We start from the raw sequence: 64,896 nt of genomic DNA on the forward strand, positions 1-64,896 counted from the left end.
TTCCAACCCTGGCTCTACCACTTATATTATCCATTCCTTATTCATAAGCTTCTGTAACAAAGGGTTAATTATACCCAACTTAAACTATTGTAAATATTAAATGAGATCATCTGTTTACAGCATTTGACACAATGACTAGCACATGATAAATGATCCATAAATAGGAACTTTAAAGAAAGAAAAAAAAAATTAAGGCATAGGTATATTCTGACTACCACCCCCTCTAAGGTTCTGACTTCCCTTCCTCCACCATTCAATTTAGGGACAAGAAGATTGCTGACCTGGAAATGTGGGAGATGATGTTGACACCTTTAATAACAAGGATGTGAGTAGACAAATAGGCAGAAAGTTCATCTTCAAAGCATTTCACCCTCATAAACTCATCACAGTCCCACCCTGACCCAGAAGATTGTAAATTCTTAGCCTAATCCACTGGAACAGATACCTGTCAGCTAGACCAGAAGCTGCTCCCTGAGTTCAAATAAAACTCGCAAATTCATAGTAAATATCTGCAATGACTATGGCCCTAAGGTGGATGGCTAATAAACATATACCCATCTAAAAGGCTCATAGCCTAATGTGTTAGTTAATAAGATGTGTACTTAAGGTTCTTCATTCTCACCTCAAAGGAACTCTAGAATCTAATGTCTCATGCCTTTTCATCCTAGCAGGTAAGACATTGTTTGTTAGTATGGTGCAACTGTGTCTTATTCATGCCTGGATCCACAGCAACCAGTACATTGTTTGACAAAAGTAGACACTAAGTAATTGTTCTCATGGGCTTACAGCCAAGAGCAGGAAAACAATCAGTAACAACAACAACAAGTTGAACCTCACCCTCCACCCCCATGTCTAATAGAACCTTTCCAACACATAGTAGGTGCTCAAGATTATAAAATCCATAAGGTTGGCAGGTCTTGTTTATACAAGCTCTTTTTTTAATATACAAACTACTACAACGTTTGGCACGTTATAGGTATTCAAAATATATTTGTCAGAAGAATGAGTGGCAGAAACAGCTTCCTAGAGCTTTCTCATAGTGTTTTATAATGACAGGTCAATGATTTGACTGATTGGTGCCCTCTGGTGGTAAAAAAAAAAGGGACACACGCCTTCAGTCTGTATGGCATCACCTGGTGCTCTTCAAGAGAGGGATCTCTTGAAGAATTCTTTCTTCCAAAGAGAAATGATATGGAAATCTTGAAAGATAAATGAGAGGTAGGGGTATTTGCTTTATAGTGGTTAATTCTGACCTTATATAATGTCTTTTTTTAGGAGACCAATATTTTTTTTTCATTTTATGTATGTTAACACATGGAAGTCAAATAGTGCTCTTAAGGAGCCACAATCTTTCTCTCTCTCTCTCTCTTTTAAAGATTTCATTTATTTATGAAATTATGTTTCATGAGAAACAGGGAGGGAGAGGCAGAGACACAGGCAGAGGAAGAAGCAGGCTCCATGCAGGGAGCCGGACGTGGGACTCAATCCTGGGGACTCCAGGATCATGGCCTGGGCGGAAGGCGGCGCTAAACTGCTGAGCCACCCAGGCTGCCCAATCTTTCTCAATAATAGCTGACATTTGCTGTGCATCAGTATGTGACAGGCTCTTAACAAGCAGTATCCTGTTTAATTCTCAAAAAAATCCATGACATCCATACTAGAACATCTGTTTTCCTGGGTATAATAAGATTTAGAAAGGTTAAGAAGGTTATCAAGGTTATGCAGTAGGTAAATGATAGAACCCGGAGTTGAACCTTGGCCATCCCACCTAAGTGTAACTGCTGTTTTCTTTTTTCCAGGATTTCAGAAGTTTATTTATTAGGGAGGGAAGAGGTATAAAGAAACTTCAGTTATCTTATACAAGCTCAGCAGGGGCAGGTCTCTGTCACTATCACACACAAGGAGGGATGAATTGCAAGAGGAGGATTTTCATGATGGAGAGAAAAAAAGATATCCTCTTTGGCATCCAAGTATGCTCAGCTAGTATTTTCCATCATTTTGGAACCTAATTTTCCCATGAGACTTCCTAAAGGAAAGAATCAGAATCAACATTTCATGAATAAAATGCCAGAACTACAAAAACTCTTTAAAATTTTTTTATCTATCATCCTTATTTTTTATTTAAGGAAGCTAAGAGCCAGAGCATAAAGGGAAGGGCCACATACAAAAGTCAGGTTATTGGATTTCTTACCCAGTTATCCTTCCATGATTCTTTTATTTAATTAATTGTGTTTTGATTTAAATTCTTTGCCATCATATATTATAACACCCAGTGCTCATCACATCCCGTGTCCTCTTTTCTTTAAAAAGATTTTATTTATTTACTCATGAGAGACATAGAGAGTGAGGCAGAGACATAGGCAGAAAGAGAAGCAGGCTCAATGCAGGAAGCCTGATATGGGACTAGATCCCTGGACTCCAGGATCACACTTCAAGCCAAAGGCAAGCAGGCACCCAACCACTGAGCCACCCAGGTGTTCCATGTGCCCTCTTTAATGCCCGAAGTGTGACTGCTCTTAACCAAAGTACTGTAATATTCCTAAGCTAATATGCCCATAGCAATCCATGCATATCATATCACCTCCATGCTATATTGCAATTATTTGTTTACATCTTTCTCCCAGCCTCTCAGGTGCTCTTAAGAAAGAGCCATTCATTCACTCAACAAATATTTTTTGAGTGCCTGCTAGGTGACAGGCCCTATGCCAAATACCAAGGATACAGTAGTAAACAAGTTGGAAATTATTTAGTTATGCCTTCAAGGAGCTTACATTCTAGTTGCTGAGACTTAATCACACAAAAACAAGTAATTACTAGATAAATAATATCATTGCAAGTTTTGGTGAATACTAATGAAGATGATTAAAGTAGGGCCTAAAACTGAAAATGTTGGGGTGAATGCAATTTTACTTTTTACTATTCTTTTTTTGGGGGGGGGATGAATGCAATTTTTTAAAAAATATTTATAAAAAAAATATTTTATTTATTTATTAATGAGAAACACGGATTGAGAGAGGCAGAGACACAGGCAGAGGGAGAAACACGCTCCATGCAGGGAGCCCGACTGGATCCCGGGTCTCCAGGGTCACGCCCTGGGCTGAAGGTGGTGCTAAACCTCTGAGCCACCCGGGTTGCCCAATGAATGCAATTTTTAAAAAGACTTTATTTTATTTATTTTAGAAAGGGGAGTGGAGCAGAGGGAGAGAGAGAATTTTAAGCAGACTTCACGCCCACCACGGAGCCCATAACAAGGCTTGATCTCGCAACTGTGAGATCATGACCTGAGCGAAAATCAACAGTCAGATACTTAACTGACTGAGCCACCTATGTGTCCCTTAAGATTTTATTTTTAAGTAATCTACACCCAACGTTGGCTCAAACTCACAACCTCCGAGATCAAAAGTTGCCAGCTCTACCGACTGAGCAACCAGGTACACCAGGGGTAAAGGCAAATTTTATTTTATTTTTTTAATTTTTATTTATTTATGATAGTCACAGAGAGAGAGAGAGGCAGAGACACAGGCGGAGGGAGAAGCAGGCTCCATGCACCGGGAGCCTGATGTGGGATTCGATCCCGGGTCTCCAGGATCGCACCCTGGGCCAAAGGCAGGCGCCAAACCACTGCGCCACCCAGGGATCCCTAAAGGCAAATTTTAAATGAAGGTAGAACAAGGACAGAATAAACCTTTGTGAGATTACATTTAAATGAATACAAGGGCCAATGGCCTCCATGTGCCCATCCTCTGCCCCAGATGGTGGGTTATACAGAAATTATGTGGTTGTAGGAGGGGGGGGTCATGCTGCCCCCCACCAGGCCCACTGGTCATGGGGAGCACAGAATCTTAGTGTATTTTGATTTGTTTGTTTAAGAAAAAACCCAAAATCAATAGAATGAGTTTGTTTGGTTGGGGTTTTTGTTTTGTTTTTCTTTCTTTTTCTTTCTTTCTTTCTTTCTTTTTTTGAAATGAGTCAATAGCAACATCCAGTTCTCACCGGGCTCCCTCTACCTGCACTTGCAGTGGTGGCAAGCAGGTTCCTGGAGTTGAGGCTGCAGCTCAGGGTGAAATGGGGCCAGATGTGGGTTTCCAGCCTTGCTTGGCCCCAGGGTTGGCAACCGGATCCCGGGGCAACCCATCTGGTCTCCTGAATAAAAGTCAAAAGCTGCATTTTTTTTTTTTTAATTGCATAGAGGGCCAGCCTGTAAAACGTGAGGGCAAGAACACAATTCCTGATTTCTGGCTTGTGATCATGTCTTTTTTTTCTTTTTTTCTTTTTCTTTTTTTTTTTTTTTTTTCAAGATTTTATTTATCCATTCATGAGAGACACAGGGAGAGGCAGAGACATAGGCAGAGGGAGAAGCAGGCTCCATGCAGGGAGCTCGATGTGGGACTTGATCCCAGGACCCAGGGACGACACCCCAAGCCAAAGGCAGATGCTCAACCACTCAGTCACCCAGGCGCCCCCTCATCATGTCCTATTTATCTCTCTAGTCTTGACACTGAGCATTGTGCTTGCCATTTCTTAAGTGTCACTCAGTATGGAATGAGTGGTTGACTTATCTCTCTAATCTTCAGTGCTTGATCATACTTCAACAGTGCTGCTTCCTCTTCTCCGTCAATTCATTTTATTTTATTTTTTTAACTTTTATTTATTTATGATAGTCACAGAGAGAGAGAGAGAGAGAGAGAGAGAGAGAGGCAGAGACGCAGGCGGAGGAAGAAGCAGGCTCCATGCACCGGGAGCCTGATGTGGGATTCGATCCTGGGTCTCCAGGATCGCGCCCTGGGCCAAAGGCAGGCGCCAAACCGCTGCGCCACCCAGGGATCCCTTCTCCGTCAATTCAAAGTCAAATTATACTTCAAGACTTAGCACAAATCCATCTCCTCTAGGAAATCTTAACAAAACATTCTCCAGCCATGAAGAAGGAAATCCTGCCATTTGTGACAATATTGATGAACATTGACAGCATTAAGCTAAGTGCAATAAGTCAGAGAAAGACAAATGCTGAATCATCTTACTTATATGTGGAATCTAAAAAGAAACCAAACTTGGGACGCCTGGGTGGCTCTGCAGTCGGGCGTTTGCATTCGGCTCACGGCGTGATCCCAGAGTCCCAATATCGAGTCCCACACCGGGCTCCCTACATGGAGCCTGCTTCTCCCTCTGCCTGTGTCTCTACCTCTGTGTGTGTGTGTCTCTCTCTCATGAATAAATAAAATCTTAAAAAAAAAATTAAAAAGCCAAACTTATAGAAACAGAGTAGATTGTGGTTGCCAGGTGATAGTAGGGGAAATGAGGAGATATTGGTTAAAGGATACAAACTTCCAGTTATAAGAGAAATAAGTTTCTGGGGATCTAATGTACAGCACGGTGACTATAGTTAATGATACTGTATTGAAGGACACCTGGGTGGCTCAGCAGTTTAGCATCCGCCTTCGGCCCAGGGCATGATCCTGAAGTCCCTGGTATCGAGTCCCACGTCAGGCTCCCTGCATAGGGCCTGCTTTTCCCTCTGCCTGTGTCTCTATGTCTCTCATGAATAAATAAATAAAAATCTTTAAAAAAAAAAGAAAGGTGCTAAGAGAATAGATCTTAAATGTTCTTACCATAACAATAACAACATATGGTAATTATGTGAAGTGAAGGATGTGTTAAATGTGTTAACTAACCTTATTGTAGTAATCATTTTGCAACATATACATGTAACAAATTATCACATTGTATACCTTAAACTTAAGGTTATACAATAATTATCTCAATAAAGCTGGGGAAAAAATCAAAACACTGAGCAAAAAGGGCAGCAAGTTCAAAGGCCCAGGACATAAAAGCAAGATAGTAGAGAAAATCTAAGTGGTTCAATATAGCGAGGGCATAAAGTTTGACAGAAACAATGGTAAGAGACAAGGCTGGAAGGTTGACATTGGCTTCATTCATTCTTTTATTCATTCAGTAAGCATTTATTGAGTATGTACAGTGTGCTAGGCATTGGCTATGTAGACCTGGTCCTTGTTTTCATGGATTTACAGTCAAGGAAAAAAAGACAATTGATAAACAATCAAAGCTTATTTTTTAAAAAAGGAAATAAATGGAATGATAAGGGAAAATATATTTCAGTTTAGAGGATCAGGGAAAGTCTAACTACACAGGTAATACTTATCCTGAGAACTGAAGGATGAAAACGAGAAAAAGTCATGAAAAAGCATTCTAGACAGAGTAACAGCTTAGATCCAGTTTATATTTCTTTTTTAAAAACAATGATTTTATTTACTTACTTGTGGAGGAATGAGAGAGAAGAGAAAGAGAGAGAGAATGCACAGAGGGAGAAGGAGAAGCAGACTTCCCTGCTGAGCAGGAAGCTTGATGCTGGGCTCAATTCCAAGACCCTGGGATCATTTTTTTTAAAAGATTTTGTTTATTTATTCATGAGAGAGAGAGAGAGAGGCAGAGACACAGGCAGAGGGAGAAGCAGGCTCCACACAGGGAGCCTGACATGGGACTCGATCCCTGGTCTCCAGGATCAGGCCCTGGGCCGAAGGTGGCACCAAACCACTGAGCCACCTGGGTGGCTCTTATTTTATTTTTTAAATTCTGGCAACCATGTGGAAAGGGATCAAAGGACAAGACCACCCTTGTGAAAAATTCCTTTAAAAGGTATTGCATGAATTAATCTGTGCAAATACAAGTCAGGATAGTAGGTACTGTTGGAGCATAATGATTAGATGGCAAAATGAAGAGAAATTCTAAAGTTTCGAGAAATGTTCTGTTTCTTTTCTGGGAGCTGGTTACATGGGTATATTTGGTTTATGAATATTCAAGCTGTACCCTTATGTAATTTTCGTGTATGTATATATATAATTATATGTATACACAATCACACATTTGCATAATTATATGCATACCTATAATTCTATATACATATACATGTAATTTTATATATGCATGTTATGCATTCTGCAATTACATACACACATATGTACACATATGTGTATATGTATATTGTACAAAAAAGCTATTGAATGAGATTGTCCTATACTTCAAACATGTTGTTGTAGAAGACCAAAAAAGGGAGAGTTCCCCAAATGTTCTTAGATTAAGATAGAGAAAAGAAACATGACAATTGATGCATGCTCTTGCATCAAGAAATAAAATGCTACCATGTAAAGGATATTATTGGGATAATCAGCAAAATTTGAATAGTATTGAATCAAAGTTAAATTTGATAAATGGACTATAATTTTATAAGTGGACTCTAATTAGTCCTTCTCCTTAGTACATATATTCAGGGATGTGGGCGAACGAATTCTCAAGTGGTTCTGCAGAAGAGTTTATAAACTAAAGACAAGACAAATTTGACAAAACAAACAACTAAGGATGGGTACCTGAAGGATATATGTTCACTATATTATTACACTGTTTTGGTAGATTTGGAAAACTTAAAAATAAACTGGAGAAGCTCTTATAATCTAGGCACAAGGCGATTTGACTTGAACTAAATTTGGTACTAAAGACAGAAGAGAATGAGTGAATTTAAAATATATTTTGAAGGCAGAACTGACGAAGCTGGAGATTCGGTAAGACGTGGTGGAAGAGACGGACAGGAATCGGCGGCGTGAACCAACAGCCCCGAGCGCCCAAGCTAGCCCCGCCCTTCCTCTTTCGACGCAAGCTGCGGAAGTGAGGGAAAGAAAGCGACCGCTAAGCTACAGGCAGGCTTCCGGTCTGGCGTCGCAAAGAGACCGTAAATGGGAGAAACCGGCTTGGCTCCTCCCCCTCGGTGGGCGGGCCTAGAGAGTGACAGGTACCAATGGCGAGCGGCCCTTCGAGCCCTCACCCAATGGTTCCGGAGCGGGGCGGAGTCCTGCGGCACGAGGCTTGTCCCCACGCGGCGCGGGGAGTTTACCGCGGGGCTGCGGCAACTTTCTCGCAAGTCCTCTGCGATTCCGCTGCCAGGCTTCGGTAATTGTGCGGAGGGCTTCGGCACTTCTGCCGACGTGGGAAGAAGTTGTGCCGAGCCCGTGGGCTTCCTACCCGAAGTACTGGAGCAAGACCTGGACCCGGAGTTATGGGGCCAGCGCCTGCGGGAGCGCAGGATCGCGGAGTTGCTGGGGAGCCAGAGGTGGGTGAGCCCTCCGGCAGGAAGGAGTGCTTTCTACCTGCCCGAGCTGGCAGAGCCTGGCAGCCCGCCGGCCAGGGGCGCCGAGGCAGTCCGTCCTGGAGGAGGCTTATTCCCCCACATTTCCAGTCTGGGGCACCGAGACAGTCGGGGGAGTTGCGTTATTCGGATAGAAGCGGTAAAGCTTCTTGAGCTTTTTCCTTCGAGAGCTCTCTCCTGGAAGTTGAAGAGACCCCCGCGGCGTGGATCATTTTCCTAACCAGGTCCTTCTCCTCGTCATTCTGCGAGACCTTCTAATCTCTTGAGCCCAGTTCTGTGCTCGCTGCTCTAACAGAGGGCACATGGTGGTGCTTCTGGGATCCTTCAGTGAGATTCTCCACGTGGAGTGGGGGCGGGGCCCAGGGCTGTAGGGGAGAAGGTTTGAGACCCTGCAGACCAGGGTGTGAAGCCTGCTTACAGAATAGGCATCCTGGGCACCTGAGTGGCTCAGTGATTGCGTTTCTGCCTTCGGCCTAGGTCGTGATCCTGGGATCCTGGGATCCTGGGATCGAGTCCCGCATCGGGCTCCCTGCGGGGAGCCTGCTTTTCCCTCTGCCTTTGTCTCTGCCCCTCTGTCTCTCGTGAATACTTAATTTATTTATTCATGAATATCTTATTTATTTATTTATGAGAGAGGCAGAGACATAGGCAGAGGGAGAAGCAGGCTCCATACAGGGAGGCCGATGTGGGACTCGATCCTGGGACTCCAGGATCACCACTGGGCGGAAGGCAGAGGCTCAACCACTGAGCCACCCAGGCAACCAGTAAATAAAATCTTAAAAAAAAAAAAAAAATGCATACTAACTGTGGAATCCAGCTCAGGGGACTTCTTTCAAGTGTGCATTTTCTGCCAGGATTACTGAGGACTGGAGGCAGTAGATTCTAGCTCTTTCCAACATTTGGCCACTTAACATTATACTGATGTAGTCTATAGTCAGGGCTTGCTGGCAGGGGTAGAGCCTGGCAGGATTTGGATAGAGCAAGAGTGGGGATGGCATTTGCAGATTCCCAGGACTAACCCAGCAGAAGAGGAAGCTCCCTGATGCATGGTACCTGGAAATACAAGAAGCTCGGGCATTGTTTAGGTCAGGACTCAGTCAACTACTAACCCTGTCAACTCCAGGCAGGGCTCCATGCTTGTGCTGTCACATAGACAGGGAGCCATCAATTCAAGGAATTTCAGCCTGGAGCTTAGTAAGGTTCTTCTAAGTAATGATAATCCTAAGTTTTACAGTCTGGCTCCCATTCAAAAGAATGAACAGGAGGTTGTGAAGTTTTTGCCCACATCCCATTATGGTGGCACTTCTAGCAGTGGATGTTTGATGTCTGTGACCTCACAGTGGCTTCTCTCCTCACTGGCCACAGGTAATGGAACTAGCTCTGGAAGGCACAGGCAAGGAGGGAAAGAAGGAGTCCTCAAAGAAGCATACCCTGTCTGGGTCTCCAGTGGAGGGCCTCCTGCAGCCAGTGAAGCTTAGCCAGGCAGAACTGTATAAGGAGCCTACCAATGAGGAGCTGAATCGTCTTCGGGAGACTGAGAGTCTATTCCACTCCAGCTTGCTTCGTTTACAGGTACTATTGGGTGGCTGGGGCTTTGATTAGAGGGGTGGGCCTGGAACCCTGAGGCTGAAGGACTCTCTGCTGTCTCTTCTTACAGGTAGAGGAGCTACTAAAGGAAGTGAGGCTGCCAGAGAAGAAGAAGGATCGGATCGATGCTTTCCTACGGGAGGTCAACCAGAGGGTCCTCAGGGTGCCCTCAACTCCTAAGAGAGAGGTAAAGCACGCAGTGAGAAGAACTGGAAAGCCCAGGAGAGGTCCTCCATGTGGGCATCTGAAACAGCTTTTCTCTTTGCCAGAGGGGTGCTAGGGAGCTCATTTTCTTTGCCACTGGAAGTACAGTCAACCACTTGTGCATTTGTTCAGCAAAAGCTTATGTTCTTTGCAGCAGTTACATTCTTAGGACACATCAGTGAATACAAGCTATTATCTAGTGTTGGGCTTATGGATAGTAGATGATAAACATGACAGGTAAACTGTGTAGCAATGTTAGAAAACAGTAAGCAGTACAGGAAAAGGAGAAAGTAGGGCCAGGTGAGGGGATTGTGGGGATATCGGGAGATGGGAGTGGTTTGCAAATTTATTTATTTATTTATTTTAAATATTTTATTTATTTATTCATGAGAGAGAGAGAGAGAGAGACAGAGACATAGGCAGAAGGAGAAGCAGGCTCGGGATCCCTGGGTGGCGCAGCGGTTTGGCGCCTGCCTTTGGCCCAGGGCGCGATCCTGGAGACCCGGGATCGAATCCCACATCAGGCTCCCGGTGCATGGAGCCTGCTTCTCCCTCCGCCTGTGTCTCTGCCTCTCTCTCTCTCTCTGTGACTATCATAAATAAAAAAAAAAAAAAAAAAAAAAAAAAAAAAGAAGCAGGCTCCATGCAGGGAGCCCTATATGGGACTTGATCCCAGGACTCCAGGATCATGCCCCGAGCCAAAGGCAGACGCTTAACTGCTGAGCCACTCAGGCATCCCTGGTTTGCAAATTTAAATAAGGTGGTTGAGATAGGCCTTATTGAAGTGACAGTAGTGTGAAGATCTGAAGGAAATGAGTCAGCCATATAGATATCTAAAGGAGGAAGAGCATGGCAGGAAGGGGAAATAAACACCACAAAAGCTCAAAGGCAGGAGTAAGCCTGGTATGTTGCTTGGACTGAATGAAGGGAAAATAAGAGACGAGTTCAGAAAGGCAATGGAGGAAGGAGACATTTCACATAGGGCCTTGTACACTGAAACAGGGACTTTGCCTTTGCTCTGGGTGAAATGAGAAACCGCTGACTGTGTACATTTTTTGGTGGCGCAGTGATGTGATCTCACCTCATTTTTAAAAAGTTCACTTAGACTGTTGTGTTGAAAGTAGAATGGAGGAGAATACAGGTAAAATCCGGGAGACTAGTTAGAAACCTATTATGTGGTAATCCCCTGGAAAGTGGTGGCATCTCATACTAGGATAGAGAAGTACAGAAGCGGTCAGTGCCTGGATGCTCTTGACAGTGAAATGGGTATTCTCAACAGAGATGAGTCAAGTGATTTACATGTTTTGTGCTTGAACAACTAGTATGAAGTTTCCTTAAGGGGGAGGACATGTTTACAGAAGGACGAGGAGTTTGTTTTCAAATGTGTTGATGCATTTAATGTGATATGTCTACTAGACATCAAGGGGACGTGTCCGGAAGGCAATGAAATTAATACGTATCACTGTCTTTCCCCACAGCTGACTGACCAGACTTGGCTCCCAGCTGGGGTTCGAGTGCCCCTCCACCAAGTGCCCTATACTGTGAAGGGCTGTTTTTGCTTCCTGCCTCCGTCTCAGGTCACTGTTGTGGGCAGCTACCTTCTGGGCACCTGCGTCCGGCCGGACATCAATGTGGACATGGCAGTGACCATGCCCAGGGTAAGGTCCAGTATTTGGGGGATGGAGAGGCCTGCTCCTTTACCACCTACTAATTCCTGGGTCCCTCTTTCTTTCCCACCTGCCACTGGCCAGGGGATTGAAATCTGAACTGGAAATCAAAACAGAGCAGACCCCTGCTGTCTTCTTGAGGGCAGCTTAAATGTGCCCTTGGGTCAGTTGCTACCCTTTGGAACTTTGCCTTCTCATCTGAGAACTAAGTATATTGTTAGTCCTGGTTCAAACACTCCAGCCAGCAAAAATCCCTGAGGTTTCTAAACCTGGTCATCTCCCCCTTCTCCTGACCCTCTCCAGGAGATCCTACAGGACAAAGATGGGTTGAACCAGCGTTACTTCCGCAAGCGTGCTCTCTACCTGGCCCACTTGGCTCACCACCTGGGCCAAGACCCTCTCTTTGGCAGTGTTCACTTCTCCTACACCAATGGCTGTCACTTGAAACCCTCGCTGCTGCTTCGGCCACGTGGTGAGAGGCACACACTGGGCTGAAGGCACAGTATGGGATGACAGATTTAGTGGGGGAGATATGGAGGCCTCAAATCCAAAGTGAGAAGTTTGGGCCTCAAGTTTTGGGGGGAAGGTATAAGGACCTCAGAATCTAAGGTGGGAGGGCATGGGCCCTCAGGTAGGAAGAGGTTGCCACAGGGGCCCACATGGCAGATCTGATCACTGTCTGTCTCCCTCAGGGAAGGATGAGCGCCTGGTCACTGTACGTCTGCATCCATGCCCTCCACCTGACTTCTTCCGCCCGTGCCGCCTGTTGCCATCTAAGAACAATGTGCGCTCTGCCTGGTACCGAGGGCAGAGTCCCCCAGGGGATGGTAAGCAGGCCCTGGTATCCAGGTGGAGCTGAAGGGAAGGATGTTGTGGGGATTTCTCCTCTCATGGCTTCTCCTCTCCCTCAGGTAGCCCAGAGCCTCCCACCCCCCACTATAATACATGGGTCCTGCAGGACATGACCCTTGAGTCCCATGTGCAGCTGCTGTCCACAGTGCTGGGCTCAGCCTTGGGGCTGAAGGATGGTGTGGCACTTCTGAAGGTCTGGTTGCGGCAGCGGGAACTGGACAAGGTGAGTTGCGAGTGGCCCAGCTTCCCTGCCTTACTGAGTGGCAGGCTGGCCCTGAGCTCAGGCCTCTCTCTGCATCTCTTTTTCAGGGCCTAGGAGGGTTCAGTGGGTTCCTTATCTCCATGCTGGTTGCCTTCCTTGTGTCCACACGCAAGATCCACACCACCATGAGTGGCTACCAGGTCCTGAGGAGTGCCTTGCAGTTTCTGGGTAAGGTGGTGAGACTTGGAAAGGTCAAGGGTTTCACTCTTCCTGTGAATCCTCTCATCGTATCAGGGATCATTCAGTTTCTTGCCATGAGACAGATGAGCAGATTGAATTCTAGAGGCAGGCAGTTGCAGCCACTTGACCGGAGGGAGAGTGTCATTAGGGCTAGATCCCCTGGAAGGAGGACACCTTCTGACATACCTCTGGTTCACTTCAGCCACCACAGATTTAACAGTCAACGGGATCAGCTTATGTCTCAGCTCAGATCCCTCCCTGGTGAGTGGGGCAGGGCTGGGTCTGGGCAAGGAGGCTTGAAGGTAAGTCCCCAGTCCTGACTGGCTTCTCTCTCTGCCTCCCAGCCGGCCCTGGCTGACTTCCACCAGGCCTTCCCTGTTGTCTTCCTGGATTCCTCAGGCTATCTCAATCTCTGTGCTGATGTTACTGCCTCTACTTACCACCAGGTACCGATTGTCCCCCATTCTGGGATACCCCTGATGTCCCAATCCAGATTCCATCCCTTCTGCCAGTACCAGAGCCCCAGAAATTCCTCTCCAGAGAACTTAGGTTAGGCATGTCTCTTGGTCTGAGCCATCAGGTCCATGAAGGGAGGGTATAGTTGTGATAGTCTCACATGTGAGTTCCCTGTTTACCCCATGGCCGCAGGTACAGCATGAGGCACGGCTGTCTATGGCATTGCTGGACAGTAGAACCGATGACGGATTCCAGCTTCTGCTGATGACTCCAAAACCCATGATCCGGGCTTTTGACCATGTTTTGCAGTAAGTTTAGGGCAGGCAGGCTATGTCAGTGGGTCCTTTTTCCCTAAGGCTACACTGATGGGGCAGAGGTGCTCAGGGAGGTGTTCAGATCTTCCTGGTTTTGGGAGGGGTGGTATTTGGGGTCAGCAATACTTCATTCTGTCTCTGTCTCTTTGTGCCCCTCTAGTCTCCATCCACTGAGTCGTCTGCAGGCAGCATGTCACCGGCTAAAGCTGTGGCCAGAGCTGCAGGATCTTGGTGGGGACTATGTTTCAGCTGCTTTGGGCGCACTGACCCCCCTCCTGGAGCAGGGTCTGGGGTCCCGCCTGCACCTGCTGGCTCATTCTCGGCCCCCAGTCTCAGAGGTGAGGTGCTATGGGGTGGGGAGTTTGTGGGTTTGTTTATTTTAAAGATTTTATTTTTTATTCATGAGAGACACAAAGAGAGAGACAGAGACATAGCGGGAGAAGTAGGCTCCCTGATGTAGGACTAGATCTCAGGACCCCAGATCACAACCTGAGCCTAAGGCAGACACTCAACCACTGAGACACCCAGGTGCCCTGAGAATTTGTGGTTTAAGGGGGACTAGATCTGGGGTCCCAGGGGATATAAAAGACCTCATTCCTGTAGCTAGATCTTTCTACCTAGTTGGAAAGTGGTTTGTAGACCAAGCTGGGGCATCCTTGGGTTGAGCTCAGCCTTTTTGCACCCTATAGTGGGACATCAGCCAAGATCCACCAAAGCACAGAGACTCTGGGACCTTGACCCTGGGATTGCTGCTCCGGCCTGAGGGGCTGACCAGTGTCCTTGAGCTGGGTCCAGAGGCCAACCAGCCTGAGGTGAGAAGCCCTGGGGTCTTGGGGGATGACTTGGCCCTGTTTCGGGGAGTCTGTTGTGTGCTGGCAGAAATGGTATGGATTATTCCCATGCCACTTGGATTGCAGCCTGTCAGAGATTTCTGATAGAAAATCTGATTTCTCCTACCACCCATTGCCTTTGTTCAGGCTGCTGACTTCCGCCAGTTCTGGGGACCTCGCTCAGAGCTTCGGCGTTTCCAGGACGGATCCATTCGGGAAGCTGTAGTCTGGGAGGCAGCCTCTATGGCCCAGAAGCGCCTTATTCCCTACCAGGTGGTCACTCACCTCTTGGCACTGTGAGTGTTAGCATCTGGATGCTGGGAAGCAGCAACAGACTGGGGAACCTTTTAGGAGGGTCTGGCCCAGGCTTTGTGCTGAGCAGCTAATGTCTCAGCAGCTGCTCAGCCCGCACTGAGTCTGTGCTGTATCCCTTTTCCCAGCCATGCCAACATCCCAGATACCTGTGTCCACTATGTGGGGGGCCTTCTGGACGCATTGATCCAAAGCCCAAAAGCGGTAAGGGTCATGTGTCAGGGATGGGATCAAGCCAGGGGTTGCAGCTTAGCATGTGGGTGGAGAGTTGCAACCTCGGCCCGACTGCACTTCCCATAGTGTCCAACAGAGGGGGTGCTGGCTCTGTGCAGCCTGGCCTGTGGCACAGTCCCAGGTGGTGGTGGTAGTTTTGTGTGGGGGATGTTCTATAACATCCTGGCTCCCTGACCATGTTCTCCTTCTCAGACCTCCAGCACAGGTGAGGAGGCTCTGGCAGCAGCAGTACGTTGCTACGATGACCTCAGCCGCCTCCTGTGGGGGCTGGAAGGTCTCCCGCTGACTGTGTCTGCTGTGCAGGGAGCTCACCCGGTGCTGCGCTACACTGAGGTGAGGTGTGAAGGGCAGGGAGCCCTTTCTGCCTCATGACCTCTTGCCTCTGCCCCACCTACCAGTATTCCCCCTTCCAGTTCATATGTTCACTCTCTCCCAGTCCCAGGCCCCTTCCTTAGCCCTGCTGCTTCCGTAGGTGTTCCCACCAACCCCAGTCCGGCCAGCCTACTCCTTCTATGAGCACCTGCGAGAGAGGGCCTCGCTGTTACCCCGGCCCGACAAGCCCTGTCCAGCCTATGTGGAGCCCATGACCGGTGAGGAGCCTCTTAGGAAGGATGAGAGGAACCCTTCCCATTCCATGTCACAGTCTCAAGACCTCCTACTTTTCTTCCTAGTGGTATGTCACCTGGAGGGCAGTGGTCAGTGGCCACAGGATGCTGAGGCCATACGGCGGGTCCGAGCTGCTTTCCAGCTGCGCCTGGCAGAGCTGCTCATGCAACAGCATGGGCTGCGGTGTCGTGCCACGGCCACACACACTGATGTCCTCAAGGTTAGGCTGGTGCAGGGTAGGGATTCTCCGGAGAGGGAAGAGACAGGGTGTTAGGATGCTGCAGGCTGACATGCATCTCCCACCCCATACTTCTTTCAACAGGATGGGTTCGTGTTCCGGATTCGTGTGGCCTATCAGCGGGAGCCCCAGATCCTGAGGGAAATGCGAAGCCCCGAGGGGATGATCTCATTGAGGGATACACCTGCCTCCATCCACCTTGAGAGGGACACGAGGCATTTGCCCTTGCTCACCAGTGCCTTGCATGGGTATGGGCACCTGCACAGGTTCTTTTGCCTGTGGATCCTTCCCTGCTCCCATTTTGCTTTCCTGGCTACCTGCCTTTCTGGGAGGCCAGATAGTATAATAGGGATATGAATTATGGAGTCTGGCAAATTCTAGAACCCTCGCCCTGCCACTTCACTGGCTAACCTGTTGGCATTAGTTAGGGGTATGTGAGATTCTGCATAGCATGGATCAGCACAGAGGGTAATTTCAGGTAAAGGTTGAGTAGATAGTGGTGGTGAAGCTGAAATATGGTTCTTGGGCCTTGATGGCCCGAGTCTCATTGTCACTACTCTCTTTCCCTTCTACAGGCTCCAGCAGCAGCACCCAGCCTTCTCAGGTGTGGCACGGCTGGCCAAGCGATGGGTGCGCGCCCAGCTTCTGGGTGAGGGGCTCAGTGATGAGAGCCTGGACCTTGTGGTTGCTGCTCTTTTCCTGCACCCTGAGCCCTTCACCCCTCCCAGGTGATTCCCTCCATCTTTTCCCTAGCCAGAAAGCTCCCCTTAGGGCCACCTTTCATCCCTTAGGCTGTACCTTCAATCCAAATGGAGGAGGGTAGCTGAAACAAGTGACAAAAGAGGTTCTAAGACACCCCTTGTCTCCCTAATCCATGCCACGGGGTCTAGGCTGTCTAGACCATGAGGAAAGCCTTAGGATGGGTGGTTGGACCCAGACTCTCTGCTCACTCTTCCTTCTTAGCTCCCCCCAGGTGGGCTTCCTTCGGTTCCTTTTTTTGATATCAACCTTTGATTGGAGGAACAACCCTCTTATTGTCAACCTTAACAACGAGCTCACTGGTAAGTGATAGGACTGGGGTCAGACTACTGCAGGAACGACCCTTTGTGGATGGCAGAGTAGGGTGCACAGGGTTTTCCTTGTCAGTCTGAGAAGTGTTTATGTGTGTGTGCCTGACCCTGATGGCTTTGGAGTGGGGAGTTATTAGGAGGAAGAGACCCAGTTCGAGGCCTTAGGGAGTTCTGAGACTGTAGAGCTACGGTTTGCTTGTACGATGATCAGAAACAGAACAGGCTGGAGGTGGTAAGCAGGCTACCTAGTGAGAGTGGTGAAGGGGGGAGGAGAGTAGAAGGGTACCCTGAGCACTAGGTGAGAAGGCTTGTGGGGAGCTGGGAAGGGCCCGGATTAGAGAAAGATGCCTCGACCTCTTGGGGAGTGGGGGTGATGGTTTCTAGTTGTAACATGAGGAGCTCCTGGTCCCGGCAGAGAGGAAGGTGTCAGCTTCCTAATTCCCCAGGTGTGTGGGAGCATAGGGTTGGAGGGGGTCAAGGGCAGGCCTCAGCTTGTGCAAGCCCGGAAACTAGACTGGGGTGCCAGGCAGTGGAAAATTCTGCCTCTGGGCTGAGCTTGAGAGTTTAATGCCCCACCCAATGGAGACAAACATGGTGTCCTTTTCATTGCCTTTGTCTCTTGCGGGAGGGCCATTGGAAAATCCCTGTGATGGGCCACCAGAAGACCTGGGGCAGCAGAGCATGTCAGGGGAAAGGAGCAGGCTGACCCAGGACCCCCTCTTGTTCACAGTGGAGGAGCAGGCGGAAATCCGTAGTGGCTTCCTGGCAGCTCGGACACAACTCCCAGTCATGGTCATCGTTACCCCCCAGGATCGTAAAAACTCTGTATGGACACAGGATGGACCCTCACCCCAGGTTCAATCCTATTCCTACCTCCAAATTTGTGTTTTTCTTCCCCCATGGAAAAAGTAGGCCCAGCCTGAACTAAGAGAGACCTGTTGTTAGGTCTGATCTATTTGATGTACGTGTGCTCCCCTCCCCCACCCAGATCCTACAGCAGCTTGTGGTCCTGGCAGCTGAGGCCTTGCCTGTCCTAGAGAAGCAGCTAATGGATCCCCAGGGGCCTGGCGATATCCGGGTAAGGCCCTGACCATGGGTAACTGGGGATTCTTGCCTTTGAACGTTGGAAGTCTGGAGCTGTAGGGCCTCTCATGGGATGCTCAGTCTCCTTGTTTGCTGCGACTGAATCCAGAAAAGGCATTGAAGCTGCCCATGGTGCCTGACAGTGGTGGAGCCTGTAGGAAAACCAGGGCCTGGCTCTATCCAGGCCTAATGTTTCCAGCCTATGCTCCTCCTGATGGATTGAAGCTGACCCCAGCTGTGGTTCTGTTCCCATCTTCAGATGAAGATTTGAATTCTTAATTGGGGGGCGGTCAGAAAAAAAGAAAGGAGAAAACCAAAGTGGGCTTGTAGAGACTTTGTGGTCCATCTCCCAGTGGGTGCTGCTGACCCCTTCCTACCCTTCCTCAGACAGTGTTCCGGCCACCCATGGATATGTATGATGTGCTGATCCGCCTGTCTCCCCGCCACATCCCCCGGCACCGCCAAGCCGTGGACTCACCAGCTGCCTCCTTCTGCCGTGGCCTGCTCAGTGAGCCAGGGCCCTGTTCCCTGATGCCTGTGCTAGGCTATGATCCTCCTCAGCTCTATCTGGCACAGCTCAGGGTAGGTCCTAAAGGGCTGACTAAACCGGGGGAGGGGACATCCAGGTGAACCTGGGGCCGTGGAGGGGGCTCTCAGGTGTCCACCTGTAGTTTTACCTATGTCCTGCCCTTTCCTAGGAGGCCTTTGGGGACCTGGCCCTTTTCTTCTATGACCAGCATGGTGGAGAGGTGATCGGTGTTCTCTGGAAGCCCACCAGCTTCCAGCCCCAGCCCTTCAAGGTGTGCTGGCTGGTGATAACCCATGTGTTCCCGAGGGTGTACATGTGGTTCCATGTGGGCATGTATGTCTGTACGTGGCATGCTCCCCAAGCGACCACAGGTCACATGCGAAGCACGTGTGTTGTGTGTCTCTCTCCATTATTGCTGTTCCTCTCCACCCCCACCCCCCACCCACACTCCCATTTATTGTCTCTGGGTGTGTCTTTGTGACTCCTCAGTCCACATTTCTTTGGTTCCCCTAGGCCTCCAACACAAAGGGGCGCATGGTGATGTCTCGAGGTGGGGAGCTGGTGATGGTGCCCAATGTAGAAGCGATCCTGGAGGACTTTGCCATCTTGGGTGAAGGCCTGGTACAGGCTGTGGAGGCCCGAAGTGAGAGGTGGACCGTGTGATCTCCAGCCCTAGGAGCAAGCTATAGGTGACAGCAGGACTTCCAGACTTCTGGAGTAAGATGTCAGTGGCATTACCTCTACCCTTGCTACATACAGGTCCTTCACGAAGTATCTGCTGGCCTGAACATACTGAGCTGTCCCCCCAAAAGAGCCCTGCCCTAATTTTCTGTCCAGTGCTTTACCATCGGGGCAGGGGCCTGGTATTCGACAGAGTCCACTGGGCTTCTCTGAACTCCCAGGAAAGGAGAGTGAGCCAGCTCAGAAAGGGAACTAAATGACCCCAAGAGATCCATCCACCTCTCAGCTCTGGCCTGGGCTTTTTTTCTTCCTAGGATGCTTCCAGAAGCTTAGAGAGGAGGACATGTACCCAGGGTTGAGGCTCTGTCTCCTTCCCGTCACCAGGGTATGCGCCTAGACCTTAGTATGTCCTTCGGGGTAATGTCAGGCCTTTAAATAGGGCCCAGAGAAGGCGAGATCTGCTGAGGGTCACAGAATACCAGCATTGAGCAAGGTGATATTATTTTCGAGGGTGGGACATGGAATAGCACAGGGCAGAAGGGGCTAGGTGAGTGAAGGGGCAAGGGGTACAGAAAGCCCTGAGCGCTCCCCTGGCTGCTCAGCATCTTGCCCGCATCCCCCTACCCCCTCAGGCTCCATCTCTCTGCCCATTCATGTCTCAAACTGCCTCCACTGTGTTCCTGCAGTGGAGGTGGAGAGGGGAGCAAGACCCAAGTCCCGGTCTTCAGGAGCTCTCAGTGCCAGGGCAGGGTGGAGGGGGTGCTGCCTCTTTTCAGCCTGGTCCACACCCCACTTCCGGCAGCCTCTCCCTTTTCCGTCTCCCCTAATCCTGGACGTTTCTCCAGACTCAGCTCAAATAGTGCTGCCGCCTCCAACCCTTCCCTTGCCCCCAGCCTGAGGAGAGCAGTGATTGTTCAGTTTTCTTCATAGTCGCCTATAGTGGTGTGAACTTTTCTGTTGTCTGAAACTTGGATTTAAAGTTAAATCACTTGGGGGCAGCCTGGGTGGCTCAGCAGTTTAACACCACCTTCAGTCCAGGGCGTGATCCTGGAGACCCGGGATCGAGTCCCATGTCAGGCTCCCTGTGTGGAGCCTGCTTCTCCCTCTGCCTGTGTCTCTGCCCCCCCCACCCCCGTGTCTCTATGAGAATAAATAAATAAAATCTTTTTTTAAAAATTTAAATTAAATCACTTAATTTCCCCATGATCTTGGCTTTTCTGCATTTTTCACATAGTTTTAACTTTGTCTCTACATGTAAGCTCTTTGGGGGCAGGTGACATGTTTGAACATAGTTTTCGTGGCACCGAGGACAGTGCCATGCTCCAGTAGGACACAGGTGTGTGCAGAAGGGGCAGCCAGCCAGGCAGATGGAGGGCAAGGAGGGCCACCAGAAGACTTCAAGGAAAGGGAGTCATAATTTGTACCCCCTGCCTTGAGTGTGCGGGGTGGTGAAGGTGAGAGCCATGGCCCCAGAGTTCAGGTACAGCTGACATCCACCGAGTGCCTAGCAAATGCTGCTGCGCGCTGGTAGGTATTTTACCTATTTCCTGTGTGGGAATTTGTACAGTAACACCAGCCCTGTGAAGTATGCTCTTAGTTATCCTCATCCTCTGGATGAGGGTGCAGGTGCAGCATCAGGCAGGGGCCCATCGGTGGGGACACTCAGAGACCTGGCTCTCAGGCTTCGTCCTTAAGGTGATAAGCCACATATGGGAACCCTGATCTCCACTTTGTCCCAATTTTGTTAGTCTTTGTGAACCTGTGCCGGTCCCTAGCTGTCACTGTCATAGGACTAGAAATAGGCATAGAGAATACATTAATGCGCTGTGTGAGCTGGGGTCTGCATCTCCGTGTCCTTGATTCATGAGGGCCACACATATGTGTGCAGGGCTTTACCGTTGGGGAGAGAAATGCAGTTCCAGCCTTCATGGACCTGCAGTCTGTGGTTGTCCCTGGCTCCTCCTCATTCATTTTTCTCCACAGCCCCTCCCTCGGCTCTAAGAAGGGATGGTGCTGGGCTGTTTCAGACCCTCCTGTTTCATCCTCGGGTCAGCTGTGGCTTCTGGCCTTTTCACAAACACAGTTCTAGATTATTCCAGTGTGGAATAATCTGCCCCAGGTCAGATTCTGCAGCAGTGGCTCCAAGAGGTGCAAGCAACAAGCCCCCCTTGGGAGTGAACCCTGGCCCTGCTACCTCTCTCTGTGTTTCTGGGCAGGTCACCTCCCCTCATAGGGCCCAGCCTCCCCACTTTTAAAATGGGGATGCAAATGGCTTTGTCAGGGTGCATGATGTGGTTAGGGAAGAGGGCCTGGAACTCAGACCCAAGAAGCCGCCCCATCCTTTCTCACCTCCAGCATAGCTTAGGGAATGGGATGTGGAGAGAGCTGGAAGCCCAGGCTCATCTCAGCCCCTCACATTGCAGCTCTGACCTGTTTTCCTCAGGTCTTCTCCGGAAAGGTGAGGCCAGTGTGGTCTAAGACAACCTTGGGGGTAAAGGCGGGTGGCCTGAGGAACTAGAACTTCACTGGAAGGAAAGGAGAGACTAGAAGGAACTGTGTGAACAAGGATGTAGCTTACATCCCCATGGGTATGTCTGCCTCTGGGCTCCTGCATCTAACTTTGCAGGTGGACGTGGATTGGGGGGAGTCTGTCTGACGTATGGGATGATTTATCTGCTCTGTGTGTTGGGAGTGTGGTGCACATGTCTATGTGCTAGTCTGTGCAGGTTTTTGCCTTCAGCTCTGAGTCGCTGTAAAAGGGGAAATCTTATTTATTTATTTATTTATTTATTTATTTATTTATTTATTTATTTATGAAATCTCTTTTTGAAGAGCAAGTCAGGAAAAACACTCTCAGATAAAAGGCAGAAACTCAAATTTTTACTGTGGATTTATTTAAATGGCCCTAAATAAAGCCTTTTTTCTTGGGATTTGGTTTCCCCAGTTCTGTCAGAACTTCTGAGCCTATGTAGTTTACAGTAAATGAATTCTCAAAGAATCCTCTCTTCTGACTGGTATCACCATCCCTTCTAAACCAGAAGCCTTTTGGGGCACCTGGGTGGCACAGTCGGTTGGGCATCTGACTGGGTTTGGGCTCAGGTCATGATCTCAGGGCTGAGGGATCTGCACTCAGTCAGTGGAGTCTGCTTGAGATTCTCTTTCCCCCTCCCACTCGTGGTAGCTCTCTATCATTAAGATAAATAAATCTTTAAAAAAATGTTTTTAAATTATTAAACCAGAATCCTTTTGGCTATAGACTATTTTCTTCTGCCTAGCACCTTCCTTGGGAGAAAAAGAGCAAGACCCCAAAGCCCAGGGGTCCTTGCAGCAAGTTCCCATTCAATGAGGTCCTGAGGGCTGCTCAGATTTGGGCTAGTCTGAGTGCCCCCACCCCAGTAAATACACATGTAACCCCCCTAACATCCGGTACTTCCTTTGTGAGTCATAGATTAATCCAGGTGAGAGATGAGGGGAGGGGAAGCCTGGGGCACGTGAGTCACCCCTACCCTACTCAGGAAGAGGCCAGCCTGTTTGCCCATCCTGCTGCAAAGACAGAGGAGGTGGTGTGGGGGGAACGGGACTCTTAGACTGCCCATGGCACTAATGGGGACCAAGGTGTTTCAAACCCAGAGGGAGACTCATTTCCCTTTCCCACTTCAGCTTCTGAAAATAAGGTGGGGAGGATAATTTTTCTGGTTTGCATGAGGCCCAGAGAGGTGTAGGAACTTGTTCCAGGGTTACACAGGGAGCTAGAGGTGGAGATCCAAAGAATCTAGGCATCCTGGCTCCAGGCCTTGCTGCTGAGCCTGGGCTTTCCTGGATCCCAGGGCTGGGGTGAAGAGAAATAAGGGAATGGAAGCTGAGTTCTAGATCTGCAAAATGGGGCAGAGAAGAGTGCAAAGCCTGGCCCCCTTCCCTGTCCTGGGCCACCTGCCAGCCTTGTTGTTCTCTCTCCACCCAGGGCAGTTGAATGAAGCTGTTAGCACAACCTAGAGCAGCAGAGCCAAGGACAGGGGAGGGGTAGGAGTGTGCACACTCTGGTCCACCTTAGCTCAAGCCTGAATCTCCTCTGTTTCCCTAGCCAACAATATTGTATTATAATCCACGAACTTGCTAAGAGACTAGAACTTAATTATTCCACCCACTAGAAAAAGGACAATTATGTGATGGAGGTCTAATTATCGCTACAATGGCAATCATTATATGGCATAGATAGATAGACAGATACAGCATCTTGGCCTTTCTCCAATCGGCCCCCTAAAAAATTCCCACTCCCATCTCTCAATCGTGGGGTCTCCCTGGAGTCCATTTCCCACTGATCCCGGCTCTAGCCATCCCCAGGAAGTCATACCTAAAGTCTGACTGCAGACTCTCCTGCTGTAGTCTGTCTACTCCCCTAGATCTTTCTTGTGACGCCTCTCCCTGGGGCAGGCAGCTGGTGGCTGCCCTGTAATTAGCATCCAGACTGAGCTGGGATGAGGGGAGAGAATATTGGGGCTCACATGTGCCCATGACCTTTCTGGAATACCAGGTGCAGAGCTTCCTTTCACCACCTGTCCCCCATCCCATCCCCTTCAGACCACAAGCCTCTCAAAGAGCAGTTGTCCTGGGCCCCATCTCATGTTCAAGTTCCTATCTAATTCTGCTCCCCTCCAATTTTGCTGCCCTACTCTGCTCTGCCCAGCACTTCAAAAACCCACCTCGCTCCCTATAGCTGTTGCCCCACATCTGGCCTCTGTCCCTCTGTGGCTTCCTTCCAGGCTGCCTGGCCTCAGCCTTTCTCCTCTAATACATCAGCCATTTCACAGCTGGAGGGATCCTTCCAATGCTTTCCATTAATTGGCAAATAGAGACCATACCACTTCCCTGCTTAAAACCCTCAGGCCTCCCATTAGCTTCTGTTCTTAGTAGTGGAACATTTGTCAGTTTTCATCTTGTTGAGAACCCTGATGTACCATGGTTAAAATTCTGTGATTGAAGCAGGAAGTGGGGCCAGAGCTGTGCCTCCTTGTCTTCCTTCTCCCCATTTTCAGCTCCAACAGTCCCATTGAGAGCTTCCTCAGAACCCTGGGGATTAAAGAAGCACCGCTTGAATATCTCTGGCCTCTCCATAAGGCCCAGGCCCATAGTACAGAACCCAAGGCCCTTCCTGTGCTACCAGTGACCTTGTCTGGCTTCACTACAGGTGCTCTCATTGTGTACCAGGCAAGCAGCCATACCCAACTGGGCCTGGCCCAGCGGGCTCTCACCTGGAAGACCCTCCACAAAATCCCCAGCCAAATGTTTCCTCCTCCAGGAAGCCCTCCAGTTGCCTCTGCCTCCCAAGAACTCCATGTTCTCTTCCTGGCTGCAGTGGCCAGGCAAATGCCAGGCCCTAATTCAGTGCCCCCCTCCCCGCCCCCCACCACCCAGGAAGCCCATGAGCTTTTCTTTCTCCTCAACCTCTGGTCTTGATCTCTCATCCTTTGAGGCAACCATCCTTGTTCCAGAAGTTTTCCTGCTAGTGAAGAAGGAGATAGGAAAACAGAAAAACCAGGGGTTTCAGGGATCTGATCCCTAAGGTGTGAACATGAGCCTTCCAGACACCCTAGGCCTGTTTACAGTGATTGCCTGGACTGTGTCAGCAGCATGTCACTAACTCCCCTCCCCCCAGGCTGGCATGGGGCAGGCCCAAGTGTTTGGCCAGTTAGTTTCCAGACTCCTCAACAGATCCCTGTCCTCTATCTCTGGCTTACTTTGTAAACACTGGACCCAGACCCACAGCCAGGCCCAGACAGGGACACACACACAGAGATATGCACACAGAGCCCCTTGAACATGAAAATGCACACACAGGCCCTAATGGATACACACATGCATGCAAGAACCCTATGGTTGTCCTCATGTGTATGCGGACCTCCCATGGATACATGTACCCACATAGCCAAGAACGCACATGGATGCAGGTGGATATTCATATATGAGGAAATGTGGCTCTAATCAAGGACGCAGCTTCTAAAATGAGTCTTTCTTCATATGTTGACTATGTAATAAAGTTTTTAAAGCCTGAAACACCCACAATCTTGTTTGATTCTTATAGAGGCCCTGGGTTGGGGTATGGGAGGACTCCATCTGAAACTTCCATGTGACTGATGAAGAACCTGACACTCTGAGGGCTGGGAGAAGAGAGCTGTCTAGGTCACCTGACTGGTCAGTGGCCAAGCCAGGCTTAGAGCTGAGATTCTGGGTCTTTAGAGGCCTCTGCCCCATGAGCCTAGCCCTTGTGGCTCTGGACCCTTCCTCAGGAAGTAGTCTAGGCCTCTGCCCATCCCTCTGCCTCCTCTATAACTCTCTGCTGTCTCCAGAGGGTGCAAAGAGCTTAGGGACACTAGAAGGTGAACAGTCCCCAGGATAAGGGTCTAAAGGTAGATTTTTCTCAAGGTCCATCTGGACTTCTGGCTGGAAGTGCCAAGAGGGTAGTTTGTGTTCATGGGCTCTCTGCCATCTTGTCTGGAGACAGGGGGTGACTGTTGGTGCAGTAGGAGGAGATACTCGCCCGCCCCCCCAGTCTGGGGACGCTCATAATAGGATGATTCATCTCTGCTCTCCACTCCCAATTCCAGTCCAGAGCCAGCCCCCAACTCTTGAGGCCTAAGAGCAGGAATAATGTCCAGCAGTGGTCTAAGAGTGGGACACATTCTAGAATGGGAGCTCAAGTGTGGAGAGACTCAGTGTGTTCCTGTGTCTTGGCTCCCTGCTCCTCCCGTGCCTCGGACCTGAGGCTCCCCCGCCTCTCTCCCCCTCTGCCCCTCTTCACCTCTCCTCTTCAATCCCATGGGGTTTGAATCCCAGCTCAACACTTAGTGGCTGAGACCTTAGCAGGTGACTTTTTTCCAGACCTCAGTTTTGTCATCTGTGAAAGGGGGCGGAATACATGCACTTTTGGGGATTGTTTTGCAAATGGGAGGAAGTGCTTTCTAAACTTGAAAATGTCTGTATGTCTGCTTTGGTCTGCCATTCCCCTCATCCTGCTCCAATGCTCTGGAGGAGATTAGGGGATTTAAAGAGGCTGGGGGTACTGTACCATGACTTATTTTCTAATGTCTACAATCTTCTCTACCCCACTTGCTGACAACAAGGCCCATGTGTCTTGTCTTGGTTCATACGGCTTCTATTGAAGCAAAAAGAGTTTGGGGGGTAGGAAATGAAGGGTGTGTCACCACCTCCCCCTGCTTTATAGGGGCCCAGCCAGCCCCTCTAGTCCAGCAGGCTGGGACTTGCATTGCTAGCCCTTCCCTTGCCTGGGAACCCACTCCCCCAGTTCTGACCTCAAGGAGTCACAGCCTCCCACAGGGTGGATGGGCCGTCAAGGCCCCTTCCTGGGCTCAGCCCTCCCGCCCAGGTGAGACATAGACCTTGCTCAAGATGCCCTGGGAGGAGGTGGTTCCTCCTCATCTGCATCCTCTCAGAGTTCCCAGGTGGGCTGGCTTCTAGCCTACACTTGGCATTGATTTTCCTTCCCAAAGCACAGGAGGGAGCCCAGAGGGCTATAAGTAAGTTATGTGACTCAGAATTGGCCCTACCAAGCTCAGTCACTTCTCTGTGAAGCCATGCTTCTTTCTGTCTTTTGCCCCAGGGGGCGCCATTGACATTGACTACAGTGAGAAGAGTCACAGAGAGGTCCTGCTTCAGCACCCAAACTCTGGCCAACCTGGCACTTCTGGACAAAATCCCTTGGCCCTGACCCCTCTTAATCCCAGATGAGGGCTGGTAGGAATAAGGGACCCTTGGAAGGCATTGTATCCTTCTCCCTCTTCCAGGCCCACTAAGAAGCATGAAGCCCTACCCATACCATATCTTCTCAGCTCCGACCCAAACCCATCCCATTGTGCATGTGTATGTACAGGTATGAACGTGTGTCCACACTAGTTATAGATAGGAATGAGTCTGGTGGGAGGGAGAATTTGGTGTAGCACATGTGAACATCTATAAGCTGAGTGCAAACATGTGTGTATAGGGCCTTGTGTGTGCCTGCTGGTTGCAGAGCTGTCCCTGTTTTTTTTCTGTGCTCTGGTTTCCAGGCCAACCCTAGCTTCAGGCCAGCCCAGGATGGGGCATGGTGAGGATGGGGTGCTATGGGCTGGGGTTTCCTACTTTCTTTCAGTCTTGAGCCCTTTGCCAGTTCCTGTCCTGTGCTGCCTTTGCAGTCCCATCTGAGGCATTGAGGGGCTGAGAAGCACATCACACGATGGGGAGAAGAAAGGGCTGCATGGTAGAGGGTGTGTCTCCATTTCTACAGTCTGGGCTCTGGCATTGGGAGTCTTGGGTTGTGTCTTGAGTCACAGACTGGCAGTGGGGCTGTGAGTAGGCACTTGGTGATGGCCCCCTGATTCACCATGGGGCCTCCCAGCCCATGGGGGCCAGGAGAGTAGGGGTGCTTCTCCCTGGGTGAAGGGCCATGGGAAACCTCATGTGTGGGTTACATATATGTTTGAGCCCATGGCCAGGCTTTCATGTGAATGGGATCCCATGAGTATGTGAACAGAGCTCTGTTTATAGGTTTATAGCCAGCCTCCAGGTGAGTGTGTGTGTGTGTGTGTGTGCATGTGAGAGTGTGTAAATTTATCCAAAGTGTGTTGCTAAACCCCATCTCTTTGGGCATGAGTCATCTCTGGAGCCCTCACTTCTGATAGCCACTCCTCAAAGGCCTTTAGACCACCAAGGTCAAGTACCTCTGGAAAATTTGGTCTCCTTTGGCAATGCTGCCATTGTGACCCAGGCGAGGTCATATTTGCTCCCAGTCCTGTGGAAGTAGGGCCAGGCCACCACACCTCAGTTTCCCAATTATTAAATGCAGTATAGCGAGCAAAGTTGCCTCAAGCCCCACCTTGGACAGGGCTGACAACCCTCACAGTTTAGCCAGCTTAACTTCTTAAAGGGTCACACTCTCCCTTGGCTGGCGATCAGCGAGAGTGTGAGAAGAGAAGGTTAAAAACAGCTGGGACTCACCCTTCTGGCAAGCATGTGGCATGTGGCATGTCAGGACAACCTCGGCTCAGCCTCTGGAACCATGTGCAAAACACACGCAGGTACACGTGTGGCAGACTGAGTTAACCCAACCAGGTCCAACAGGCATGTGCACAGCCACGAGAAGTGTCCAAGTGGATCTGGCGCACCGGACACAGGCACGTGTGGACACAGCTGTGGACAGGGCTGGTCGGGACGGCCACAGGTGACCTGTAGTCAGCACAAGCGACAAGCGCCTATGAGCTCTCAGCACACGAGCTGTGCTCGCACCCAGGTCTGGACCACAAGGTGTCCTCTCCCTCGGGGCCCACGGCCGCCTCCCTCCAGCCCCTGGCTGAGGACCTGTAGGGCTGGGGGGGGGGGGCAGTTCCTGTCCTTTCTGACCCTCCCGCTCACCGCCACCGTCGCAAGGATGGCAGCAGGGCTCGCTGTGAGCCGCCCAAGGAGGCCTCTGGGGGCAGCTTCATTCTCCCCAGGTCCCGCACCTGTACCCCCCGCCCCCCAGACCCCGCAGTCTCCTCCTCCCCCACGTGCCCTCCCGCAGCGGTCTCACCCCTAAAGCCCACGCTCCCGCCGCCGTCCTTCCTCCTCAGCCCCCCGCAGCCCAGCGTCCTCCCCAGGCTCCCAGGCAAGCCGCGGGGGGCGGCCGCCCACACCTCGGGCGGGCTCGGGGCGCGGCGGGCGGGGCCGCGGGGCTGGGGCGGCGGGCGGGGCTCCCGCTCCTATAAAGGGCGCCGCGCGGCGCTCGGGGCCACCGCAGCCGCCCGCCGCCCCGAGCCCCCGCCCGCCGCCGCCGCTCCCGCCATGGGTCGACAGAAGGAGCTGGTGTCCCGCTGCGGGGAGGTGCTGCACATCCGCTACCGGCTGCTCCGCCAGGCTCTGGCCGAGTGCCTGGGGACCCTCATCCTCGTGGTGAGTGGGGGCCGAGGAGCCCTTCTCTCTGCCGCGCCCACACTCCCCGCCGCCCTGCTCCCCGGTTGCCCGACGGTCCCACCCCTCTCCCAGCTCTGCTCCCCACCTCGCCCGGTCCGAGGGCTCTCCCCGCATCGCTCCAGCCCCAGCCCAGAGGCCGCGGGCGGCGTCACCCCTGCAGGCGCAGACCTCCAGCGTCTTCTGGCTCCCCTTCCCCAGGTGCCCAGAGCCCCAGCTCTGCGAGGCAGTGGGACATGCACAGATGGGCCTCTTAGATTATTTGGGTCCTGCATATCTGGCCCCTAATGAATAATTAAGCTTTAGAAAGTCCAAAAGTTCCCGTGATGTGAGGACAGTTTGCCACAGGTGGGGGCAGAGGGCGGAGGCCACACGGTGCAAACAGCAGAGCTGGAAGAAAGGAGGATACTGGAGATAAGGAGGCTGCGGAAGGCAGCTAGGCCCCGGGCACAGAGGACATGGTCTAACTAAAGTCACACCCCTTGTGCCCGCGGCTCCCAGATGGCCAGTCACCCCGACAGATGCTGTCGCCCTCTGTGCCCAAGCACTCTGAGCCTCAGCCTCTAACTCAACCTCTGGGTTAGTTTGTGGGTTCTCTGGGTAGGCCACCTCCACTGCCGGGGTTATCTCCAGTCCAGTTACTCCTTGGTTACACTAGTTTTGTCTCTAGGTTGTTCCCGGGTGACTTTGTTTACATTTCTTGGGTCTGACAGAAATACCGCTTACAGTCTCCATTTCCTGTCCCACCTACTCTCTGGTTTTCAGCCCCTCATGTGGTTACACCTGTTTTTCCCCTGGGTTACTTTTGGGTTCAGTTGCTTCATTGTGGTGAATGGGTTATTCCGTTCCTGCCCCAGCCCCAACTGTAGGTAAGGCAGACCAGGAGGCCCCCTGTGGAAGCTTAACTAGAGGCAAGTAGGTAGGGCTGGGGTGGCTCAAATGGGTGGTGGTGGTAGAGCAGGCTCCATGGTGAGAAGAGGTCTCAGACTCAACCTTTGGCTTCCAGGAACAGCAAGGGAGGAGCCAGGTGGGTCACTTTATCCACAGCCCCTCACAAGACCAGTGGCCCTCTGCATCATCCCCATCCCTTCTCTCCCTATGTCAAGAAGGGAGGAGAGGCAGGTGCTTTTCTCCCTCCTGGCCCAGAACCTCATGTCCCTCACTATCTGATTGATGGTCCATGCCCCTGTTTGAGAGAGCAGCCAGGACCAGGGAAGGTGTCTTCCACAGTCATAGAGGGGCCTCCCTATCCTCTCACATCTCAGTTGGCCTCTCCCACAAAGAAGCAGTCAGGCCTTGCACTGAGCCCCAGGATCATTTAGCTTATCCTCAACCACAAAACGAGGGTGTTACTTCTGTGAAGGCTTTCAAGCTCAGATGGGCGTAAAGCATCTGGTGTCAGTGAAAAGCAGAACCTCAAGGGCTGCCTAAAGAGGAGGGGCTAAGCCTGGGAGACCCTTGAGTGGTGGGTGAGGGCTTGCCTGCATACCTCTGTGGGCTGGGGACCCAGAGCCTCTGGTGGTAGGATAAGGGCTGGCCTTGGGGTGAGGAAGCCCCTTTCCCTGAGGTACCTAGCAAGGCAGGGAAAAGGGGAGAAGGAGGGGGAGGAAGAGGAAGATTAGCCCCAAGGTGGTGGAACTGGCTCTGACAGCTTCTACCTCCAAGGTCTCCTGGGATGGAGCCAGGTTTGGGCCTCAGGCAGGAAAAGAGCCAAGGCCAGGGCCTGCCAAGCTGGGCAGGGTGCCCTGGACCCCATATGCCTCCCCCAACCTCCCACATACTCACAGTCTCTGATCTTTGCTCTCACCTGCCTACACACCTTTGCCCTGCATCACTCCCGCTGGCTTCCCCACTATCTCTTGGTCTTTCTGTGGGATGATAATCAAAATGCTTAACAAGCCAGTACAGCAGGACACTGATCCATCAGAATGACCAGGGGCCTTAGCACAAGTCTTGGGAGCTGCTCGCAGGGTAGGCATAAAACTTTTAGTTATGGGGAGGTAGAAGAGGAAACCCAGGACAGGGGCTGGAGCAGTTTTATGGAACACTATGGGGGTTCAAGGCAATAGCTCTTTGTGGCTGGTACATAAGCATGTTAACATTTATTATTTTTTAAATATTTTATTTATTTATTCATGAGAGACACAGAGAGAGAGAGAGAGAGAGAGAGAAGCAGAGACACAGGCAGAAGGAAAAGCAGGCTCCACGCAGGAAGCCCGATGCGGAACTCTATCCCTGGACTCCAGGATCACATCCCGGGCCAAAGGCAGGCACCAAACTGCTGAGCCACCCAGGGATCCTGCATATTTACATTTAAATAAGAGGAACAGGATACATCGGGGACCTTAGGCCTCTTGAATCTCCCCCATCACTGGCAGAAACCTTAGGATCAATCTCCCCACTTCCACTGCCCTGCTGGGACTAGTGAGAGGGGCCACTCAGATCACTGTCTTTAGGACCTCCACATCTGAGTAGGGAACCTGGACCCCCTGAGAGAGGGGTGGGGGTGAGTGGAGAGAGGAGGCTCTGGGATGGGAATAGGGGCAAGGGTGGGGGCAGGGCTCAGACATTCCAGATTCAGAAGAGATGGACTCACCCTAACTTCTAGCCTCCTTCCTATTTCTCTGTGCCCCATGTCATCCCCGACCCCTACCCCCAAGCTGTTCTTTGAGATGAAGAAGAAGGCAAGTGCAGGTGGGGTATGAGTGAGAGCCTTTCTACTTTGTGGGCCAGGCCTGAAGGGCTGGAAGAGAAACTGTGCTAAGGTGAAAGCTGCTCCCCTTTACCTCACTTCTACTAAGATTCCAGAAAAATTAGAGAAGATGGTCCAGACATCTTTTGGGGCTCCCAGTTGTAGACTCTACATCCAGTCCATCCCACAGGGCCCTGTTAAATTAAAGTTTGCACATTGTGGGTAGGAGGGTATGTCTGTTTATTTTGCAGGATGCAGCTGCAGCGAGAGGGTTTGGGTTAGATTCCCTGGGGAAGGGCTTCCCTGTTCTCCGGATGAAGGCAGGTGGAGGTTGCTGGATTTACCTCTTCCCTCCGGAGTGACAATTGCCGAGCCTCACTCTCTCTGCCTGGTTCTGTTTCCTCATACAGATGTTTGGCTGTGGCTCCGTGGCCCAGGTGGTGCTCAGCCGGGGCACCCACGGTGGCTTCCTCACCATCAACCTAGCCTTTGGCTTTGCTGTCACCCTGGGCATCCTTGTTGCTGGCCAGGTCTCTGGTAAGGCCTTGCTCCACCCTCAGTCATCAATCTTCAAATGGCATTCCCACAAAGTGCCCAGCTGGGGAATGGGGTAGTGGGGGACACTCCCAAGGATGAGGCGTAGCCGTGGCCTCAGCTTTTTGAGCCCTTGGAAGAGGAAAGTGGAGAAGAAACTTGATACTTTGAACCTGTGACTCTCACCTTGGAATCAGATTATCAGAGTTGGCCTGTTACATAGTCCAACCCCCCACCTGGTACAAGAAACCCTTTTCTGTACCCCTGCTTACGAGGGCGAGAGAGGGGGAATATGGAGGTTAGGGATCCTGGCCTCCCGTCTGTGGCAAGCTACAGTGACTAATAGGTCCCATCTCCCCTCTGCCCAGGGGCCCACCTGAACCCTGCTGTGACCTTTGCCATGTGTTTCTTGGCACGCGAGCCCTGGATCAAGCTGCCTGTCTACGCCTTGGCTCAGACCCTGGGAGCCTTTTTGGGTGCTGGGATTGTTTTTGGGCTGTATTACGGTGAGCATTCCCCGCCCTGCCATCCTACTACCGCCCTCCCTCTGTTTGGGACCTGTTGGCACCTGGCCTTTTGATGATAGACAGCTGGGGCCTGCCCAAGCCTTGGGCTCATGACTCACTCATTCACGCACGGGCCCAAGGTGGGGGGCATAAGAGGAAAGAAACAAGTTGGGCAACAATAGAGTCTCAGGCTGTCCACCCCCACCCCCCCACTGCCACCCCTCCACAGACTCCTGAGTAATAATACAGCAGTGATGTTCTCACCTGTGATCCCCCAGGAGGGTGGGCCCAGCCTGAGACAGGAGAGCGGGTAGGCTTCTGCCCTCACCCACTTTGGCTCTAATCTGTCACCAGATGCAATCTGGGACTTTGCCAAGAATGAGCTTGTAGTCTCGGGCCCCAATGGCACAGCTGGCATCTTTGCCACCTACCCCTCTGGACACTTGGACATGGTCAATGGATTCTTCGACCAGGTATGGGCCGGGGAATCATGAGGGGAACACAGGGAGGAGGGCCAAGCTACTCAGCTGCTCCATGGGGGGCTGGGGGACGGGACTCCTTGACTGGGTTTTTCAATGTGTGGGAACACCTACATCAGAATCATGGTGTCAGGTCCTTACAAAACAGGACTCTGCATATTTAGCCAGTTCCCCAGGGGATCCTTTGTGCACATAAGCATTCTAGCACCACTGCTGGAAAGAGCTGAACTTGGGAACTGGTAAGGCTCTAGGAGCCCAGGTACTGAGGAGGGGCCGGACGGTGGGTTGGGAGCAGCATCTCACCCTGTCCTCCCCACTCCCTAGTTCATTGGCACAGCCTCCCTCATCGTGTGTGTGCTGGCTATTGTTGATCCCTACAACAACCCTGTCCCCCGTGGCCTGGAGGCCTTCACCGTGGGCCTGGTGGTCCTGGTTATTGGCACTTCCATGGGTTTCAACTCTGGTTATGCTGTCAACCCCGCCCGGGACTTTGGTCCTCGCCTTTTCACCGCTATTGCTGGCTGGGGCTCCGAAGTCTTCACGTGAGTGCAGCCCCCACCTAGCCTGCCCTAGCCTGACTCCCCTCTGCTGCCCCACCAGCCCCTGACCACATCTGTCCATCCCCAGGACCGGCCGCCACTGGTGGTGGGTGCCCATCGTCTCTCCGCTCCTGGGCTCCATTGCGGGCGTCTTCGTGTACCAGCTCATGATCGGCTGCCATCTGGAGCAGCCTCCTCCCTCCACTGAGCAGGAGAATGTGAAGCTGGCCCACGTGAAGCACAAGGAGCAGATCTGAGTGGGCAGGGGCCACCTCCCCGCCCCCTCCCTTGAGCATCCACAGACTGTGTGAGGGCTGCTCCCTAGAAGCCTCCATGGCCCCCCTCCCAGACTAAGAAGCTCCTTGTTTACTCCCCCTCCAGCGGACAGCCCCCTTGGGGATTCCCTCCCAGGACCCTCCACAAATAGGACCTTAGGACACTGACTTTAGGCTGTGGTGGGACAGGGAATAGGGCCAACATACCCTTTGTTTCCCAAAAAGAGAGAATGGGGAGCAGCTGTGTGTGTGTGTGTGTGTGTGTGTGTGTGTGTGTGTGTGTGTGGTGGTTTCTAAGATATTCAGGGCAAGCAACCAAATGGAAAGGATTCTAGCTGTGGGGGGAGCCCAGAGGAAGGGGAAGGTCCGTCTGTGGTGTGTTGTATGTGTTTCAGGTGCTCTGTGTGGAGAAGGATCCAGATATATGTGCTTCTGAGTATGTGTGTGTATGTGCCCTTTTTTCTCAGCAAGAGGGCTTCTAGAGGCTTTGGGGAGGTAGGGTGGGAATATGGGGGGAGGCCCACTGCCCAGGTGTGGAGCTCTGGCTGTATATAAGTAGGAGCAGAGAACGTATTTCTGTCATAATGTAGGCATGAGGGGTAGTGGGGTGAAGTCCAGGTCATAAGTTTCATGTTTGCCTTTTTTTTTCTTCTTTTTTTGTAATACAGCAAGATGTTAGACTTTTAGGGATGGGGGTTGGGAGACCCTACTTTAAATAGGGTCTTCACTCCTTTAATCCTCCACTCAATACATGTACTCTTTTGCCTTTTATATATATAAAAATAAAATAAAATGTGTGCCTAAAATTGCCAATTGTGCAAATTTCTCTGTTTGCCCTTCTGTTCTGGGACCAGCTAAGGAGCTTCATTATGTCCAGCCACAAATACCACCAGGGTGCCCAGCTGGTGTCTCACCTGGCCAGGGCACCCTAGGGCTAGTACACCTAGCCCCTGTACACGCAGGGGGCAAGGGTCCATCCCACAGGCAGGTCAGAGAGCCTCTTCCCCATGCCTCTCAGCTTGAACTCAGTGGCCCCCAAGCTTCCATCCTCTTGCACAATGAATGGCATCTCCTTCCTGACCCCTGCACCCACCTGTCATCCCAGGAAGGCAGGCTTGAACCTGGCCTAGAGAAAAAACATTTTCTTGGGTGGAGCTGGCCAAAGGGGAGGACTGCTATTCAGGAAGTAAAGTAGTGAGCTTCTTGTTGCGGGAGGAGACCAATCAGACTAGGGACCTGTATAGTCTTCTTAGGTTGCCACTGTTTAGGCTCTAACCCATCTGCCCAGAACTTGGCCACAGCCCCCTTAGCAGTTTCCCTGGCTTCAGGCTGGCCCCAGCCAGACTGGACTGAAGCCATCGGGGATCTTTCTGACACTACTGTTGAAAGTGGCTTCTTTCCATGGCTCTGCCCACTTTCCAGACACAACCCAAACCGCTCCCTCCTGCATTCAGCTCCCCCAGGCCCTGGCTCGTGGTCCCTACCTATCCCCTCACAATGCTCCATCACCCCCAGACTACTCTAGGTACTTCTGTGCCTTTGGACCTTTGCTCCAAAAGGCTCACTCACTGAAATCCTGGTCTCCTCTAGTGTCCCCTCTAGAAAGTCATCCCTGCTCTTCCTCATCCTTCCACTGTTTTCTAGAGTCAGTTGTCTGAGCTCAGGGACCACAGCTACATTCATCCCTGCCTCCTTTGCTCAGTTCTTCAGTCTGACACCTCTGCTGCCCCTAAGGCTGGGGTTGGACCCACTGATGCTGGTATCCTGACTGCCCCCAGGGAGGCAAGAGGCTTGACATACCTGAGCCTAGCAAGCTTGGTCAGGAAATCATGGGCCTCTTCTCACCTTCTCCTTCTGTACCTCCTTACCAGATGCTCATCAGGTTTCACTGGGAATAAAAGGGAAGGCGGTCCCCAAGCCTAGGCCTCCTGCTGAGTTAACCCCAGGGCAGCCAGAGGATCCCTGGGTCTGGCAGGAGAAATGTGGTCTTTAGAGAGTAAGCTGGTGCTCCCCAGCCACTTCACAGATGAGGAGACCTAGCCCAGACAGGATGGGTGGCAAATGCAGGGCCACACAGTCAGGATTCGGGGAAGTGGGGAGTTGGAGAAGACAGTTCTATCTCAGGTCTCCACTCCCTTCTTGTCCCCAGCTCCCAAGAGGTGTGTCTGGAATGTTGGAGAGACCTGAGCCAGAGGGAGTGTCCCCTTCCCAAGCCCTAGGGGAAGGCAGGGCCACCCTTGGGAGAGGAATGCAGCTTCAGAATTTCATTCCAGCCCCACCAGTCCAACCTCTGGTGCTCCCACCTGGCTCTCCTCCCTAGTGTGGCCCGTATCTTCTCAAATCCTGCAGCTGATCCTGACCACAGCCCACGGGGTGGTGGGAGACCTTCTGGTACAGTGGGTAAGAGTAGTCAAACCTGGATTCCAGGCCCCACTTGGCTTCTCTCTAGCTGTGTGACTTTGGGTTGCCATTTTTCTTTCCCTGAACCTGTGAATTGGGAGATACTGAGAGGAGGACGTCGTGGAAGGTAATTCATGAAGAGGACTTAGCAGAAGAACCAGTGGATAGCAAATAGTAAAAAATGTCACCTTATGATTTTTTCCGCAGGACTGGGGAGGAGATGGAGAGATGCTGAAGGCTGTTTTTAAAGGTCATTGAATTCAACATCCTCTTCCGCCTCAGATTCCTTCCATGGATTCTGAATTTCCTGAGAGGAGGGAGGGGGAATGGGGGTGATGGCTTGCTGTGCCCTGACTCAAGGCTCTCCAAGAGGGAGAGAAAGGAACGCAAGAGGGTCACAGGCATAGGTGTAGAGGGCAGAGGAGCAGGCAGCCCAAGGAGCATGTTAGATGGAGGGTCAGGCCCCCTGAGGGTCGGGCCTGGCCAGGCTAGGAGCCGTGATTCCGGGCAGGGTCTGGTAGGGACATGAACCAAGCAGCAGTGAGTGACCCCTCCAGGGGCAGGAGGGAAGCTTCCCACCCCCGTCCCCCACTCATGTCCAGGCTCTGCCTCCCATTAGTAGTTCTAGCTAATAACAAGTTCTAGAAGGAAATGTCTTCATCTCCTTTAGGAAAATATTGTCATCCACTTTCCTGGGTGGGCTTGGAGGGACAATTGCCACGTGGGAGGGAAGACAGATCCCACACCTCAGTTCTGTCCTTCCTGAGTCAAGTCCTCTCCACAGCTCACTTTGGAGTCACCCATGTTTCCTTAAAGTTCTAGCTTGTTTGGATTGAAATCAGCCTCCCTGAAACCTGAGCTTGATTCCTGTTTCCTTGTGTGCCTGCCTGTGTGTGCACACATGCAAGTGTGCATTTCTGTGTTTCTGGGTGTGGCCGTCTTTCGGTATGTCTTACTATGTCTCTGTGGGTCTGTGACTCTGGCCAACCAAGTCTCTGTCCCTTTCTGTGTTTCTGTCACTGCCTGGCTCTTTGTGTCTAGAACATTCTTTGTGTGCCTCTAAGTGAACATCTGGTGTACCTGGGCCCATCTCTACCGAGTACCTAGGAGTGACTCTCCTACCAGCCCAGTCCCGCTCCTCTTACCCTAGGGCATGCCTCCTCCTTAATTCCTGGTGATGAGCTCCCTCCTTCTTGCTAACTCTTTCCCCTTGATTTTGTTTGTCTGAAAACCTGGGTGGGGCTCCCCCAGGCTTGGAGAAGCATGGGTGGGGTAGAGTTGGGTGGGGTGGAAAGGGGAGAGGAGGGACTCCTCCACCCCAGACAGAGACCCCAGAGGCCAGGGATGCCCCCCCACCCCGATCTCCCAAGGAAGGGTCTGTGGAGGTGCTAGCCTAGGCAAGGCCCTGCACATCCTCACTGGGAGGAGGGAGCCTGCCCTGGGGTGGGTCCCCGAGCTGTGGGCCAGGGAATGCTGGCAGTGCAAAGGTAGGAGAGACTGAGGCACTGGGGCTGTCAGGGCAACTGAGGGGGCCTCACTGCAGACCACCTCTGAGTCCTAAGTGGACAGCAGCTGGGGTGGCCTCCTTAGAGACTCATCATCTCCATGCCCGAGGCCTCAGCCTTTGGTGCCAGGTTTATCTGAGGTAAAGAGTAGCAGTGGGAACAGAGGCTCTTTCTGGTCTGGGTACGTTGGCTGTCCCAGAGTTGCATGAAGGGGAAACTGAGATCCAGAGTCTCACTCCGGATCACAGAGCAGTGCAGCACAACCTGCACTAGAATCCAGTCTCTTGTCCCCAAACTGGCTCCTGGCAACTCCTTTCCCAGTCAGCATGCTGCAACATCTCAGGGAGCCAGGCTCTGGGTCCGGATCACCGGCCCTTTGGAGCCTTGGGACGTTAAGCGTTAGGTGTGTGGAGGTCTCCATTTCCCCTAGATCTGATCTCTGGCCTCCTCTGTGCCTCAGGAGGCTAATATCAATGGGCTGCATCACCCGGGCCCTCTAGCCCCTGGCTTACCTTTGGCTTTGGCAAGCTGGGGTCATAGGCAGGAAATCAGAGGGCAGGGAGGGTGGAGTGGAGGTGGGGGGAAAGGTCAGGGCATTCATGCCTTTTCCAGGGCTTTCACTGCATCCCAGTCACACTGCTCTCTTTGGCTGCCTGCTGTTAGTCCTCAGGCTACCCCTTGGGGGTTCCTGTGACCCTGCTCCTGCTTCTGTAAATAGTCCCATTCACAAGCTCACTTCAATGAAACCCTCTGAGGATATATTGTTCCTGCTGGATCCTGGACAGATTCCACTTCTCTGCTCTTTAGTGTCTTCACCTGTAAAATGGGGATAGTACTGTACTGGGTTGCACAAGGCGAGGATGAAGTGAGTTAATATATGTACAGAACAATGCCAGAGGCGGGAATAAGTGCTACAGAATATAGAATAATAATATTATTACTATTATTATCACGCGTCCTTGTGAGCTCTCTGTATACCGTGGAGAGGAGAAGTATGAAGCCAAGCCAGGCTTGGAGTGTGATGCCTGACTCTCCAAGGCCATCTCTTCCAGCTCTGGGCTGTTTGCCTTTTCTGTGGGGCCTTAGTCAGCCAGGGAGGCTAGCCCTAGTCCCTCCAACTCATGTGGACCCAGCTGTCCCTGAGAAGCCTGGGGAGAGGGGAGGTGGAAGCCAGAGCCCCTTTCCCATCCTGGTTCTTCTCCAGAAAAATCAGGTTCCTGAAAAAGGGAGAGGTGGCTTCTTCACCATCTTGTGGGGCTTTGGGGAACAGGTAAGCATTGAGAGTGGTTGTAGTGATGAATTCGGGGTTCAGAGGGTGGGGTCAGGGGAGAGAGTCAATCCCAGGGAGATTGAATCCCAAGGAGAAGCAAAATCCCAATCTGTGTTTCCTAGCTTTGTCTCACAGCCTTATCAGGAAGTCCTCTCTCAGGTCTCACTGCTATTTTGCTCCAGCTCCTGAAGAATGGGGCAGACCAGGACAATTAGCATGATCCTGAGGGCCTTTTCCAGCTCTTACCAGCACCCTGGGAATTCCAGCATCTTTGGGAATAGGGAGAAGATCTTTGCATATGGCCAAAGCACAGGAGGCCCAGGGTGGGGGGTTGGGGGTGGGGAGGCTAGCCGTGGGAAGGTGGGGGGTGGGGGTGGGTGGGCATCAATGGGGAGGGCACTGGCTAAGGTTGCCAGTGGGATGAGGTCATGAGCAGACTGAAAGCTGACTCCCCTGATCCCTCTTGGGGTCCATTCCCTTGACTGCCTTGGTCATGCCTTCAGGTCAGAGTGAGGTACGGTGTGGTATGGAGAAGGTATATTATCTTTTCCATCCCTAGAGTTCTCTGGGGACAAAGCCTTAAACCAGATTTAATCCCCTTGACCAGCTTCTCTAATCTCTTGCTCTGAGAAGTCATTCTGGTATATTCCCACCATCCTCTAGCCTCTGCATTTTCCTGGAAGCCTGCAACTAGTGATGGTGCTTTGCCAGGCTTCCTTGCTGCCCTCAGAGGCAAGGAAGCCTGGCTGGGAGAGGCTAGGTGAGGGGAGAGAGAACTCTGGGAGCCCTGATAATCATCTGGACACGGTCCATCTGTTGTCTCCAAGGAGACGCCCCCCATAGCCAAGAAGGCACCTGGAATGTCCTGCCCACAACCCTCATCCTTTGCCTCTCTGCTCAGGGTCACTGCCAGGGCCTGGCCGGAAATGGGCTAAGGGAGGGGAGGAGGTAGCCTGGCCTAAGCCAGGAGGCAGGCTGCTGGTCAGATGGAGCTCTTTCCTGGTAGAGGTAGCCTTTCCCTGGAGGATCTTTAGTTCTATGCGGGGGAGTAGAAAGGGGACAGTGATCCTGATCCTGGCCTGTGAACAAAATCTTCCCTTTATCAGAGTAAGGGTTTATAGCTTGGGTCACTTTTGACCCTTAGATGTGCATGAGTACCCACATACACATGAAGATGTATCTGTTGCGACTGGTAGAGATGGGGTGTATGTACTTATGCTCACACAAACACATTTATGCTCTCACTCATTCCCTGACACACCCTCCCCACACTTCCCCGTGCTCAACCCATCTATACCCATGCATGCACACTCATACTCTGACACTAATTCACACTCACTCACATACTCAGATGCTCAAACACATTTAGATACACTTATGTGTGCTTACATATGCACATAACTTATGGACACACACACACACACATATACTCCGTGTCCTTATACTTATTCACACAGTCATGCACACTCACTCTCTCTTGAACACACTGTTACCCAACACTCACACTCAAATACACTCTTCCTTGTGGGTCCCCATATCTATGGATGAGAGCAGCAAAAGCAAAGGATGCATCTAACAGACTGGAAGTGTTGGGGGTGGGGGTGGAAATGCAGAGACACAGGATGAAGAGATGGGGGTCACAGGATGTGAGGTTGGTCCGGATGTGGAGTTCAGAAGCCTTTAGGTTTTGGGGTCACAACCCAGATTTTCAGAGCCAAGAGTCAGGAGGCCGGAGGTTTAAAGAATATGACTAGAGTCCCAATCACTGGGCAGGGCACACAGAAGCTGTTGACAAACACTTGCCGAACAGGAGAAGAGCAGGATTGACTAAACCTCCCCATTTCTAACTAGTGGAGCTGCCTGTCAGCTTCACAGAAGTTTAGAATCCCAGGCAACCAAACAGCAAGGGCCATCTCACCCTCTGAAGCCAACGGGTCCACATCTTCACTGCCAGTCTACACAGCTGGAGGCTGAGTATGGTTATAAAAGCTAGCTCCTAAAACACTGCAAGATGACTCAGATATAGGTGACTTGACAAAGCTACTGGATAAGGCAATGGCCAATCTAGGCCTGGGTCCCCATCTCAGGGTATAGCTTCTTCTTCTTCTCTTTTTTAATACAAACTTTATTCATTAACTTTTTATTTTTTAATTTTTATTTATTTATTTATTTTTATTCATTAACTTTTTAAAGTTAATTTAACTTTAAAGTTAAAAAGTTAAGTTAACTTTTTAAGTTTTACGACTAATGTGGGGCTTGAACTCACAACCCCAAGATCAAGAGTCACATGTTCTACCAACTAAGCCAACCAGGCACCCCTTAGGGTATAGCTTCTAAACCAAGAGACACCTAACTGCAGAGAGAAACCCCAGCAAGGCCATCTGCCTGGAGATGGACAGAAAGTGATGAAGTTCTGGACTGTCCCAGAGAGTTGGGCCTAGTTGGGAAAAAGGGGGACCTGTAGACGTCTTTGGAGGTATGCAGGATCAGGGAGACCAGCAGAAACTCTGCAGAAGAGCTCCTAGAACCATCTCCTGTGTAAAGTAGTATCACTAGTCTTTCTGCCAGAGGTCTTGGGTTTATTTCATTCATTTTTTAAAAAATACTTTATTTATTTATTCATGAAAGACACAGAGACAGAGAGAGAGGCAGAGACACAGGCAGAGGGAGAAGCAGGCTCCATGCAGGGAGCCTGACGTGGGACTCGATCCCCCGTCTCCAGGATCACGCCATGGGCTGAAGGCGGCGCTAAACTGCTGGGCCACCCGGGCTGCCCTATTTCATTCATTTTTTAAAATGATTTCATTTCATCAAATAATTGTTGAGGATCTTTTTAATGCCAGGCTGTGATAAGTACAAGGAATACTTTAATAAGCAAGATGTATAAGATACTAGGTAGGAAGCATCTGAATGCAAAAAAGTGGAATTCTGACTGAGTCAACAATGATAATGTATTGACTTATGTAACTGAAAAATCAGAGGAAAGCTTCAGGTGATGCTTAATCTAGCACCCACGCCCTTTCTCTCTTTTTTCCATGGTGTCAACCTCATCGAAAGCCTTCTAGCAGGAAAGAGGGAGCATCTATGTCACAGCAACCCCAGCAGAGAGGGTGCCCTCTTATTGGATCATGTTGGTCACATGCTAGCCTCTGAGTCATGAGGAAAGCCTGACCTGATTGCTTAGCCTAATTAAATATTAGTCACATGTTTCACTTTGGGCCTGGAGGGAGTTGTCAGGGCCATTTGAACAAAATGGATTCCTAAATAGAAGCTGAGGACTCTGGAGAAAGGGGGAACCAGAACCTACCAAATGGCTCCTGTCTTCGTGGAACTGGAAGGCTAATTGGTGGAGGAGATGACAAATATCAATCAAAGGAAATTTGGAATTGGGACATTTTACCAGAACAAACAGCTCTATAGGACCGACCATGTAATTTGTGGGGCCTAGTGCAAAAGAAAATGCAGAGCCTCTTATTCAAAAATTATTCCAGGCAGCCTGGGTGGCTTAGCGGTTTAGCACTGCCTTCGGCCCAGGGCATGATCCTGGAGACAGGGAATCGAGTCCCATGTTGGGTTCCCTGCATGGAGCCAGCTTCTCCCTCTGCCTGTGTCTCTGCCTCTCTCTCTCTCTCTCTCTCTCTCTCTCTCTCTCTCTCTTTCTTTCTCTCTGTGTCTCTCATGGATAAATAAATAAAATCTTAAAAAAAATTATTCACAGGCACCTGAGAGGCTCAGTCGGTTAGGTGTCTGACTCTTGATTTCAGCTCAGGTCATAATCTCAGAGTGGTAAGATCCAGCCCTGTATTGGGCTCCTGCTGGGTGTGGAGCTTGCTTAAGATTCTCTCTTCCTCTGTCCTGCTCCCCCGCCACTCCCCACCCTCTCTGTGCCAGCACATACACATTCTTTTTCTCTCGATGAATGAAGAAATAAATAAATAATAAAACAACAAAAAAAAAACCCCACAAAAATTATTTAGAATTTCCAAACGGCAACAGTGTTAAATCAAGTATGGGACCTCTCCAATGCCCATCAAGCCTTAAAACATCCATAAGGCCACCTGCCCAAAACACCAGCTCTGTACCTCTATAGTGAGACCTGAACAATGAGAAGTTAGTCTGGTGGGGTACTCTAGGTAAAGGCAACAGCTTGAGCAAAGCCCTGGTACAGGAGATCATGTGTTCTGGAAAAGATGAAAGGAATTCAGTGTGACTGGAGCTTAGATACCAGATGAGACTGGAAGGGGTGGGTAGGGCCTGGTCAGAGAGGATCCTGATCAGGGAAGATCTGGGAAACTGAAGCCTAAGGCTCTTGCTTAGTGGCCTTTCGAATCCATCCAGTACCATGGTAGGGAAGCAGGGAAGAGTAGCCGGGGCAAACCTTGTGTTCTCTGGAGACCAGATGCACAATGACCAGATCAGGAAAGTGTGGTAGGAGGCCTGGGTGTTAAGAGCCCCAAGTTTCTCTAAGACCCAGAGCAAGTTCCATCACCACCCTGCCTCAGTTTCTCCTTCAGAATCAACAGGGGGTGTTGCATGAGATGATTTGACCCTTAACTTTCTCTTCAGCTTTAGCATTCTGCAATTCTCTTCTGGGGTTCCTAAAACAGTCTTAGATTCAGGTGATGAGAGGGAGGGAGGAAAGAAAGGAGGGAGGGAGGGAGGAAAAAAGAAAGAAAGAGAAGGAGGGAGGGAGAAGGAAGGAAGGAAGGGAGGAAGAAAGAAAAAGAAAGAGAAAGCCTTTTTTTTCTTTTAAGATTTTATTTATTTATTTATTCATGAGAGACACAGAGAGGTGAGACATAGGCAGAGGGAGAAGCAGGCTTCTTGAGGGGAGTCCAATGTGGGACTGGATCCTGGAACTCCGGGCCTACACCCAGAGCCAAAGGCAGATGCTCAACCAATGAGCCACCCAGGCATCCCTCTTTTTCTTCTTTCTTTCTTTCTTTCTTTCTTTCTTTCTTTCTTTCTTTCTTTCTTTCTTTCTTTCTTTCTTTCTTTCTTCTTTCTTTCTTTCTTTCTTTCTTTCTTTCTTTCTTTCTTTCTTCTTTCTTTCTTCCTTCCTTCCTTTCTTTCTTCCTTCCTTTCTTTCTTTCTCTTTCTCTTTTTCATAGCAGGTCTTTATGTTCATAATGTTCATAACAAACTGTGTTGAAGGCTTGGGGAGATGGAGAGCATTTGCTTTGTACAAACCCAATACCTTCAAGTCAAATGTTAGACATCCCTGTTTTTGGAAATCGTTTTGGCTCCTCCATGGTGGCACCTTTGTCTTGATACCTCATTCTATTCAGCACCTAAGCCTCCGGCCAAATCCCTGGTTTTCTTTCCCTTCACACTTTCTTCCCCTTGGTGTACTCTAAGTTTTGTTTTGTTTTGCTCAAGTATTGAACTGAGCAAAGCTCAAAAGGGTCACCAGCACAGGTCCTGAGATTTCCTTTAGTGGGACCCACTTTCCTCAGGTTTTGAAAAGCAGTTTGTGCCCCGCCCTGTCCGCATCCCAAGGGAATAGCACTCTTGATGATGACTGAGATTTACATGTTTACTTCCCAGACCAAGCGAGCTTCATGGAGACACGGAACCATAGGTCTGGTTGTAAAAGCTAGGCCCTGCTATGCTACGGGGGGCTCAATAAATATTTGTGGGAATACATGGGATTATTTAAGACACCCCAGACCCCCACCCCTTGAAACCCACCTTCTTTCTTTCTCTTTCCAGAGAATGGTTAGGACTAAGCATTAGGAGATCCAGAAACTTCTAATGGGGTCAGCTGTGGAAGATGCTAGTGGAATACACAAGCCCTGGCTAGGGGACTTGTGGCAAAAGTTGTATTCTCCAAGGAGAGGAAGGTTAGGAGTTCTTGGTGAGCCTCAGATTGGTGTGGATGTGAACCCAGGAGGGAGGAGGCAGAGATGACACTAAGGTTCCATACTTGGGTCCCTTGATGGGCCTGGACACAGCCGGGAAGGGCACCCAGCCAGCCCCTCTGGCAGTGGCAATACCTGCAGATCTTATCTGAGGCCAGGCTGTTGCATGGTACCTGAGTCATTGGACCTGCGGCCTAGGAAACAGTTCTGATGTTGAAATGGGCCAGGAGGAGGGTGTGGAGTGGGTGTCTCTAGTTTGCCACCAGCAGAGACATCATCACCACTCACACTTCCTGTCATCCCTGGGTCACCTTCATGGTCACCACTCATCTCTGACCTTGTCATTCATTTGTCCCCCTCACTATCATCCCTGCGTCATAACCACTGGCCCTTTCTTAACCGTGCTATCCCTTGACCCAGTTTCCATCCCTGCATTACCTTCTTCAGCATGCCACCATCCCTGTCCCATCCCTGTGCTATCTGAATCAACCCTATCTTCTTTATCAACTGCCTCTACCCTAATCCTGTCACTGACTAGTTCTACTCCCACCTTCCCTGTCACCTTGATGTCACCAGCTGTTCCTGTCACCTTTGTCACCACACTCCTTACCACCTGTCCCAGTCCCCATCACCTCTAAGTCCTCTGGACTATCCTCAGCTGACCCCTGTCCTCTTTGTTGGTTCACCAGCACTGCCCATCTCTGCCTCCCCCTATCGCTATCATTAACATCCTCCTTATCTCCAGCTCCTCTTCTGGGTCCCCAAATGGGCTTTCTCCTCTGGTGTATAGGCCTTTCAGGCTTCTCTACCTGGGGTTGTCATGCTGCTTACCTTTGAGCTTTGTCCTGGCACTCTGCTTCATTTCACCTCTATGGTAGCTGGACCTGGGGGCTAAGCATTTATTCCCAGGGTATTGAAAGAGTACTGGGTAGAGGCCTTGCCAGGAAGCCCAGAATCTTCTCTACTTGCACCCATGACATCTGGCAATGCTTCCACCTGGCCTTGACCTAAAATCTCCATTTATTAAATTGATTATTATTTCTCTTTTTAGAATTTCCCGATGCCCCCTCAGGCTAATACGTATCCCCTTATGATAAACTCTCATGGCCTCCTAGTACCTTGACATGTCACACTTATGACCAACTTCTTATTTGTATAATCATGTGTTTAAAGCTATTTTGCCCACCAGACAGGACACTCTGGGAAGGCAGGAACTGTGTCTATATAGGTCGCTGCCAGTCTCCAGAGCCTGGCACAGTGCCTGGCTTCTGGTAGGGACTCAGTGCATGTCTTTTGAGTGAGTAAATGATATTTATTGATTACTTAACAATGTCAGACACTGTGGTAAGTGCTGTACATGTATTAGTGTCCATTCTCTGTCATATTTCGGTGTCTGTTTTCACTTTATCTACTTTTGGGCATTTCAACAGCTTTTAGCTGATTTGACACAAGCTCTTTTGACAAAGTTCAAGCAGAGAAGCAAATTTCCAGTTACTCATCAGAAAGTGAGGACACTTAGAGAAACTCAGTTACTCACAGAACAAGGGAAAACACTTTCTTGTAATTAGGACAAAGATAATTGCAGCTTGTAATGTCACCTCTTGATTTCATATTTCTGCTCTCTGAGAGGGGTAGAAGAAGCTGGGAACTAAGGTGAGGGGATAGGGGTACCTGAAGAAGATCCTTTCTCATCTCTGGAAAGCAAGAATTAGATCCTCAACTCACACCATAAAACAGGTGTGTTTCTTTCTTTTTTTTTTTTTAATTTTTTTTTTTTAATTTATTTATGATAGTCAGAGAGAGAGAGGCAGAGACATAGGCAGAGGGAGAAGCAGGCTCCATGCACCGGGAGCCTGACGTGGGATTCAATCCCGGGTCCCCAGGATCGCGCCCTGGGCCAAAGGCAGGCGCCAAACCGCTGTGCCACCCAGGGATCCCAGGTGTGTTTCTTTTTAAAGATTTATTTATTTATTTATTTATTTATTTATTTATTTAAGAGAGAGAGAGAGAGAGAGAATGGGAGGGGCAGAGGGAGAGAGAATTTTTAGTAGACTCCATGCTGAGTGTGAAGCCCAGTGTGGCACTCAATCCCAGGACCCTGAGATCACGACCTGAGCAGAAACCAAGAGTCAGATGCTCAACCAACTATGCCACCAGGTGCCCTAAAACTGATGGTTTCAAGAGATAAATATGAAAGGGTTAAAATAAAGCTGAATGTTTCTTACATTCTTTGTTCCAGTTATTCCATCCCTGGGAATTTCTCCCAGGGAAAATAATTGGAGATGTAGACAAAGCCTTTGCCCAAAGATCTTCATTACAATGTTAGCTATGCCACTGAAACATTGAAATGCAAATATATATTTATGAATGAAAAGAAAGAAATATAAAATTTGAAAGTTGAAAAGACAGATGAAATAAAGTATAGTTTGACTGTTAATTATTGAAATTGTGGTCCTGAAAAGTTCATTATTCTATAATCATGGCATTCGTAGAAAAGGTCATCTTAGGAACAGGCTTACACAGAACTGTTTTCAATTATGTCAACAGAGTACTTAGAAAGATCAAAGCATGAAAAGGAGTGAGAGGATTAATAGGTGTGTGGTTTCTGAATTGTGAGCAATTTATTTTTATTTCTTGTAGTTTTCACGTATCTTTGATGCTCATTATCACTTTGATAATAAAACCTATGCACTTGTAAAAATAACAACAAGGGCACCTGGGTGGCTCAGTTAGTTAAATGTCTGCCTTTGGCTCAGGTGATCCTACGGTCAGGTCTGGGATGGAGCCCCTGACTGGAGGCCTCCTGCTCAGCTTGGAGTCTGCTTCTTCCTCTCCTTCTGCACAATGCCCCTCCTGGCTAGTGTGGCAAGATCTCTCTCTCTCTGTTTCTCAAATAAATAAACAAAATCTTTAAAAACAATGACAACAACAAAGAAGCAAGAATAATGTTTTATGTGAAAGTGTCAGTACTTTATAGCCCCTATGTTACTTTTTGATTTACTAGATTGTCAATCCTATGAGGCCAGGCTTCTTGTCTATTTCTCAGTAGCCTCCTGAATGAGAGAATGACTGGTTAAGTGTGATGGAATTAATGAAGTGTACTTTTTGGGGCCACATCTCTCACTAATTTTCCTTATTTTTAAGTAACCTCTACACCCAATATGGGGCCTGAACTCACAACCCTGAAATCAAGAATGGCATGCTCCACCGACTGAGCCAGTTGGTGGCCCTTTACTCATTTTCGTTTTAATTCTTCAGAGTAACCCCTTCTTACACAGAGAGAGTACTTAGGGGGCTGCCTTGATCTGCAAAACCAAAAACCCTCACATATGTGATGGCACACTGAAGAAGCAATGTGAATTTGAGAAATTCTTATCAGAAATATGAAAATAAGACCTGATTATGCACTAAACCTGCTCCTCCTTTGTTTCTGGTTCAGAACAGGGCACGGCCCAGCCAGAAACCCAGAGTCACCCACACCGCCTGCACTTGCACTGCCACAGTCCATCACTCCACAGCACCCTGCTGCAGCTCAAACCCTTTCCATCCCTAATGCTACTCTCTTGTTTCAGCCACTGTGTTTCCTGCCTTCATCAAGCAGCTGCCTCCTAACCAAGTTTCTCTGCTCCACTCTTGCTTTTCCCACCCAAATTCATGCCTTCTGAGCTACAGCCATGCTGAACTTTCTAATACTTTAGTTTATCCTGCCATTCCTGTTTCCAGGCCTGCAGTGGTTCCCCATCACTCCCAGGGACAAGAACAAGATGGTTCACCATCTGGCTCAGGCCAACCACTATCATCACCATGCTCCCACCCTATCCAGCTACACAGAATTTCACTGTTGGTATTACCCAGGCTCCCTCTGGGCCTTTGCATGAGTTATTTCTTCACCTGGGGAAAATGATCCTTTCTTCGTCCTACTTCTCTGCCTGGCCAACATCTTCTCACCTCTCAGCTATTAAAGTGGATGTCCCTTCCTTCACGAAGGCTTCCCTGATGCTACCCTGAACTATGTTCCATCCCTTTCTCAATTCCCACAGGCTTTTGTTCTTATTACTGTAATATCTGCATTGTATTCTTATTTTACTCACCATCTTCCCCATGTGCCTTTTAAGTCCTCCAGCTCTGGAACTGTGACTTGCTCTCCGTTGCACTTCAGGCATCTCACACTTGTAGGGCTTCCATGGCTGTTGATGAGTTAATGGATGAGTAACAAATAAATCAAGTACTCTAGTAAGAATTGATTAATATTTCCAACATGCATAGAAGTAGACATTCAGAAAAAGATGTCCTAAAAGGATCCAGAAATTCTCCAAAGGTGATTAAATTGTCTTAGGATCTAAGAAATAATGTGGATTTGATAGGCCAGAATTTGAGGATGAATTTGTAGTTAGGAACAGTGGGAGGGGAGCAGCAGGAGTGGTCCACACCATCTGGGGAAAGTATTTTATTATTGACATTGTTTAGAATTGCTGTTGATGTTGATGAGAAGAAGCAGGATGACTTTTAATCAGCTTTACTGTTTTTAAATTCTCTGCTGCTGATACACCTTACTGCTTCTCTCCAGGGAGTACTGCATCCACCTCATGCCCATCTAGTACACCACTGGTAAGAAACTAATTACTGGGTGACTCGTCTATTTTCCTCCCTTTAGCACAGAGCTGGGAGTGATTTCAGAGGTGTCCAACCTCTCAAAACTCTGTTGGGCAAAGTTGTCCTGTATCAGAGTTGGGACCCTTCTGTGACTCCTCTGGCACCCAGCTTCCTCAGGCAAATCCTCTGAGTCTGCAGCAAGGAGGAGGGGATGAGAGACTCTGCATAAGGTCCAGCCCCAGATCGAGTCCTGTCCCTGCCATGAACACCCCTGAGGCCTTGGGCTGGCTCTCAGGCCCCACACTCTCAAATCCTTCTTGGGGCTTCACTTGGCCCAGTCATAAGACTGGGGTATTTAGTGACCTGGGCCCTGAGGTACTTCATGGAACTTCCCATGCTAATGAAGGGATGGCAGCCAAGAGCATGATGGGAAGTTGCTCCCTCAGGCTCCCTCTTTCTGTTCCTCACTCTGACCTGAGTGAGACATTCTACCACAGGGGACTCGCTGGTTTGGGTGTGTCAGCCAGCAGGACGGCAGGCGAGTCTGGACAGGTGGGCAGTAAAGCCTGGGCTCCAGGATGGGGTGTGTGTATGTGTTGTGGAGAGACGGTAGATGGGGTGTATCCCAAGCAAAGGTCAAGGATGGGAGAGGTGGCTCCAGCAGGCTGGCTGCCCTTGCTTGGTGTCAGCTTTCAGGAACTGCAGAGAAACTGGGTTGGGCTAGGTCCTGGCTCTACCATGGGGCTGGGGGTGGAGAACAGCCCTTTGGTGAGGTCACTTCTAGGGTGGGAGCCAAGGGACCTTTCTGGGAAAGAAAGGTGATGTCATGAAAGCAGAAGAGATTTAGGTTAGACTGTAGGAGGGGCAGGTGATGGTGGATCAGGAAGCATGAGGTGCATCTTTATTTGAGCTGCTTCCCAGAAGGGAGGAGAACAGCTGTATTATCTAGCCCCTCCATGGGAGAGAGGGCTGTCTTGTTAGTAGGCAGGGGAGGTGGACAGGATGAGCTGGGGAACAAGGTAGCTTGTGGCCCTTAGCCAGGGTTTGGGAATTCATAGCTGAAGAGGAAGTGCTGGGACATTTAGGGCTTAGGTCAGACACGTGTCAGCCCTGGATCTCAAGTTGTTCCTCAGTGAAACGGGGAGAATCTTTTTGGTTGGTCCTTGCCTACTGAAGACAAAGTGTCCCCTAACTTGGTCACTGAAGACCACAGAGTCTCTCTTAAGATACTTCTAAAGTCCTGGGAGCTAAGAGAAAACTCAGCAGAAATTTGGGCTAAGTGGGATGGAGATGAGAGAGCCTGGACCTCCTGGAACAGAGTGGGGCTTTAGCATGTAACTAGCTAAATGATTAGACATCCTCACCTGAAAGCTCCCACAACAACTAGGAACATTTTCACCCAGCCTTCCCAGACATTCTGAGCCCCTGGATTAAGCCCCTCTCATCAGACCCCCACTCCTTAATCCCACCTCCTTCCCCCAGGGTCCCTCTGCAAGGCTCCTCAACCCTTCTCTGTTTCATTCCATGAATATTTACTGAGTGCTTTCTATCTGCCAGGCATTTTCTAAACCCTAGGGATTCATGGGCAGCCTGGTGGCTCAGCGGTTTAGCGCGGCCTTCAGCCCAGGGCCCGATCCTGGGGACCCGGGATTGAGTCCTGCATCGGGCTCCCTGCATAGAGCCTGCTTCTCCCTCTACCTATGTCTCTGCCTCTCTCTCTGTCCCATGAATAAATAAATAAAATCATAAAAAATAATAATAAATAAACCCTAGGGATTCAGAGGTGAACAAGATTGTTGGTCCTTGTGCTCATTCCCACTCTCTTCCACCCAGAGGGCAAACAAGCAAGAAAGTGAGTGAGGTAGCTTAGCCTTCACTGGGTATGAAAGAGAGAAGTGCAGGTGGTCCTTGGGAAACCAGAGGAAGCCCCACATTCAGCCTAGGAAAGGTCAGGGCAGAGGTTACGGACCAAGTCTAGAAGGACCAGTTGGCATTTGCCAGGGAGGTTGTGGGAAACAGTAGAGGCAGAAGCTCTGGAGCCACCCCAATAGGCTCACAAGAGCCCATTGTTACTTTTTCAGGAATTTTACAAACTGCTTACTAAACACGGGCATTATTCAATGTTAAATTAGGTGTTTATTTTTAAGATTTTATTATTTTTAAAAAATTTATTTGAAAGAGAGAGCATGCACAAGTGTGAGTGGAGGGAGGAGCAGAGGAAGAGAGAGAGAGAGAGAGGATCTCTAGCAGACTCTCCACTGAACATGGAGTCCAATATAGGGATGGGGTGGGTACTTAATACCAGGACCCTGAGATCATGACCTGGGCTGAAATCAGGAGTCAGACCTTTAATGGACTGAGCCATTCAGGTACCTTTTAAGATTTTATTTTCATGTAATCTCTAACCCAATGTGGGGCTATACCGAGATCAAGAATTGCATGTTCTGGGATCCCTGGGTGGCTCAGTGGTTTAACACCTGCCTTCAGCCCAGGTGTGATCCTGGAGTCCCGGGATCGAGTCCCATATCAGGCTCCCTGCATGGAGCCTGCTTCTCCCTCTGCCTGTGTCTCTGCTTCTCTCTCTCTCTCTCTCTCACTCTCATGAATAAATAAATAAAATCTTAAATAAAAAAAAAAAAGAGTTGCATGTTCCTCTGACTGAGCCAGCCAGGAGGCCCTAATTATAGAAGTTATTTAAAACAAAGGTAATAAACTCATCACTTTCTAATTGTTAATGCATTTTACTATTGTGTATGCTCTTGAAGTAACTATTTACATCAACTGTACTTTTTAAAAACTTTATTTACTTATTTATTTAAAATATTTTATGTATTTATTTGAGAGAGAGACAGAGAGAGCGGGAGCAAGGTGAGGGGCAGAGAGAGAGGGATAAGCAGACCCCATGCTGAGTGCAGATCCCTTCCCCGGGACTCTATCTCAGGACCCTGAGGTCATGACCTGACCCGAACTCAGATGGTTAACCCACTGAGTCGCCCAGGCGCTCCTTTACATATTTATTTTTAAGTCATCTCTACACCAAACTTGGGGCTCAAATTCACGACCCTGAGATCAAGAGTCCCATGTTCCACCAACTGAGCCAGTTAGGCAGCCCTATTTACATCACTTGTATCTTTAAGGTGGAGAAGCTATATAATGGTGTGGTACCATGCCTTCCCAACTCCTTGTTCAGTGACATCATGTAGGTAGATGAAGTAGCTGAGACAGAGAGATTAAATAACCAGGAAGCAGCAGAGCTGGGATTGGAACCCAGGAGTCTGGCTTTAGAGTCTATACCTCCACCACTATAGGTCACATTTTCAGACTAACAAGATGGTGAGACCTAGAGTGATGGTTTATCTTAAGGCATGCCAAAGTAGCCTGGAATATAGTATGAGCCTGAGGACAGTCTTCAGACCCAGTAGGACCTGAGTTGGTGATAATGGATTATAAGAAGAGAGGGTAGGTGGGATTTACCAGCTCCCTCTATTTGTTGGGTGATGTACTCACTTGGGCTGCTCTGGCTTCCTGGTTCCCTGTGGACTGCCCTTCCATACTCAGGGAGCCTGCATTCCCAGGGACAGACAGACTCCTGAGCAGGAGTGTACAGGTGGGAGAGGGCAATGAGACTGCCCAGGCCCAGAGTGGGGCTCTTGGCTCAAGTGTATCCAAGCTAAGAGGAGCAAGAAGTGTGAATTATCACTGACAGGGTTTCCATGGAAGGGGCATAGATAGAAGGCTTGGATTCAGACAGGGGAAAGGAGAGAGGGTAGGTTCTGCTACTATCCTGGTTTTTCCCATAGGGCATCTGTATGGCAGAGGTTCGATGGTAGCCCTAGAGGCACAGTGACAGACAGCTCAGCTGCAGATACCTATATAAAAAATTATTTATGTGTATATATAATTGAAATTTGAAAGGAATAGAGGTGCCTTTCTGTGGAAGTGGAAGATTGGGGGTTGCTGGAGGCTGGTGGCAGGGCGGGCCCCACGCGGGGTGTTGGTCCCCTGAGGCCACAACTGTCAGCGTGGGGATTCCCATCTTGCTGGCTCAGCAGGTCCCACAGGTTGGCAGGTGACTCACCCCTCACCCTCATACAACCTTGGTCCAGGAGGGAGTAGGGGGTGTATAGAATGGAGCACCTGTGTGTTCTGTGTAGGGTCTATGCTGTCTTTCACGCTTGAGTCAGATGGGTGCTCATGTCTGACTAGTATGCAGCCTGATAAGTCCCTGGGCACAGAGCCATGTGAACTGTGCAAAGTTGTGGGCCATAGGTGTGGAGGGTGGGTGCAGTAGGAGACAGGGATGATGTGGGTAAGCACACAGCTTTCCCGAGAACACATGTGCATGGGTGCAGGTGTCTCCTTGAAAGAGAAATGCAGCCTCAGAGCCTGGTGAGCCATCAGAGGAGGCCTGGGTGGGTGGCAGGTGAGCAGGCTTCTCTGATGACAGCTCATCTTCGCCAAGGAGGGCTTGGCTGGACCAGCTGGCAGGGCCAGGCATTCTAAGCCCATGGTGACAGCAGTGGTTTTCCTTAAGCTTATCCCTTAAGCCCCTGGCTGCAGGCCAGGGTGGCTCCTTGATCCTAACCCCGAGAGGTCATGCACACCCCACATGCCACACAGGTAGGTTAGGAGCAGTGAGTGTGATGGGTGGGCATCAAGCCAGAACTTTCTCTTGTCTTCTCTGTAGGCAGGAAGGACATAAGGGTCCGAGTCATGTGTGGTCTGTTGGGATATGAAAAAGCATGTCAGCCCTGGGTTGCCCATGCCCCTGGTTTGAATGGCATGGAGTGTGCGTGTGGATCCACGTCTGGTTGTGCTAGCCCCTGCCCCAGCGCCCGGGGCCTGGTGTTGCCTTCCCATCATGCTCCATGATCTGAGAGATGCTTGAAGTGGGACAAAGGGCCTGCGCTAGCAACCAGAAAGCCTGGGTTTGACTCCAAGCTGTCATAGTGACTTTGGAGAGGCCCCTTTGCCCTCTCTGGAGCTCAGCTTTCTCCTTGTAAAGTGCAGAGGGGCAACAATCCCTGCAGGGCCACCTCTCAAGGCTGTTGGGTGATAGATAGAGGTGTTTGAAGTTTGAAAGTCTTGGTCCTTGGGCCTCCCAAGCCAAATGGTAGCATTCCCTGTGTTGTTCAGCTAAGGGACTAGGTGTTGAAAGCACGTAACAACCTCTGGGGGGCTTGCACTCTGCCCTACATGGGGTGTTCAAACCTCCTGGGGCAGTGAGGTGTTTGGAGTTCTGGGGCTGAGCTTCCAAACCAATTAATGCTACAGGCTAAGACCTGCCCTTGGTGAGGCTGGGAAAGTCTGTCTACCCATTCCTGCACCTCCCAACCCTGCTTGCCTGCTAGGGGTGAACAGTAGTACCCCCAGACGGAGGTTGGGAAGCAGCTCACAGCTGCCCTCTCTCATATTCCACTCCCTACCCCACCCCTATCCCCACCTCAGCTCACTGTCTTTCAGGTTCACACTTTCTGAGTTCGGAGTTTTCATCCTAGGGCTGTAGGCTTAGCCAGAGCAAACAGACAGCACGAAAGTCAACAAAACAAGAAAGGAAGCTGCACAGGTGATGTGGAAAAGAAAACTTGGAAGCCACAGCAAAGGTGTGCAGGCTGGGTGGGATGGAGCAGTGGGTCTCCCCTTAGGGCAGCAGCCCTGGGCTGAGGCTGGGCTTGCCAATCTCTTGTGGGGTATCTGAGGAGGGGGCTCATGTGGTGCCAGGATTAGATCATCAGCAGGGGGTGCTATGACCAGACTAATGAATACTGTAAAAAGGAGTGGTGGCTAGGGAGACAGGGTTCTTCTCCCCTCCATCCCCCCAGTTGCTGCTGCTGATTTGCAAAGCAAGTGAGAGGCTACTTGGAGGCCAGGGTCCTGGGTGAAAGCGGGCAGGGAGACAGTAAATCTTCTGGAACAGGAGGAGGACTGAAGAGTTCATGGCTCTGTGCCCTGCCCCAGCTGCTCATGATCTTGGAGACATCAATTCCTGGGAATTCCCAAAACATGCCCCCTTGCCGCACCCACAGGCATAGTTGCCGTCCCGACAACCTATTTCTTTCCCAGTCAGGGCAGGTGGAGTTCAATTGTCTTAATATATATTTGTTGTGCACCTGCTATGTACAATATGCTATCCAGGCTGGGGCATCCCCAGCAGGCTGCCTGCCCCAGACCCTGTCACATCTGGATCCCCCAGATGCTTGCTGAGCTGACTGCTTATTGAAGGAGCTGGTGATTGCCGGGTGCCTGGGGAAGCCCCTCCCCCAGACCCCCTCTCCCAGCAACCAGGAAGTCAGGTCCAGATTGCTGAGCAGCCAGGCTGCAATGGAAGGGCCAGACGCACCTGGCTGGAACAGCCTGAAATCTGGGTGGAAGTCCATGGGCTTTGGTCTTGCTGTCCGTGGAATGAGCATAGTATACTCTGCCCTCAGCCCTTTTAGCTTGGCCCTGGCATCAGGCAAGAGTTGGTCAGGGCAGAAGGGATGGGATGCAGGGTCTCTTTTCTCAAACAGGCATCCTCTGCACCTCTCCATAGAGTGTTTATTCTCTACCAGGCGCTTGCCATGCTACTTATCAACTCAATCTAGTCTCCCAGCAACCCTGTGGGGGTGAGGATTAGTATATCTCCATCATACAGATGAAGATACCCAATTAAATATCTTGCTCAAAGTTACCCAGCACCAATTAAAAAAGCTGAACTGGATTCAAGCTCAGGTCTGCCTAGATATAAAGCCTGAGCTATGAACCATAGCTTACCACCTGGATGGGGAGCGCCCCCTGCAATAGCCAAATCCCAAACCAGCCCCAGTCTCAGGCTCTTCCTTTCTGCCCCCACTTCAATCTTTCACTCTTCTCAGAAAGTCTCCCAATCCTGACTCCCCTCTTTGCTCTAATTAAGCTGGTACCTGACATCCCACCATTATCAGACCCGTTCTTTTCTTTTTTTTTCTTTTCTTTTCTTTTCTTTTCTTTTCTTTTCTTTTCTTTTCTTTTCTTTTCTTTTCTTTTCTTTTCTTTTTTCTTTTCTTTTCTTTTCTTTCTTTTCTTTTCTTTTCTCTTTTCTCTTTTTTTTTCTTTTCTTCTTTTTTCTTTTCTTTTTTCTCTTTTCTTCTTTTCTTTTCTTTTTTAAAGATTTATTTATTTATTCATGACAGACATGAGAGAGGGAGAGAGAGAGGCAGAGATACAGGCAGAGGGAGAAGCAGGCTCCGTTGCATGGAGCCTGATGTGGACCCGATCCCGGATCGCGCCCTGGGATGGCGCCCTGGGCCAAAGGCAGGCGCTAAACCGCTGAGCAACCCAGGGATCCCCGACCCGTTCTTTTCTAATGTGGAAAGATTTTGAAACTGATTTAGGCAGAAACCAAAGGATGAAACCAGAAGGTGAATGGCTGATGGGGAACTTGACAAGGGAGGGATCAGGCCTCCACCCTCTGGACCCACTGATTGGTCAGCATCACTAAGCAACAGGACATTATCTCTGGATAGGACACAAAAGGAAGCACAAAGCACTGTCTACAAAGGATTCTCTGCACCACCACCCCAATTGAACCTAAATAAAATCACACCATTAGTGCTAACTTCCTGTATATTCTAAGAAATATAGGGGATGGAGGAAAAGTTAAATAGCGCCACAAAGAATCAAACAGACAAAACCAGAACATGGACTTCCCACAGAACCACATTTACTCAACAATTCAGTGAGATGAACAAATTAGAGGGAGACAGGGGAGCAAGAGAGCCCTTCACTCAATGTACTGTGTGAACTTGTTTGGATCCTGACTCAAACCAACCAACAGATTGATGCAAAGAGAGGTTTTGAAATAATTGTGGGTACTCAGTAATTCCACGGAATCATTCATTTTGTTAGGTATGGCATTGTGATTATTTAAGAAAATGTTCATATATTTTAGAGATAAATAAATTGATGAATGTAGGAGTGAAATGACATCATGGCTGGACTTTGTTTTAAAATACTTCATAAAGAAAAGACTGATGAAACCAGAGTGGACAGATTTGGGAGGAATTTCAATGGGGTTGGATTGAAGCAGGTGAAGATAGACATGTTCATCTGATGAACATCAGAGAGAGCAAGAGAAGGATATTGGTTCATTTGCTCCAGAGCAGTGGGGTGACATGTGGGCAGATGACAGGCATGAGGAGATGGCACATTTGTGTGGTGGGAGAGGACACTGGGGACGTGCAGGGCTGACTTCTTCATTGGACACAGAAGGTGCTGCGCCTGCCAAGATGTTCTACTTAAGGGCCCACAGAAAGACGCTTTGTTTTAAAATTTAAAAAATGAATTCAGTTGAAGATAATGTTTTAATACACAATGGTATATATTTGTCTTTAGACCAACGTGGTTGTAAAATATAATTTTTATTTATTTATTTTTATGGAGGAAGGGCAAAAGTAGCAAGGGGCATGAATGTGGCCACAGGGTGGGAAAGAGGCTACCCAGAGATGGAGCCTGAGGGAGGCGAGAAGCCTCTAAGTCTGCGCTGTGGGGAACAGTCACCATCCTGGAGATCTTCCTCCTTCTGGGGGTGCTCCTCCTCCCTCTGTGCTCCATCCTTGCATCTCTCAAACAGAGATGCATTAAGGCATCCTCAAGCTGGGCTAGGGGCCAGGACACATGGTTTGAATTATTCTGGACGCTGGGCTGTACCCAGAGCAGAAGACACTGTCTCTGCCTGTCTAGCCCAATCTGGCCCAGCCTGCACCCCAGGGACAAGTGTAAGCATGGGAAGACCCTCCATTGACACTGGGAGACACCTGGGAACTGGGAAGGCCCCACCCTGCCTGGGGTCTCTGTGTTCCACTGAGCCTTCCTGGTCGAGGCTCAGTGCCTATGGGTATCTGTGCCCCCATCCCTGCCCACACAGACTCATGTACAGGCTCTTTGTGCAATCACTGTGGTCCTGGAAAGCTATAAATTAAATCTCACCTTCCCACAGGCTAGCATAGTCATTTCCAAAGCTATTTTCCTGCTGAAGGGGTCACGCTGTGAGCATGACTTTAGGGTCTCTACCCCTTGTTTGTCCTCAGTGGGGCATCTGTGTGTGGAGAGGCCTCAGGATTTGGGCAAAGATGAGGGAGGCGGGAGGTATCTCAGGGAGCAGCTGGCTTTACCCTTCTGGAGGCAGGCAGGGAGGCTGCCTCACTTGGGAGCCCTTAGGGTGAGTCGGGAGACAGAGAAGTCCTCTGACACTGGAGCTGCCTGGCTTCTGGGCCTGCCTCCTTTCTCAGGTGGAGCAGGAGAGTGAAGAGAGTAGATTTCTCTAGGGGAGCTGTGATGGGCTCCCTGCCCACCCCAAGCCCCCTGTTCCAGGCCCACAGCCTCTGACCAGATCAGATAGGGCACGTTCCTGCAGTGAGCTGCTCGCTGACTGGTACTGGGCTGACGCAGGCAGGAAAATATTAACCCAGTGGAATGGGCACATGTAAATATGTGCAGGACCGTGTGTGTGTGTGTGTGTGTGTGTGTGTGTGCATGCGTGTGTATGCATGAACCCACAGAGGGGTTTTCACATGCAAGACTAGACACAGATATGTAAGGGCACACGCACACCTGCCCATTCGCACATATATATGCTCACATACAGACATACACAAAAACACAAATGCTTCTCACACATGCAAATTCCCTCAGTATCATCTTCCAAACTCTGTCAGAGATTGCCTCCTCTAAGAAGCCTTTTCTGATAGCTCTAACTCATACTGGAAGTGGCAGGCCTAAATTCTATTCCTAGTTTCTTTTCTTTCTTTTTTTTTTTAAGATTTTTATTTATTCATGAGAGACACAGAGAGAGGCAGAGACACAGAGGGAGAAGCAGGCTCCATGCAGGGAGCCTGATGTGGGACTCGATCCCAGGACCCCAGTATCACGCCCTGAGCCGAAGGCAGATGCTCAACCACTGAGTCACCCAGGCGTCCCTATTCCTGGTTTCTAGTGCCAAATTTGGCAACATGATATAGATTATAGAGTGGAACATGCTTGTTTTCTAATTCTGGTTCCTCGAATCAAAGGATGTTTGTCCTTCGGCAAGTGGTGGTGCTTCCCGATCCTGTCTTCCCTAGCCTCTGTCCACTCTGTCCTAGAAGCCCACGTATGACTCTTAGTAGGATGAAAGGCTGCGCTGTGGGAAAGGGAGTCTGGTCATTGAAGAGGGTCAAGGTTATATACCACCCTGGGTCCTACCTGTGCCCCTGCCCCACCCCAACCAAGCCCCCACTTTTCCTAGGTTGGGGGGTCCCTGGCCAAGTTGTTACCTTGCTCTGAATCTCAGTTTCCTTATCTAAAGAATTTGAAAGGTGGGCAGCCCGGGTAGCTCAGCGGTTTAGTGCCACCTTCAGCCCAGGGTTTGATCCTGGAGACTCGGGATCGAGTCCTGTGTCAGGCTCCCTGCATGGAGCCTGCTTCTCCCTCCACCTGTGTCTCTGCCTCTCTCTCTCTCTCTCTCTCTCTCTGTCTGTCTCTCATGAATAAATAAAATCTAAAAAAAAAAAAAAGAATTTGAAAGGTGATACTTACCTGGATGAGGCTTAAGGGTCCTTTCATTTTTGAGCAGGAGAGTCTTTATGGCTGCAGGTGATTTCAGAGAGACCAAGGTCCTTGAAGAACCCGTGCTGTGTTCCATGCCTATTCCTGCTCCTTCAGCCAAGGCAGTTCCTTTCTTACTGATTGACATATGGACTCCTGAGTTACATATAGGATTTGGTGGCTCAAAAGAGTCTGAAAAACCCCAAGGATAAGACAATTTGATTGAAAGTAGTTTACGTGATAAGTTAATCAAATGGAATGTTGGTTCAAACAAATAATTAGCTGAAATGATTAGTTTTTACACATCAACACTTTGGAGGATATTAAGGGGGTGAGTTCAGAGAAGTTTTAGCATCTTTTGGCAGTTTTCTTTCTTTATTCTGATTTTTTAAAATTTCTATTTGCATTTTAATTCCTTTTTTTTTTTTAAGTTTCATGATCTTTTTCTTTTCTTTTTTTTTTTTTTTTTATTTATGATAGGCACACAGTGAGAGAGAGAGAGAGAGGCAGAGACACAGGCAGAGGGAGAAGCAGGCTCCATGCACCGGGAGCCCGACGTGGGATTCGATCCCGGGTCTCCAGGATCGCGCCCTGGGCCAAAGGCAGGCGCTAAACCACTGCGCCACCCAGGGATCCCTGCATTTTAATTCCTAATTGGATTTCAGCCTCTTGTGTCTGCCCCATGCTGTTCCTAATAGAGAGAATTGGAAACCTAAAATGGGAGGCGGTTGTGTGCTGTATAGTCACATTCAAGATGTGGATGTGAGCCTACTGGCATGGAAGTCTTCTCAATAATGTTTGAGTGAATAAAGTATTTTTACAAAATAAGTTTCATTCTACTTATTATTGACAGAGTAGGCAGAGGATGTGGTATGTGCATACATTAAAAAAGGATTAGGAGGAAATCTACCAAAATGTTATAATAGTTGTCACAGAGGGAAAATTAGTCTTTTAAGGTTCCTTTGGTTTGTTGGTATTTTAGGTTAAAACAGAATAAAAGAAAAAGATCTGAGATTCCTTCTATTTGTTTTCTATTAAAAAAAAATTTCCACTCCATTGGTAGACAATTATATCTGCTCCACTTACTTGGCTATGTGTTCATAAATATTTAAATTTCCAGTTAGGTTGAACATTAATGTCCCCAATTACCAATTCACATTGTAAGATTTTTAGTGTAGTGAGGAAGAAATAGGAGGTTGAGGGATGCCTGGTTGGCTCAGCTGGTAGAGTATGCAACTCTTGATCTTGGGGTTGTAAGTTTGAGCCCCATGTTAGGCTTAGAGCTTACTTTTAAAAAAAAGCTCAAGAAAAAAAAATGGAGGGCTGATGAGTACTGGGTTATTTCCAAATTTTCACTAGCAAAAATAATTTATTGCAGATACAATTAGAATAAGAAAACGAAATTTGTGACATCTGGGTGACTCAGCAGTTGAGTGTCTTGCCTTTGGCTCAGGTCGTGATCCCAGGGTCCTGGGATCGAGTTCTGCATTGGGCTTCCTGCATGGAGCCTGCTTCTCCCTCTGCCTCTCTTTCTGTGTGTCTCTCATGAATAAATAAACAAAATCTTAAAAAAAAAAAAAAAAAGAAAACAAAACAAAATTTCTTTTTTTTTTTTCAAAACAAAATTTCTGCAAGAGGGACTAAATGCTGAGAAATACCTCAAAGTTTGCAAGACTTGCCCTGAAGCACACTGATATTACCAATTCATTTTCTTTTTTTTTTTCAGATTTTATTTATTTATTCATGAGACACACACACACACACACATACACACAGAAAGAGAGAGAGAGAGAGAGAGAGGCAGAGACACAGGCAGAGGGAGAAGCAGGCTCTATGCAGGGAGTCCACGTGGGCAACGTGGGACTCGATCCCAGGTCTCCCAGGATCACGCCCTGGGCTGAACGTGGTGCCAAACTGCTGAGCCACCTGGGCTGCCACCCACCCCCTTTTTTTGAACCAATTCATTTTCAACTGATTTATCATTTCTACTAAATTAGTTTTTTACTTACTGGGCCACCATGCCTTCTTAAACCTTTTCCTGGGCCTTGTCTGGATGCTGAAATAGCTGGGTGGGATGATGGCATAGTCTCCAATCCTATTTCACAGACAAGGAAACAATTCCAGGGACAGGACTGAAGCTACTCACAGACTTTGTTAGGTTTTTCTCACAAGTCCACTGAGCTCCAAATGGCTTCAAATCACCACCACCACCCAAACCTCCCTTGCTCACCTTGGAGGACTCAGCTTCCCTGTCAGTTCTTCCAGATGATTCTTGCCTTCCTCCAGGCTGGCTTAGCTGCTGCCTATATTCCATCCATCTTATCACAGTGTATCTTAAGTCACCTGCTGTTTATCCATCTCACCCAAGAGACAGACAGGACCATGTCTTCTCTACAACTGGATCTCTAGAACCTGGCCCAGTAAATGAGTCCAGGGCTCAATCCCTGACTCTAACCAAATGAACCTCAGGTCCCCTTCTCACCAACTTGATCCCAGCCTAGTCCAAGGTTGCCCAAGCTCTGACCTCAACCCAGGCTGCAGCTTCACTTTTGACCCTTCCCTGACCCTGACCTTAACCCTGACTGTACACGTCAGAAGGGAATGAAGGCAGGTGTCTCCCATGTCCAAGGGTACATCTCCTCCCTGAAAGGACTCATTATCACGAGCCCACTTGAGTCTGCAGAGTGGTAAATAAATGAGGGACAGAACGTCAGCATTGAGGAGAGCAGCGAAAGAGTTTGCTTCTTAAGGACAGCTTCTGACCAGGAAGCCCTCAGATTGCAGCTTGCCCCTGCGTTTCCCCGCAGAGTGACCTGCAGGGCAATTTGTGGTGATAGGGACAAGGACAATGCACGTTCACACCTGGCTTGGTCTGTTGGCACCCTCTAGAGGACAGTTCTATTACCAGAGCTAGCTTTGGGCAACCAAATCCTATGTGGCCTCCCCACAACTGAGGGGCTGTGGGGCCTCAGATGTTTCTGGGACTTACTGCCCACCATCCACCACTCCACCTGCAGTTCTCCTCAAAGTCTGCAGACAAGCAACCACTTGCCAAGTCTCGGCACTGGGTCATCTGCTCAAACACCACATTGCCCCAGCAGTGTCCTGGCTCCAGAAGTCCTCTCAGATGACAGCTGATCCCCTAGTTCACTCCTGCCTTAGTCACTAAGGCTCTGCAGCCCTGGGCAGATGCCCTCACACTCTGGTCCAGCTTTGGCTCCTTCCCAGAGGCTTTGCTTGCTGTTCCCAAGGGAGGCATTGTCCTGATGATCGGGCATAGGTTTCCCCTTCCCCTGCTCAGATGAGGGCTCTTAGGAGGAGGCCCAGGCTTCTCTCTGCTCTACAGACTAGGGACCCCAGAGGATCAGGCTTGCCTTTCTATATGGCCTCTTAGACCAAGGTTTCTCTGCAAACATGGCTTAAGTGTCATTCCTTCCCCTGAGACTGGGAGGGGGCCTGAGTTTCACTTTCCTCCTTTAGAATAGGGATTTCCTGAGAACTCAAGCAGGGTCTCTTCTCCAACCCCTCCATGACAGGCTGTTGATCTCCAGGTCTTTCCATTTCCAGTTCCCATTCTACATGTCTCTTCTCACAGCCAGGAGCTCTGGAGCCTCTGGAGCCTCCTCTAGGTCTGGGGCGCTGGGAGGGCTTCCTCTGGCTTTGGGCTGGACACCTGGCTTGGAGGGCAGGCCCTTCCTCTGGGACCCACCCTGAGCTCCACCTCTGACCTCACAAGGGCTGCCTCAGAACCTAGTCTCCGTGGCGCCGCTGGCAGGAGAAAGGATGCTATTTTAGGCAGTGTGTCTGGACTTGGCCCAAGTGGCAGGGGCCAAACCCCTGCCCCACTGACCTCTCCCCTGGAGGAGCAGAGCAAAGCAGTGCGTGGGGCCACCCCGAAGAGGGCTGAAAGGCAGGCTCTAGACTGGGGACACAGGGACAGTGGAGTCCCTGCTGGGGGTGCAGCCAGAGCCCAGGACAGTCATAGAGGAACAAGACCAAGACCTGCTATAACTGAGATGTGCCTAAAGTGAACACTGAGAAACAAGGCACTTCAGTAGAGTAAGTTGGGCTCCAGGCAGGGCTGGGGACAGGGGGGCCTTCCCTGTGGCTCAGGCCTCAGAGGGCTACTTCCTGGGGATCATGTTGGGGGGGGAGATGACTATGAGACTGTCTGGGGAAGGAACCCCAGCTGGGAGTTGAAAGCCAGGATGTTTGTTCTGCTTTAGTCCTGAGTTGCTGGGTGACACAGGCATGTCACACACTTTGTTCTTTAGTTTCCTTACCTGTAAATTTACTGTTGAGAGCAGTGCAGCAGAGGTTGGGAGGGTGTATAGGGCTGGGCTGTCAGGAGAGCACTGGCCTGGGGAGGAGGAGGGCGCTCAGACCAGGCCAGTCATGCAGATCAGAAAGATGGGTTGATGGCTAGCTTAGCTAGAATGGGAAGCTGGGGCTGGGGCTGCACCGTTCTACAGTCTGGGCTAGGGATGTGCTGTAGCGAGGGGAGCTC

General features: G+C 49.8%; 3 protein-coding genes and 1 long non-coding RNA gene across 7 annotated transcripts in view; 3 read left to right on the forward strand and 1 right to left on the reverse strand.

Moving 5' to 3' along the window:
- The first annotated feature begins 7,877 nt into the window (after nt 1-7,877).
- On the forward strand, nt 7,878-20,371 carry NOL6 (nucleolar protein 6). The gene is made up of 26 exons (XM_041764587.1): nt 7,878-8,116; nt 9,518-9,724; nt 9,810-9,926; nt 11,422-11,601; nt 11,914-12,082; nt 12,303-12,437; nt 12,522-12,685; nt 12,772-12,892; nt 13,107-13,165; nt 13,249-13,350; nt 13,553-13,668; nt 13,835-14,012; nt 14,364-14,486; nt 14,652-14,800; nt 14,945-15,020; nt 15,243-15,383; nt 15,523-15,640; nt 15,722-15,876; nt 15,979-16,142; nt 16,470-16,622; nt 16,858-16,955; nt 17,695-17,819; nt 17,953-18,042; nt 18,435-18,629; nt 18,746-18,847; nt 19,090-20,371. Exons 1-26 carry the CDS (start codon nt 8,063-8,065, stop codon nt 19,237-19,239), a joined length of 3,441 nt encoding a protein of 1,146 aa, XP_041620521.1. The 5' UTR covers nt 7,878-8,062; the 3' UTR covers nt 19,240-20,371.
- A 1,758-nt stretch (nt 20,372-22,129) lies between these two features.
- On the reverse strand, nt 22,130-32,276 carry LOC121496166. The gene is made up of 3 exons (XR_005989118.1): nt 29,282-32,276; nt 28,246-28,473; nt 22,130-24,324 (listed from the first exon to the last, which is right to left on the reverse strand). It is a non-coding gene; the product is annotated as an uncharacterized LOC121496166 (long non-coding RNA).
- Nucleotides 29,006-35,024, forward strand: AQP3 (aquaporin 3 (Gill blood group)). Its single transcript, XM_041764475.1, has 6 exons — nt 29,006-29,175; nt 32,296-32,422; nt 32,788-32,925; nt 33,280-33,398; nt 33,729-33,946; nt 34,032-35,024. The coding sequence occupies exons 1-6, from the start codon at nt 29,068-29,070 to the stop codon at nt 34,198-34,200; spliced, it is 879 nt and encodes a 292-aa protein (XP_041620409.1). The 5' UTR covers nt 29,006-29,067; the 3' UTR covers nt 34,201-35,024.
- Nucleotides 35,025-64,266: 29,242 nt separating this feature from the next.
- AQP7 (aquaporin 7) overlaps nt 64,267-64,896 on the forward strand; it is a 14,388-nt gene continuing 13,758 nt past the window's right edge. For 2 of the 4 annotated variants that reach the window (XM_041762581.1, XM_041762582.1), the window contains exon 1: nt 64,272-64,448. The gene's annotated coding sequence lies outside the window, so the exon portion shown is untranslated. Of the gene's footprint in view, nt 64,449-64,896 lie in introns of all 4 variants that reach the window. The other 2 variants (XM_041762579.1, XM_041762584.1) reach the window with 2 other exon arrangements.

The sequence above is a fragment of the Vulpes lagopus genome, chromosome 7 (assembly GCF_018345385.1).
Source record: "Vulpes lagopus strain Blue_001 chromosome 7, ASM1834538v1, whole genome shotgun sequence".
NCBI lineage: Eukaryota > Metazoa > Chordata > Mammalia > Carnivora > Canidae > Vulpes > Vulpes lagopus.

Coding starts and splice junctions, on each gene's coding strand:
- AQP3 (XM_041764475.1), top strand. CDS start 29,068: ATGGGTCGACAGAAGGAGCTGGTGTCCCGCTGCGGGGAGGTGCTGCAC. Junction 29,176..32,295: donor TGGGGACCCTCATCCTCGTG/GTGAGTGGGGGC, acceptor TTCCTCATACAG/ATGTTTGGCTGTGGCTCCGT. Junction 32,423..32,787: donor TGTTGCTGGCCAGGTCTCTG/GTAAGGCCTTGC, acceptor CCCTCTGCCCAG/GGGCCCACCTGAACCCTGCT.
- NOL6 (XM_041764587.1), top strand. CDS start 8,063: ATGGGGCCAGCGCCTGCGGGAGCGCAGGATCGCGGAGTTGCTGGGGAG. Junction 15,877..15,978: donor CACACACTGATGTCCTCAAG/GTTAGGCTGGTG, acceptor TTCTTTCAACAG/GATGGGTTCGTGTTCCGGAT. Junction 16,143..16,469: donor CTCACCAGTGCCTTGCATGG/GTATGGGCACCT, acceptor TCCCTTCTACAG/GCTCCAGCAGCAGCACCCAG.